The 71,000-nt window shown below is 38.8% G+C and overlaps 6 protein-coding genes across 8 annotated transcripts in view; 3 read left to right on the top strand and 3 right to left on the bottom strand.

Moving 5' to 3' along the window:
- Positions 1 to 8,173, bottom strand: part of zer1 (zyg-11 related, cell cycle regulator) — a 15,382-nt gene extending 7,209 nt beyond the window's left edge. Inside the window, exons 1-6 of one of the 2 annotated variants that reach the window (XM_053340137.1) lie at positions 8,085 to 8,173; positions 6,859 to 7,076; positions 6,569 to 6,719; positions 3,887 to 4,341; positions 964 to 1,137; positions 747 to 861 (exon numbers count right to left, since the gene is read on the bottom strand). In XM_053340137.1, coding sequence (XP_053196112.1) covers positions 747 to 861; positions 964 to 1,137; positions 3,887 to 4,341; positions 6,569 to 6,719; positions 6,859 to 7,025 — 1,062 coding nt within the window. In that variant the 5' untranslated portion in view covers positions 7,026 to 7,076; positions 8,085 to 8,173. The remainder of the gene's footprint in view (positions 1 to 746; positions 862 to 963; positions 1,138 to 3,886; positions 4,342 to 6,568; positions 6,720 to 6,858; positions 7,077 to 8,084) is intronic. The other variant, XM_053340138.1, reaches the window with a different exon arrangement.
- A 6,343-nt stretch (positions 8,174 to 14,516) lies between these two features.
- On the top strand, positions 14,517 to 23,721 carry tbc1d13 (TBC1 domain family, member 13). Its single transcript, XM_053340409.1, has 12 exons — positions 14,517 to 14,645; positions 16,721 to 16,794; positions 16,886 to 16,926; positions 18,496 to 18,557; positions 19,228 to 19,327; positions 19,784 to 19,866; positions 20,023 to 20,182; positions 20,694 to 20,904; positions 21,035 to 21,198; positions 21,838 to 21,998; positions 22,096 to 22,153; positions 22,545 to 23,721. Exons 1-12 carry the CDS (start codon positions 14,623 to 14,625, stop codon positions 22,608 to 22,610), a joined length of 1,203 nt encoding a protein of 400 aa, XP_053196384.1. The 5' UTR covers positions 14,517 to 14,622; the 3' UTR covers positions 22,611 to 23,721.
- Positions 23,722 to 27,727: 4,006 nt separating this feature from the next.
- On the top strand, positions 27,728 to 34,207 carry thnsl2 (threonine synthase-like 2). 2 transcript variants are annotated; one of them, XM_053339939.1, is made up of 9 exons: positions 27,728 to 27,768; positions 29,884 to 30,115; positions 30,280 to 30,474; positions 31,333 to 31,485; positions 31,582 to 31,821; positions 32,608 to 32,756; positions 32,860 to 32,985; positions 33,084 to 33,238; positions 33,459 to 34,207. In XM_053339939.1, exons 2-9 carry the CDS (start codon positions 29,893 to 29,895, stop codon positions 33,670 to 33,672), a joined length of 1,455 nt encoding a protein of 484 aa, XP_053195914.1. In that variant the 5' UTR covers positions 27,728 to 27,768; positions 29,884 to 29,892; the 3' UTR covers positions 33,673 to 34,207. The 2 variants fall into 2 exon arrangements, with proteins under 2 accessions (XP_053195914.1, XP_053195915.1); XM_053339940.1 differs by lacking the exon at positions 27,728 to 27,768 and adding an exon at positions 29,244 to 29,330.
- Positions 34,208 to 34,715: 508 nt separating this feature from the next.
- dqx1 (DEAQ box RNA-dependent ATPase 1) lies at positions 34,716 to 50,444 on the top strand. The gene is made up of 12 exons (XM_053340342.1): positions 34,716 to 34,980; positions 37,240 to 37,645; positions 40,711 to 40,904; positions 42,551 to 43,010; positions 45,333 to 45,638; positions 46,512 to 46,611; positions 46,971 to 47,129; positions 47,803 to 47,994; positions 48,112 to 48,237; positions 48,463 to 48,653; positions 48,742 to 48,932; positions 50,153 to 50,444. The coding sequence occupies exons 2-12, from the start codon at positions 37,307 to 37,309 to the stop codon at positions 50,346 to 50,348; spliced, it is 2,454 nt and encodes an 817-aa protein (XP_053196317.1). The 5' UTR covers positions 34,716 to 34,980; positions 37,240 to 37,306; the 3' UTR covers positions 50,349 to 50,444.
- Positions 50,445 to 53,826: 3,382 nt separating this feature from the next.
- smyd1a (SET and MYND domain containing 1a) lies at positions 53,827 to 64,054 on the bottom strand. The gene is made up of 10 exons (XM_053340020.1): positions 63,814 to 64,054; positions 60,241 to 60,420; positions 58,730 to 58,943; positions 58,447 to 58,577; positions 57,772 to 57,810; positions 56,510 to 56,705; positions 56,320 to 56,412; positions 56,080 to 56,243; positions 54,327 to 54,495; positions 53,827 to 54,210 (listed from the first exon to the last, which is right to left on the bottom strand). Exons 1-10 carry the CDS (start codon positions 63,948 to 63,950, stop codon positions 54,121 to 54,123), a joined length of 1,413 nt encoding a protein of 470 aa, XP_053195995.1. The 5' UTR covers positions 63,951 to 64,054; the 3' UTR covers positions 53,827 to 54,120.
- Positions 64,055 to 66,996: 2,942 nt separating this feature from the next.
- spra (sepiapterin reductase a) lies at positions 66,997 to 69,767 on the bottom strand (the record flags this gene model as incomplete). The annotated part of the gene is made up of 3 exons (XM_053340507.1): positions 66,997 to 67,519; positions 68,647 to 68,937; positions 69,362 to 69,767. Coding segments are annotated over 3 exons (888 nt in total), but the record flags the coding sequence as incomplete, so codon positions are not given.
- Positions 69,768 to 71,000: the final 1,233 nt, after the last annotated feature.

Raw genomic sequence — 71,000 nt, 5'->3', positions numbered from 1 at the left:
TAGTTTATAAGAATGAGATGAATTTCAGCTGGATGACCTGAATTTGAAAACAATGCTGTCTAACTCTTTGGCATACTAGGGCTGGGTCATTATGGCAAAATCTAAATCACTGCTAATTGAACTTTTAACCTCAATTACGATTAATGAAGGATTACCCTTTACCCTCCACCCTTGATGAACAATGATGTATTTTCACAGTTTCTTTAGTTTAGTATTTTCCACTGCTGCCCTCACACATGAGGATCTTTAGGGAGTGAAAATAAAGATGTTTTAAGGTGTGACGCTGTGGTTAATGTCTAGTTTACTTGATTAGAACGATGTAAAGATCATGGTTTGGGTTAAAATCATCACTGGAGACAAGTTTTCAAATTCCTTACAGATATGCAACCTTTGCTGTCATGGCAACAGTGAACACCACCATTAATTGACATGAGCAAGATTAAGTCGATTAGAGTTTCTAAATGTCGGTTTAGATTATTTTTCTATTAATTGCCCAGCCCTATGGCATATTACACTACTTTTTAATCAATTTCCTTGACATTTACAACCTGTTGGGCAATGACAATATTGCCCAACTAACACCTATGATACTGTGTTAATAATGACGGACAACATCTGGATCAGGAAGCAAATGATTAGAATAAATAAACATTGCATGGCTTATCATTATGTCAACAGCAACTAGCCCCAAAGAGAGAGAGAGTGTGTGTGTGTGTGTGTGTGTGTGTGTGTGTGTGTAAAGTCACCTTATAAGCAGGGATGTGTGTCACATTACAAAGGGTTGTGTCGTATAAGCCCAGAAACTGCAGGGGTCTCTTCAGCTCTTGGAAAGGGTAGATACTGCTCTTACATGGCTCAATGCTGAAAAAAAAAAGAAGAAGAGAGAAACATGGACTGTTGAAGAAAAGCTCACACACACTCTGAATCTTCTCTGCTGTGAGATCTTTGCAGGCGGTCACCCACCTTGGCCGACCCATAGCTTCCTCAAAGAGCGGAACGGTGCAGTTGTCTAGCATGATGTGACCCGAGATGTCCAGTGATACCAGGTTAACCAGGCACTGGACGATGGCTGTCAGGATTTTGCGGTTCATCTTAGACTTGGAGGTCCGCCTGCTCTCCCGTGAGATGTCCAGATGCCTGAAGAGCACAGGGTTTGATCTTTAGAGGATGAGCGACCATTTAAACCAGAAGTGTCAAACTCATTTTCATTCAAGGGCCACATACAGCCCAATTTGGGCCGGATCATTAAAAGGAAGGAAGGACGGAAGGAAAAGAAGGAGGAGAAGGAAGATAATACAGGAAGAAAAGATGGAAGGAAGGAAGAAAGGGAGCAAGGACAGATGGAAGGAAGAGAAGACAAGACAAGAAGGAAGGAAGGGAGCAAGGGCAGATGGAAGGAAGAGAATAGAAGACAAGAAGGAAGGAAGGAAGGAAAATAAGAAAGGAAGGAAGGAAGGAAGGAGAAGGGCAGATGGAAGGAAGGAAGGAAAAGAAGACAGGGAGGAAGGAAAGAAAAGAAGACAGGAAGGAAGGGAGAAAGGGAGCAAGGACAGATGGAAGGAAGAGAAGACAAGACAAGAAGGAAGGAAGGGAGCAAGGACAGATGGAAGGAAGAGAATAGAAGACAAGAAGGAAGGAAGGAAGGAAAATAAGAAAGGAAGGAAGGAAGGAAGGAAGGAAGGGCAGATGGAAGGAAGGAAGAAAAAGAAGACAGGGAGGAAGGAAAGAAAAGAAGACAGGAAGGAAGGGAGAAAGGGAGGAAGGAAGGAAGGAAGGAAGGAAGGAAAGAAGGAAGGAAGGGAAGACAGATGGAAGGAAAGAAGGAAAAGTAGACAGGAAGGAAGGAAGGAAAAGAAAGGCAGATGGAAGGAAGGAAGGAAAAGACGACAGGGAGGAAGAAAGGTAGGAAGGACAGATGGAAGGAAGGAAAAATGAAGAAGGAAACTGGGCCGGACCGGACCTCTTGGCGGGCCGGTTCTGGCCCACGGGCTGCATGTTTGACAGCCCTGATTTAAACAGAACTACAGATGAATCTGGATATTGACATGAATGAGAATTCTGTGTTATCAGTTATATTGGCCCAATAATAAACATGTGTGTACGTGTATTTGGTCTCTTATCTGTACATCACTGAAATGAATAGCCTGACAACATGTTGTAATGCCTGTAGAGCCCGATCAATATATCAGTCAGCTGATATCATTGGTCGATATTGGCCTATCACAGATATATCAGTATCTGTGAATACACTGTCCGATATATGCCGATATTTTATATTTTTTATTTTAAGTTATATAGGCAGCATTTTATGTATATTTGATCCTTTTACTTAATTCAAGTTTAATATATGTATGTTTTTTTTATTCATAGCTAATTATAATTATTAAATTTCCAGAAGTGTTTTTGCTGTTTGAGTGTTTGATAACCAGATTTGTGTGATCATTACAAAATAATGTGTGTTAATGTATATATTCTGTACATATAACATTATCAGCCAGTATATCAATAGTGGAATTTTTTTGCTCCCTAATATCAGTATTGGCATCAGCCCCTAAAATCCAGTATCGGTCTGACTCTAAATGCCTGATAAAAGCTTTTCACCTCATCTAGAAATCCTGTGTGCATAAAATACCCCCATCACTTCATCAGTAACTGATATCCATTCAGAAATAAGAAATTCTTTAGCTCCTTTATATGTCTAAATGAGCTGTCTAGAAGATCATATTTCACTTGGATTGCATCATTTTAATCCACCTGATTCCTACAAATATGCAAAAGAAGAGGAGAGGACACCAGGGGTCAATTGTTTACATTTTGATATACAGTCTGTGGTATCTTAGTCAGCTGGTAATGGTTGCCAATAAAAGAAAAGTGAGCCCAGTAGCCTAAAGTCAGAAATCATAAATTTGCCTGAAAGTGAGTGTAAATGATTAAATTGAGCAGATGTGTTTAAAATGTTCTTCATGCTGGTGTATGTTGTATTTACACTCAGCCAAAGATAGTTCCTTTTAAAAAATGTAACACAGAGAGTGGTAACACTGTGATCCCCTGTAGGCACATCACCTGTCACCTGTCACATTCAAATCTCTCAAATCTGCTTCTTTAGCTCGTTCTGTCAAGTCATCATGTATCATCAGTCAGCTATTAACAACAGTGTCAGACTCAGTTGAGGCTTTTTTCCTTATATAAAACTACATCATGATGGGAGCGCAGGTGGTCTAGTGGTTAAGAGCCCATGCCATATACACAGCAGACCCTGGTTCCAGTCCCGGCCGGCGGATCTTTCTGCATGTCACACCCCCCTCTCTCTCCTGTAAATTCCTGTCTCTCTACTGTCAAATAAAAGCGTCTATGCCAGAAAAAATTCAAAACAACAACATGAATAGATTTGAGTAATGTGAACTGTTTAACTATAATATCTTGATAAATATGAGCTAAATTAGCCAAATGTTTAAAATGGTCCACTTATATCTTAGTTTGAAACTGAGTGAACCACAAAGTCAAATACTGTGCTTCTTTTATAGATAATACAATCTAAGCAGCAATCACAATGTTGATCAGACAAATCACTATTACAATTGTAAGCTACTTATTTTCAATGACACCCTGACATCTGTTCCTAGTTGGTTTCACACATTGATCTATGAAACTCTGATAACAGTCTGATGACTTTTATGAGAGCAGAGGTTATAAACATTATCGAATGAGTCATGAGGTGAGTTCAACTTCAGTCCAGTGGACAGCTTAATTTAACTTGGATGAATGGAGATGAAGCTACACAGAACTTAAACACCAGCACATATATGAGGTGTATCACACCTGGGAGATGTTGAGTTAATGAGTGCAGTACTTTATGTATCAACAGCATGCTGACTAATGATCTTACCTGAGATTGACAAGCTCCACCACAGTATTGACCAACTCCTCTGACAGGTCCACATTGTAGAGAACAAGAGATGCCAGTCTGTCTTTCCACTGGGTCAGAAAGGCTGTTCCCAGTAACTGTACATTAGACAGATCTAGTAAGGTGAGAGACTTCAGGGGTTTCAGCAGGGTCTCTGCATCCACCTCATCAGGCAAGCCGCCCAGGTTGAGCAACCTGAGGCGGTTGAACCCCTGGAAGTTAAAGTCCGTCTCTAAGGCTTGCCGAGAAGCGGGGCTCTCGTCCTCCTCGTCCTCTGTGTCTTCGTTGCACGCGAGTGGAGCGCCGCCCTTCCTGTAGAAGATGCGACTGCAGCCGAAGAGACAGAGGGAGACCAGGGTCTCTCTGAAGCAGGTCAGTGTTTTCAAGCTGCGGGAGGACAGGCTGTTGCAGTAGGTGAGGTGGAGCTCAATCAGATCCTGCAGGAAAACACAATGTCAATATGTTACACACTGCAACAGAAGAGGGACTACTTTTTTCCTTACAACTCAATGAATGTGCTACCTGAACTGACTTTAGTTTATTTTGCACTAGACAGCCTTCCTCCAGTAATATACAGTACGTCTAATTATTATCCTTAACTCACTGCTGTTTCCATATTCGCTGAAATTAGGCCTATCATAATAATTACTAATAATAATAATAATTGATTTATCATACAATAACTTAATTATCAGCATCATCATGACTATATATGGACTTATCATATGATACATGGACATTTAACCTCAGTATTACCACACTTCACATTAGCAGCTAAGATGCTATTCATGTTACATTAGCTAAGCTAGTAGTGTCCTCCATTCCTCACTGTGTAGTCCTGAGTGGAGACTGTAGAAGAATTCAAGGGAAATAACTCTGTCCCCAACCATGATGACAGTCTGTGTTTTTACACAAGACCACCCCCCCTTACATTATTATACTATTATATTATCATTATATCAGTGGTATAAAATGATCTTCAAATGACAATAATATTGTTTATCATGATTATCTCTGAGACAATATATCGTCCAACAAAAGTAGTAATCATGACAGATCTAACTGAATCACTACAAACATTAGGTTGTATGATTTATTTTAGATGTCAATATTTCACTGTTAGTTATAGCATCTATATCAAAATATTTGTTTTAGCAATCAAACATTGTTTGATGTATCACTCTTCTCTAAAATATAGTCATATCATAACTGATGTGCCTCTGACAAGATGTCAGTGAAATCTTAAAAGTCCAACTGGAACTAAATTGCACGTCAAATCACTTGGCTCGTGTTCTCTTTTGAGAAAACTAAGGACCAGTGCACCTGTAATGTCAGTTGGAAAGCTTGATAGCTAATTAATGATGGTAATAAAACTACTAACGATGCATTTAAAATAACACTGACATTATTTGAACTGGTTAATTGGGATTTCTGTTGGACTTTAAGCTATTAGCAGTGGGACAGTGGGGGTTAGTAGTGGGGTACCATTTACTACATTTTCTTGCTGGTCACCTGACATCATTTCCCTAAGTGGTTATTAGTGGTAACAGAAAACCAAAGGGCCACCCCCACAAGAGGAATCCTGACTGTGAGGTGAGGTGTTGGGTGTCCTTCATATACTTCACCAGGGTTTGTCCAAACAGTAACAAACACTTCTAGCTGCTAAGTCAAATAAATAAAGGTTATGAGTTGAGGAAGGAACTTTGACACTGAACAGACGAAGCGTCAATACTGTGATGGATTTCCTCATTTATTAGTTTTTTTACCTGTGTTTTCACATAAATGTAATGCAACTGAACACAGAACTGATTAAATGTATGTTTTCAATATAGAACAGATAGAATATTTCACTTATAATTAAAAAGAATGGTGCTGTACACTTAGATTGTGATGTTAATTATGTACATAAATTGCTTGCTGTCTCGCCATTGGCTAGATTAGCAATTTCATCTGTGTTGGTTTACAACAGCGATTGGTCTCAGTCCTGTTTAACCTGGCAAACCAACCATAACTGCTAGGTAAAGTCCCTCATATCATAGAACAAAGAACAGCTTGATGTCATGTTCATTAATGCACAAAGAAAGAGAAAGAAAAAGTAACAGAGGTTTAGTTTCAGAAAGTGTTCTTCAAATGCAGGCAATAAAACACTACATTTACTGGTTTCATTATTATTATTTACATTCATTATTCCTAAGGTTTAGATAATATGACTGGTTGTGTTATCAGTGTGTCAACATCTGTGATTAAGTTGATAAAGTAGAGTGTTATCATAACTTTATGGGTTGATGACTAGAGTAAAAAGCTTGAATTTCTCTTTAAAACCTGTTTTATAATCAGCTTCTTACTCTATATGATGGAGTCCTACACTTTTCTGCACCTTTCTCATCTGTTTGATGTAGGTAGGTTTATATTGGAAAAATGTGATGTCATATATTCAGCAACATTTCAATCAGAATCACAATTGTTTGCTTATGTTGCCATCAATAAAATCTATTCAAACTGCACAAACCATAAAGCCCTGATGAAACAGAGTTTTAGAGTGTTTAAATCTGTTTGTTTTGTTCTATTATTTTAATTATTGCTTATTTATAAGGGCTTTTAAAATCTACTTTAGATATACTGAAATCTAGTCTTCCATCTACTTTGAGACTTTGAGCATCCCACCTGTTTTCTAATGGCCTCCAGGTCTCTGTCACGCACAAAGTCTTCTCTCAGCTGTACCCTGGTCAGTCTGGTGCTTCGAGGGTCTGAGAATAGTTGAAAAAAGCTTTCCTCTGGTTCAAAGTTACTGTCTGTGTGGACCAACTCCATGTATCTGTTTAAGAAAAGAAAAAAAGAATAGAATGGATTCTCTTTCAGACATGGAATTTGTGACATAGTAACAAACACACAGGATCTTTAACAGACTGAAATCCAGACATCAGGTGAACATTAACTCGATGTATGCTACATACGTGTTGACCAGCTTGTCGCAGATTTCGCTGGGGAGGAAGATGTCCGAGCGCAGGCACAGCTTGTTGCTGAATCCCTGGTAGCACATGGTCTTCCGGAGGTTCCTCAGGCAGAAGACCGTCGCCAGAGTCATGAGGCTGTCAGGGTTGTCTCCTGCTTTGGCTGCCATGTTAGCCTCTTCTTCTCTGGCTCAGATCAAATACAGGGCAGTGCAGGGGACCTTAGGAGGCGGGCAATGAAGAAAGGATAGAGTTAAGTGTCTTTGCAGAGCAGGAAAAAGTGTGAACTGTCACTTTAATTATAAATGTCAAAATAAGACCACATTGGAGAGTCAGAATAATTGATCATTTTCGATATAAAATGAACCCTTCTTGGAATAGACAATGTGACAATTAAAAAATTCAACTGTATGCAAAGAGTGACACATTTTTCAGTCACATAAATCGCCATCTATCCAAGAAAAATTGTGTTTAACAGCAAATATATAAACTTTACATCACTGTTAACTTATGTACAGAAAACTCTTAGTGTATTTTTAAGTGTCCAGTAATTGAAATGGTAAACATAGTGCTGTCAAAGTTCCTTACTGTCATCACAAACAGAGCCTGTATTTACATGTTTAACAGCTCTTTACATGCACTGCACATTTAGCCATGTTAGCTGTGTTGTCTGGCTACTGTTAGCAAATAATGTCGGCTACTTGCAATTTGTTTTAACATTAATAACATTTTTTTTTTGTTTTAATAATATGACGCAGAATAACTGTAGTTGCTAAGCTGAAGCTAGCAACGTATCTCGTTCTGTCTTTTGGTTTGGTTAAACTAGTTTGTTAGCTGAGCACACATAGCAATGAATCCTGAGAGACACAGCAGACTGTTACCAAGTTAGCACGCAAGCTAGCTAGCGACACTGTAGAAGTATTTACTTTAACAACACTAACGCTAGACAGCTACTGATAAACACACAACGCTCGTTAGTGTACTCACTCACAACGACCCAAAACACCAGAGAGCACCACTTGTTATTCTGCGTAAAGCTTTGACTAGCCGATACGGTATCACCAGTGTATTACAGCGTTTACATTAGCTTGCGGCTAACGGTGACTTTCCCTGCTATAATGTTAGCTGACTGAGCTGCTGCTGCTGCTGGGGCTAGCGCTAGGCTAACGGCTCAGTGTGTTGATACCGGCTGGAAGCAGCTAGTCAGCGGTGTGACAGAATAGGCTCACCGGACAGAGCTCTACCTGAGCTGTCGCCGAGGATCCGTGTCCTGATGACGGCCACAGATTCAGTTATTAACACCAGTCTGCACTCATCTGATTTTCCTTTTCGTCCGATGTCAACAAACAAACTCCTCCTCCTCCTACTTCTACCCCTCCTCCTTTGCTTTTTCCCGTTCTCTTCCTCCTCCTCTCCTTCTTCTTCCTCTTCCTTTGCGTTTTTCCCTTTCTTTCTCTTCTTCCGCCTCTTCTTCCTCTCTTTTTCCTCCCTCTTCCTTTACTACCTCGGTTCTTCCTCTTCTTCCTCCTTCTCTTCTTCCTCCCGTTTAACTTCGTTTTCTTCTTCTTCTTCTTCCTCGTTCCTCTTCCTCTTAGTTCTTATTTACATACACCTACAGTAGGTTATTTATTATTAGCATTATTATCATTCTGTTATTTGTCTCACCAGTAAACATTACTTACTCATGTGTTATGAACTTATACATTTATAGTAGTGGTAGAAGTATGTAAAACACCAAAACCCCTTAACTGCAATACTTTAGAGTGAATGTATGGAATACAAATAATTGTTTTATTTAAAAATATTTATGTTTAATCAACTGTAATTAGAATATATTGTAATATTCTAATATATTTGAATATGATATTTTCTGTTATATTTTTGCATATGTCTGCTTCACCTTTGATGTTGTCTGATAGGGATTAATTGGTAACCTGTCCTTAAATACACAGGACTTAACAGGACTAATGAGTTTCATGCAACAAGTGGATAGTTCCTGATGAGACCCAGTACACCTAGAGGCACAACCTAACTCTAGTTTCTTTGTTTCTTTGCTGTATAAAATGTATAGTATGAACATTCTTTTAACCAGCATCAGTGTACAGTACACTCTGCCGTGACAGTACATTGAAATAAAATAACAAAGTACTTATTAAAATAACAGAAAGACAACTTTGTCATTGTCTCAACTCTTTATTTTTTCAGATTTCCACCTGTGGCCATTTGTCAAACTTTGTCAAAACAGGTTTAAGGATCCATTAATCCAGCTATGTTAGTGTCAGAGTTTTGCTCCCATACAGTTTACAAGCACAGGACTGAGTGAAAAAACACATTATTTAGCTCATTAGTTATCATCTTTATAGTCAACCTGAAAGGAATGGGTATAGATTTCTGTGGTGTTTATTTATTTGTGTAGTTATATAGTCAAAAATAATTGTAATGACCAAAAAGCACTTCATTGATTTTTCTTCAGTGACATTGCTCCTACATCAGTGTTCTCCAATGAGCATGAATTTTTGGTTTCTGAATGACAATAAGTATGATAGGTCAATGTTGTTGGACACTGCTTGATCCTAAAAATTCTATAAATCCTACAAAAAGTGGGAAACAGAGCTTATTTACCAAGCTAGGCTATAACTTTCCATTCTCCTAGCAGAACACAAACGTAACAGCACAATGATTACTGATTCAGGACTTATAGCAGTCCACTTCAGACTGGTCTAATGTTTTCTTCTCATCCACTCTTGAGTGCTTTTTGATGCATGTTTGGGGTCATTATCCTGCTGGAAGATACATGACACAGCTTTTTCTTACACTGGGCTGTATAGTTCACTTCAAGATGCTGTGATAGTCTTCATGTCTTGTCTTGATCTTCGTCAAAGCAGCCCCAAAACGTCACTGGGCCTCTTCCATGTTTCATGGTAGGTACGTTGGTCTTTTCTTTGAAGGCTTCATTTATTCTTCTGTAAATATAGAGTTGGTGTGATTCATCAAAAACCTCGAATTTTGTTTCATCTGTCTGAAGAACTTTCTCTTAGAAGGACTGTGACTTGTCAACATGCCTCCCTGTTGTCTCCCTATTAGAAGTTGAGTCTTCCTGGTTCTTCTACCATGGAGCCCATTTTCATTCAGACAGTGACGGATGGTGCCACTTTTGTACCTTGAACTTGAACATCAGCTTGGATCTGGTTTTCCTCAGTTCTTTCCGACCATTCAAGCAATCCTTTTGTTTGATCTCTGGCTAATTTTCCTCTCATGACCACATCCAGAGATGCTGGCTACAGTTCAACGGGCCTTAAACTTCTTAATAATATTGGCATCAGTAGTCACAGGAACATCAAGTTATTTGGAGATGGTCTTGTAACCTGGCTATTACCTTTGTTCTAATGTCTTCAGACCACCATCCAATCAAATACGCATAATAGTTGCAGTAACATTATGGTTTATACTATCAAATTTGACTTTGACACCGGTGGCTTTGTTTAAGGAGCATATTAATATTATTAATAACTACTGTGCAGGCTAACATAGTAGACCTCTCACTCACTGCACTGCAATGAAGGAAACATCAGACAGTCATATCACACATAGTGCAAAGTGTATTCATCACTATGTGTGTCCAGGCAGCATGGCATGCAGCGTCACTGCAGCTGTCGAGGGTGGGGGGTTGGGGTGTGTGTGTGTGTGTGTGTGTGGGGGGGGGGGGGGTCTGCTGTGTAGCAAGATAATGAGCCAGATCATCAGTTACACAAGAGCTGTTTAGATAAGAAGCTGAGTCAGTGTTTCTACCTGCGCTGATGAATTAATGACAAAAACGGAGTTGTTACAGCTATAAGGAACACAGTATTTAAAGGCACAGGAGATCATTCATGGTAAGTGTTTTACAGGAAAGTGCAGCAGACATAGTGGAGTTATATAGAAATTCTTCTGCATGATTAAGCAGAACAGAAAAAAAGCATTTCGACATTTAAACATCATGTAACTGCTCAGTTAAAGTCCTCCTCCACAAAATATGTTTTCTTCTTGTTCATTCAGTTGGGTGTTTGAGTTTTACTGTGTAGATGCATGTACAGTTTGTTTTCACATCCATCTGCTGAAGGGGAAAAGGCTTCTGTAGTTTTTTAGGGGCGGGCCTAAGAGAAGGATTTGTGACATCACAACTTGTTTGGAGCCAATCCTGATCCAATATTTAACTTAACCCTCACGTACTGTTCTTAATCTGACTCATAATTAATCTCTACACCAATTCACATTCATAAATCCTCTGTCAGTAATTAATAAATGTTTGATTCATTCTTATTGTGGTGGGCAATGTTATGGAAAAAATACATTCACAATCACTATCACTTTTATGATCCGGGTGAACATTTTATAGAATGTGATAAATACAACAAAACATTTGAATGCTGATTTTGGATTTTCTTTTTTTCTTTTTTTTCTTTTTTTAAATAAACACAGGTTTAACTTGTACATTTGCATATATAATCATGTGCATCAGCTGCACAAAAATAAAACAAATGATGCATTTTATTTCCATTTTCACATTAGGAAAAGTCTGGCTAAATTTGACCCTGAACAGTATGTAAGGGTTAAACAAGCATGATGAGGAAACTTCAAGCTTGAGAATGGACTTTACAGTGGAGTGGCAGGAGATCTTGCTTAGTCAGAATGTGACAGCACTTAATATCTCAACAACTAATGCCCAAATTTCCATTTTAAATGTATGTATGAGTAATGAACAGCCTCTCTGCTGGATTAAGGGAAACCTAACACATTCTTCTACAGAGCAAATACACTGTTAAGATAAGAGGGCTCATGGGCCAGAACCAGCCCACCAAGCAGTCCAGTCTGGCCCACTGGATAACTTTGCAAAGTATGAAAATTGCACAAAAGCCTCAGAGGGCTTGGACACATTTTTAGCAGTATCTGTTACCATTGACAGCTCTGGCTGCAAAAAGTTTGTGCATGTTTGGGACGACTTATCTTTGTGAACAAGCTTTTTCTGTGATAAGCATCAATACAACTGTATTACAGGTTCACACACAAGCACCTGAATGGCACTGAAACTGGAGACTGCTCAGGATTTGACACCTAATATTGATGCACTGGTGAAGGCTGAGCGCTAATCTACTTCATGTTAATGTTCCAGAATATAGTCAAAAAACAATGAATACATATTGTAATCATCAGGGTTGTGAAGGTTACTGTGGAAATGTAATAGATTACAGATGTTATTCTATTTAAAATGTAATGAGTAATGTAACTATTTCAATTACTTAATCAAAGCAATGTAACTTATTACATTTGATGACTTTCTGATGACTTTTCTAATGTTCTAACCAATGTTTACAGCTGTTAGGGTAAGTGTCATATTCATATATTGAACACTGTGCAAAATAATCTATAAAAAGTGAGACATAATATTGTTGAAATACAATGCAAAAACATCTCAGGCTGTTCATCTGTTTTGTAAATAGATGGTTTATTATAGTAAAGGTATAATATATAAATTATTATGGAATGGTTTTACTGGTCCAGTTCACGTGAGATTAAATTGGCTTGTATGTGGCCCTTAAACTAAAATGAGTGTGACACCCTTGATTTTGATGTGTGTAAAGGTACATATGCCTAGATGTTACTCTCTTTCTTGATTATTATATGTTTCCACTCACACTCACTTGGATTCTGCTTCCTACATTCAGTTGCAACTTTCATAATTAAATAACCAACACAATATGACTTCCACAATCTAAGATTTAGGTGCTGTGGAACATGTCTTAGTGTCATGCAGAAAGTATTCAGAAGACAGAAATGATTGTACTGTTGGAGAGAGAGCAGGGAAAGTAGAGTCTGGTGTTAAAGTATACTAGAGTGTGGAGACAGTGAGGAGGGCAGGAAGTGGATATGAGTGTTTTTGGACTTATTCATTGACAGTAAAAAGCAATGCAACATCATGGATGCCAACTGCCATAAAACCTCAAAGAAGAAGAAGAAGAAAAGGCCTGTTTGGGTCAATTCAAACTAACAATTCAAATAATGTGTGGCATTGTAAACCCCATCATTTTGCTAAGTACATTTCATATCCACAAAGCTGAAATATCAATTACAACCCCGTCATTTAAGTTATTTTTACTTGAACTAAAATATTATTTTGAGCCTTTATATTGTAGAAAATTAAAATAGTCAGATTTCTTTAAGTTAAAGAAGCCTGTCACTTATGCCTTTACTTTTTATTTATTTCAGTATTTATTTTTCATTCTCTCTATTGAAATTATTATCATTTCTTTATAACCTTTGTTTAACTTAGTTTTTATTTATGATCTGGAATGACTGGTTGTGTGTACGTTCTTTGTTTATTTTAATGTATATTCTGTATAATCTGTCAATAAGCAGGAAAGACTTTAGTGCTGTTTCCTTCACCTCTTTTAAGGCCCAATTTAGTTATTGGTCCTGATTGCTGCAAAGATGTGCATCCTGTGCCTGTGTTTGATCACTGACACCATCTCACATTCACTTTGAAAGAGGTTTCAATTGAGTAATTTCACAAGAGTGGATTGCAGATTTGAATGCACAACTGGAAGTCTCTGTCCCTTAGTGAGTGTATCTGCCTGCCTTGCTTAGTGTTGAACTTAAGGTTATTTGTAACAGATTTCATTATAGACATTTCCTGGGGTTTAGTTACCAGGTGGCATAGTTGTGACATGAATCATTTCCAAACCCTGAGCACCACCACATTATGAAAAAAAGACATTCACAATCACTATGTTATGATCCAGGTGAACATTTTATAGAATATGAAAAATACAACATGTTTGAATGGCGATTTTGGAATTTGTTTGATAATTTGTACATTTGCATATATAAAAATGTGTATCAGCTGCACAAAAATTAAAAAATGATTTTTTTGTATACTGTGGTTATATCTATTTATGGTGTTTTTACAAAACACCATACATTTTTTAATGAAATCCCTGAGATGTTTGCTTGATAAATTAGAAGACAGTTTTTGGATATTGTACTTATATTAATGTTCCTCATGCCAAATTGTTTCAGAATTTGTAGATGTTGTTATCTGGGACATTCTGAAATGTGCATACCCATATTTGGTCATTTAATTTTGTAGACCTACACTTTTCAGGTTAAGAAACTAGTAGACTGTATGTACACGTGTCATTTCAAACAATATAATTTATGCAGTACGCATATATTAGTTATCTTTAAAATAATTTAATAGAAAAAGAGATAAATGCACTGGAGCTTACCTGACCCACATTAGTCCATCACTATCACTATTGCTTTTCTCCATACATGAATGAATTGATCATAGATGCTGTCTTTCTGCCCTCTAGCGGCCGTCAGCATGTATGTCACTTTGTACTGATAAACAGGATTTATTGATGCTGCTCTCTGGTCTGGCAGCTCTAACTATTCTCAATGACAGTTTTATGACCAATCACGGTCCGGGGGCGTTTACACTACAGCTGCACATTTTTAAAAATTCTACCCGTATTGACACGTTTAATAAACATAAATGTGTGTTTAGAGACTCATTGGATGTAAGTGAGCGGTGCTGCAGTGACTGGAGCTGGCTGTTGTGTACCTCAGAGTGGACACATTGAAGCCGTCAGTGACGCGCAGGCAGGTCGGCGTGGTGTCTGCCCACAGTGTTGCTGTGAAGACGGAAGTGACAGCAGGACTTCCCTCTGACCAATAATTCAATCCTTTTTGGAAACAGTTGCAGGACTACACCGCCGGGCTTGTCCAGACATGTCTACTGCGTACAAAAACAGGTGAGACACATGAAAACATTACATTCCTGCGTCATATACGTACATTAGAAACGTTAAGTAGCAGCTAGCATCATAACCGCATAACTGCCTTTAACTTAAGTGTTAAGCTAGCAGCAACAACAGCTCAGCTAACCACGCACAGGCTAAGTTTAGGTTACGTGCGAGTGTTGGCGCCTCTTGCATGCTAATGTGTGTTCGCTGGGTTTAAAACGTAGCATTTAAGGTCAAAACGCGCTTTGTAAGCTGAGTCAATGTAGCAAGTTTATCGTTTTAAGGAGCAACGCTAGCTGCCTGTTAGCACATCAGCTGACACATCACACTTCCTCAACAATGAGCCTTCATGTGTTTGCTGACTGAGACAACAAATGTCAATTATTTGCAGTTAAACAGGTCAATTAGCGTGTGACAGCTTAGCCAAATAATACTTCGTTAGAGGAATGGTTGGGGGTCAGTTTACAAGCATTGTTTCATCATGTTTTCCATGTCATTCCCCTTTTCTCCGCTATAATTAGTTATTTTAACCCCGCTATTCGCTACATGGAAGAATTCCTCACTTTCAGTGATTGTACACGCTTTGCAATTCTCATCTTATTTAAAACGTTTTATTCCCCGCCTCAAATGTTAGTTGAAGTCTCCCATCAGATTTCCATCACAGCTCATGTTTGACACTCATTGTTCTGTTTCAGTATGAGGTACACAGATGATTACGTCAGTAAATGGATAATGACTACTCAGGCTGCAGATGCATGTCATAACTGTATAAGAATATGTTCTAATTTAATAATACACATATAAACAATTTATGTTTACAAAGATGACCTCATTTATTAGATGGCACCCAAATATCTTTTTACCATAAGCTATAGTTCTTTAAATGTCTATCTGTACATTTACAGTGTTTAGACAGACCTGTAGGCACCAAGCTTTAACATTCAACTTACTAACTTATTACATTACTATTATACTATGTATATGTGTGTATATGTAGATGCATATGTATGTGTATTTTTGTACATGTATTTATATACACATAAGAACCTGACTGACACTGGATTTTTGGGGCCAATACCAATTTATAAAAAAGTTAATAAAAAATCCCATATATTGGCAGTTAATCTTATTTCTAACACATTTTTTTCATAAACACTTAAATATATATAAAGATATGTAATGGAGTCATGATATTTTACAGTTTAACAATAAATGCTGCACAGAAACAGTAAGCTTCACTGGGAATTTAATTAAAAATGCTGCCTATGTAACTTTAAAAAAGTGATATGGATATATCTGTAAAAGACAAATATTGGCCGATAATATCAGTCAGGCTTTAATACACATAATTTGTGTGTGTGTGGATTGTTGTATGATTTTTTTTGTATGTTTCATCTTGCCTATATAAATCACTTCATAGATACATTTATTCTGACCTTCTTTTCATTTCTAGCTATAACTGGTCCACCTGTACATGTAACCTGATACCACAGTGCTAAAACCAATGCAATACTTATGAAACTTAATCAGTTTTTGTGTGTCAAAGCTGTATTAATGGTCAGTGTTGAAAGTAGTTGCAGTGGAAGATCATGCACAAGTGCTCCAGACTACACATTGACCTTTAGATAGGTATATAAATGTTTAAACCTCTGCTCTGTATGTTATAAAACACTGCTGAGTGGAGGGAATATGAAGTTAGAGGCTACACTGAAATTAAAAGTGCTCAGAATCATGAAGGTATTGTGATTATATGACACAGATTTGTCAGCCAGTGCATTTTTTTACTGAGGTATCTTTACTGCTAATATCTCTTCATGTGTTTGTGCACTGTCAGCATTCATATCAATATCAGGACAGCTTTCACCTCACTCCGAAATCTGCTCATTTTATCTATAAACAGCTTCTCAAATGTCTAACTTCATTATTCTAATTAGGATGAGCTGATTATACACGCATTACATGTTCTAAAAGTGTCTAACTATTCCTTTAAAAGTCTCCAACTTAAGATTTATGACTTCATGCCAGAGCAAAAATAAAAGAAGTAATTGACTCTAATTTCATCTTTATTCTTTCTTTATTTTCAGAATACAGGAATTCAAAGTGGCCCTGAGTGAAGAGAATATAAACTTGAAGACACTGAGGGAGCTGTGCTTCAATGGTAACACTCACACTTCTGTTTTTAATGCAAGTAACACTGAGTTAGTGTAGCGCGAGATTGTTATTAACAATACTTTCTTTATCCAACTCAGGAGTCCCATTTGAAGGAGGCATACGAGCAATGTGCTGGAAAGTAAGTCGCTCACTGACCTTTTGTCTGTGTGTGTGTGTGTGTGTGTGTGTGTGTGCGTGTGCGTGTGTGTGTTTGCAAGTCAGATTCATACTTCTATACATCCCTGTTCACCAGGAGATGAACCACATAACCCCTTTAAATATCTCTCTGAAGACTTCTTGTTCTGCTTTCTTTGTGAGTTGCATTCACTAAAAGAAGAAGTTTCTGTAGAGCTCCAGATCCAGCTCACTGTCAGACATCAGCAGACTTGAACATACCTAATGTAGCCATGTCAGCAGTAGTGTCATGAGACCTGGAGGGATAGAAGAGAAAAAAAAAAAGAGAGAAAGTCAATATATTACTACGGTTGTCACACGACAGAGCACATTCCATTAAAAAGGATGTTACACTGTCAGGTGCTATAATGCAGGACCTGACCTGCAGGACGCCAGCTGTTGGAGTGTGGGAATATTCTGAGTTGTATAGTTTAACCCCAAAAAAACTGTAACATATAATATATCTAACTGCTAAGACTTTATAATTCTTCCCCCTGTGACTGACTTTAAAGTCAGTGTAAAGTAAGAATAAATATGTGTTCTGAGTTTGACATACCACAGAAAAGTGTGTTGTTAACCACCCTGCCAAATTTGAATGATTAAAAAAATCGCCTCTGCAGCAGCAGGGGCGGGTTTATGTTAATCATTTTCAGACCCACCCACTAAATCCTGAAGACAGAAATGTTGAAACACAGTTTGTGAAGCCTAGCTCCACAATTCAAATCTAAATGGTTGAAATGCTTTTTACACCTTTTTTAGAAATACATTTATGACCTATTTAATGTGTTTAGAAGAAAATGTCTGAATTCACTTTACACAGTCTTTCACCACAGTTCTGGACCACTTTTGTTTTGGTAAATGCTAAATGGTGAAAAAATGTGTCTCTGAAATCACTTAACACACTTGAATCTGTTGCTATGATTGGTTGTTACATGTGTTGCCAAGCAGGCTGCTCACACATGAAGCCCAGCGATCGCATCACTTCACTTCACACAACAACAAATTCCTTCAGAGTTATTTATAAAATGGAAAAAGGGGGCTGAGTTTATCTAGCAGCTTTTAAACAGAGTGGACAAAGCCTATAAAGTCTTCCTTTTACCCACCCACACACACACACACACACACACACACCCACACACACACACACACACACACACACACACACACACACACACACACACGGTAGAGCTGCCATGCAAGGCCTTAGGCTCTTGCTCAAGGATATATTTAAAGATGTGCAGAGGAGCATAAGCAGCATATTCACACATTTCATTCACACTTCTCTACACACACACTTCTCTACACACACACACACAACAGCCCATTTTTTTTAGCTGTAGCATGACATCAAATTGAAACATTAAATATGTCTTATGTGTAATTTTAGTATATTTGGTCTCTTTGTAGAATCTGTTTTGACATTAGATTGCATGAGCTGGTATTGTAGACTAACTCTCTCTCTCTCTCTCTCTCTCTCTCTCTCTCTCTCTCTCTCTCTCTCTGGTTAATGTTGTGATTCTGTGACTCTTTTCAGATCCTTCTTAATTACCTACCTCTGGATCAGACATTATGGGATTCTTTCCTCAAAAAGCAGAGGTAAACTGTGGTAGCTTTGAAGACTTTTTTTTGTGGTATCACCGGGCAACCACAACATCAGCTGCTATCAATCAGCACAGCAGATGACATTAGTTAACGTTGTTAGCTGACTTTAAAAAAAAAAAACGGGATTAAAAAAAGCACCTCTTCTAGGTGTGAGTCAGCGGGCACGATGCTGTTTATTGTGGTGTTTTCCCACAATGACGCCAGACTGAGAGAAGAAACCACAACAGCCATTGTTTCCTCTGCTTGGCTTATTTATGTCAGACCTGTTTTCACCACACTAATGTAACTGTAGGCAGGCAGGATTGTAAGAACATGTTTTTACAGTAGTAAAATGATTAAGGGACACAGATATTGATTATTTCAGCACTGATTCATCTGTATATTATTGTTTTTTAATTGAGTAATTTTTCAGTCAATAAAGAAAAACATGTGGAAAACACCCTTAAAAATTTCCCCTGAAACCTCAGATGACATCTTCATACATGTTGCGTTGTCTTGCCAATGGACCAAAACCAAAAAAATTCAATTTACAAGCAATTACAGGATTATCAAAATGCTTTAATTTTCTAATGAATCCATTAACTGTCTCTGCATTACTGCTATGAATGGTACAGATGAGTGATTTGCCCCTGAATTAGTTTTGAACCTTGCTGCTCTCTCACAGGGAGGTGTACTCCCAGTTCTTGAAAGAAATGATCATCCAGCCTGGTATTGCCAAAGCTAACCTGGGCCTGTCCAGAGAAGATGTGACTATGGAGGATCACGTAAGTCCACACTACTTTTTTTTGTTTTTTTTGTTTGTTTTTTTTTTCGATTAACTGCAACCAGGCCTAATTCAATAAAGGAGAATGTTTATTATATATGTCTGAAACAGTGAGTGAAGTCAGTTTTTTCTTTTTTTTCTGCTTTGGAACAGTCCTGTAGCACATGTGATTGATACAGCCTCACATACTATTCTATATCCTTCCACCATAATAAAATATCTATGCCAAATTTTGAACCATAGATCAATAGTCGATCTGACTGATCAATGAATGTGTGATTAAACCTTGATTCATGTTTCAGAGCAGAGAGAGTGTATTTGCTCTTTTAAAAAGTCAACAAAAATACATTTATAAATAATACAGGTAATACATGTGACTCCCTAGAGAGGATTTTCCTCCATAATCAGTCAGCTGTGATGAAGCAGTAAGTCATCTTTATTGTTTGATATCTTTCAGCCTCTGAATCCTAACCCAGACAGCAGATGGAATACCTACTTCAAAGATAATGAAATTCTACTACAGATTGACAAGGATGTAAGGTATGACTTCTCTTTTAGCTTGTTCTTGATCATAATAAGGAAATACAATTCTTCCATTCTTTTAAGATCTCTTTTTTTTAAGGCAAAAGTTTATGCAATGTAACCGACACATGAATTGAAATATAACAGAGGTGTGTGTTTGCTTGTGTTTTTCAGGCGGCTGTATCCAGACATGGCGTTCTTCCAGCGTCCTACAGAATACCCCTGCCAACTTATCCTGGACCCTCAGAACGATTACGAGACGCTGCGTCGGCGAGTGGAACAAACCACTCTGAAAGCACAAACTGTGAATCGCAACCGCAGCGGAGTCACAAATGTAAGGGACTATCAATTAGTGTGTGTGATGAACGTACAGTTTGGGAGCATTAAATGAATACTAAACAGGAAATGAAATGTTACTATATCAGTGACTAATGACAATGCTAACATGCTATATTTAGATGTTAAGGAGATCATATTTACTGGTTGCCTTCACTTTTTTTAAAAAATGGGACACATGGAACGAGATATAAATATTCACATAACTAAAAAATAAATAAGATAACAGAATGTAGATCTTCATAAAGGTTGACATTAGCCTGTCCCAATAACTACTTTTGTTGGACGATATATTGTCTTAGAAATAATCACGATAAACGATATTTTATTATACCACTGATATAATGATAATATAATAGTGTAATAATGCAAGGGGGGTGGGGGGTGGGATTGGAGAGTGGGTGCTACTCAGACTGCCATCATTGGCCAAGACACAGTTTTGTTTTGTTTTTCTAATGTTTCGCAGAACAGTGGCACCACTTTCTACTTAACTGAATCTGTTCTCCTAGGTCAGCTCCCCTGGAAAGTCTTTGAACCTGTACCCATCTAATGAGTACGAGGTGCTGCCCAATGGGACCGAGGCACACTGGGAGGTGGTGGAGCGTATCCTCTTCATCTACGCCAAACTCAACCCCGGGATCGCCTACGTGCAGGGCATGAACGAGATCGTCGGGCCTATTTACTACACGTTTGCCACGGACCCTAACAGCCAGTGGAAAGGTAGGTGGTCCACACACATGAAGGTTATAACTCTTATCCCACATTCATAGTATTCAAACGCAAAGTTTGACTCACACACTGTAAATCAGCTCCTTTTGTGATGTGAGTGTGTGCTATTTTAACGGTGCAGAGCACGCTGAGGCAGACACATTCTTCTGTTTCACCAACCTGATGTCTGAGAACAGAGACAACTTCATCAAGAGCCTGGACGACTCCCAGTGTGGAATCACCTACAAGATGGAGAGCGTGTACTCCATGCTTAAAGACAAAGACATGGAGCTCTATCTCAAACTGGTAACCTCACTGTGTTTTACTGTTGACATTTTCTTACTATCAGCTCGTCAGTCATCTGTATATCACTAACCCACATGATGTGCACTGATTGATTATCATGAGGCATTACCATGCAGTCATTCCTAGAAGGTATTCATAGTTTTAATCAGCTGTTTACATAAAAACTGATAGAGATAGTGTTGTAAAGAATGACACACACCTGGCCTATCACTGCATGAAGTGGAAGAGAATGTCTTAAGCCTAAAACTTTATTCTGTTTGTGACAAATGATGTCAACTCAAAGTTCCGTTTTGTAGCTTTCATGAAACTCACAGCTTCACTGCTGAGCGATGTCCTAAATGTGAAATGAAGTATAACATTATTATTTATTAATGATTTAGATCACAGCACAATTCTTCATATATTACAACATGTTCAATATTTCCTCCCCCTTGTATTATTATACTATTATATTATCATTATATCAGTGGTATCAAATGATCTTCAAATGACAATAATATAGTTTATCGCCATTATTTCTGAGACAATATATCTTCCAACAGAAGTAGTTATTGTGACAGATCTATGTTCATTTGAAGTCCCTGTGTTAGTTTTAGCATTAATATTAAAACGTCCTCTTTTTTACCCATTTCCACACAGGAAGAGCAGAACATCAAACCGCAGTACTTCACATTCCGCTGGCTGACCCTGTTGTTGTCTCAGGAGTTTCTGCTGCCAGACGTCATCCGCATCTGGGACACCCTGTTTTCGGACCAGGACCGCTTCCACTTCCTCATCCTGGTCTGCTGCGCTATGCTCATGTGAGCTGTTCAGATTGTGCTCCCTTTTTACCCCCACAATACAGATTTACATCTCTGCATGTCAGTCATGGTTAATGTTGACTTCCTGTGTTCACAGACTCATCAAAGACAACCTGCTGGCAGGGGACTTCACAGTCAATATGAGATTACTGCAGGTAAAGATCTGACCAGTGAAACATGAACACCATAAATATTTAAAGGCCATGTAAAGTGAATTCAGACATTTTCTCCTAAACACATTAAATTCTGGTAGAGGTGGTGACTTTGATTGACAGGTGACACTTGGTAGGGGGCGGGGTTTCAGTGAACTAGGCGGGTACTCCCACAGCGTTTGGGAGCAGAGAAAGAGGCTGATTTTTACACAACTTTGAAGCCTAATTTCATATATTTGGTGATTTTTTTAATCATTCAAATTTGGCAGGAGGGTTAACAACACACTTTTCTGTGGTATGTCAAACTCAGAACACATATTTATTCTTACTTTACACAGACTTTAAACATAGAGTTGATCCCCCCCCCCCCCCCTTTTCTCTCCTTTCTTTATAGGATTACCCCATCTCAGATGTCCACACCATCTTGACCAAGGCCAAAGAGCTGCAGGATAACTCCTAACTTCTCACTCTTTTTCCTCCTGCTTCCTCAGCTCAGACGTGGTAGGTGGGATCTCAAACATTTAAAAAACAAAAGAAAAAGAAAAACATTGTCATGTCAAACCTGTATGTGGAAGGACTTGATCAATGAAGAGCTTGAACAGTTGCGTTGGGGGGGGCAAAACCCAGCGTACTGCTTTATAACTGAGTGTGGGATGTTTCGGGGAGCGGGGGCTGGTCTGGAAAAACCTGGAGGACAAGCTGAAACTATTGCTTCCTCCAAAAGTGGGGAGGAAAACGCCACTCGCTTCTTATGGGAAAAATGGCTACCTTGGTACGTGGTCGTGTCCCCCCCCCACTGCCATCTCTCCCATGGAGACTTTGTTGCACTCAGATAATAATGATAAACACCTAAGGGAGAGGGGGCCACATTAAATCCTACACTACCGATGTTAGTTCGTCATGAAAACATACCGGAAATGTTCAAACACGGAGCCAAGAATTTAAGAAATAGCCCTCAGCAACCACGTATGTAGTCAGATTCAGCAAACAGTTCAGTTGGGTTGAGCAATAGTTTGCATGTTTGTTCTTTTTGGGGGTTTTTTATTTTTAATTTTTGGAAGTTTTTTTAACGTAAGGAACATGTATGCCTTATCTGTTTTAATAATGATGTGAAACAGGAGACAGTATTTATGGGTAACTTTTCTGTCTGGGTAAAATAAATATGAAGTGATGGGACTGGCCTGTTGAGTATCATATCAGTAACCATCTTAAAAAGCATTGGCTGTTTCTTGAGCATCGTGCCTTTTATCTCATGATTCATTTTAGTTAATTTCCTTGTGATGTAATATTGAGCAAAATGTTATTGAAAGAAGGGCAAAAACATCAGAGGAGATCATTGTGCTTTTCACACTGAACATTATTTGCAGAGTTTTTTCTCTAACCTGGGTTTACACACATCTCTACAGCAGTTTACTTACCATACTGTATCCTATATGGCTAATACTCACAGTTAGACGGCAGTTTGAATGAGTTTTGGTACTGATACCAAGATAATACATTTTTTCAATACTTTAGATTATTACTTTAAACTATTTTCTCTACAAGACATGTAACACAATGTTTACAGACAAGCAGCTGACAAGGAACTTGTCTGACCAGAGAATCATTTAAAAAGATTACGGTTCAGATCAGACGGTCATTGCCAACAGTTTGTGACACTCACAAACACATTGTGGTCAGTTCAAGAAAACCTTAGATTTGAGAGACATTTATAATTTCCATTTACCAGGTGGTATTGAGTAAAATGGAAATGACCCTAAGCCAGGTAATACTCTTCACTTTGTGCTACTATCAAATTACAACACACCAAATAGAGGCTAAACCCTTAGCTGTCACACTGGAGATTATTTTCTGATAACTATACAGCATGTTCCATCAGTATGTTAGTGACGTACTGTGTCAATGTGTTATCAATTAAATGTATATGTGATAAAAATGTGGTGTATTGCAGGCTATCTTATTGGCTAGAGGGTGTACATTATACTCAGATAACAGCATGACTGACATTGCAGCCTCATCAGTGTTTGTTATTAATACTTATTTGCTGTTATGCTAACTACAAACAGCTAGCTAACCCAAATCACTCCCTTATTCACTCATTCACTACTCCTTATATAATAGACACTAAATAATTTACTTAATAGTGAGAAGCAAAGAGTTGCATGATGGTAGTTTTCACAACTTTAGCAGAAAGTAGTCTACATACAATAGACACTACTTTTTTTGTTCCATTGTTGAATATTTGAGGGCTCTATACAGTGGAGATATTTATACACTCACTATTCACACACCTAAATAATATGGTGGAGGGTAATGTTAGTTCGCTATATACTAAATAGGGAGTGATTTAGGGAGCGACAAACAAGCTAGCATGAGCATATTTTGAATGGAAGTGATTCAAATGAAAAGAAATTTGGAAGCGGACTAGAGTAGATTCTGATGTGCTTTACTCAGCAAAACGTACAGTAAAATGTTGAGATGTTAAAAACAAAAGAAGAAAAAAAAAGTCTTAAGTTGAGGCTCTTGGATGGAATTATCCAAATGGCCGACTGGGTTTTAGCTTACTCTATTTAGCTAGCAGCTGCTATTCAAGTAGAAATGAAAAGGAAGTAAGTGGTTACGCTTCATGTCTTTTGTTTCCTACGTTAGCTTACACAGCTAAAGTGTAAAATGAATAGATGACCAAGTTAAAGTAGCATGACTGAACAACAGTGTTGTTAACTGGAAACAGGCCCGTGCTTGTTTGCTTATGACCAAGTAAAACACTTTATAACTTGGAGATGATAGCTAAGCTAACGTGGAGCTAACGGTGTATTCTAACCTTTGGTTAAGCCGGATAATTTTCAGTGTGAATTACCAGCACAACTTGACAGAAAGTGTTGATTCCTATCTCTTTATTATTTTCTCTTCTGTTCTGATCTTCAGTATGTGACAGACATAGCTTAACTTAGTTTAGTTTCTGAATGAATGTAAGTGTGTATCTGCAAACTTTAATCTACCACTTCCACAAGGTTAACCGGTGGGAAAACTGAAATGAAGTAATCTCAGAAACCTGTTAAAAAGCTGAACATATGTATTGAATCATTGAATGCACTCTGAGATACGATGGCATTAAGTAGATCTTTGATGAAATGTTTGCCCTAAGAGACCTCACATTAATATAAGCAGGACAGATGATATTCACTCATCTCATCACCTACATGCCTAGAATGGTAACAGACACCATTTCAGGGTAACTGAAGTATTCCTGTAATCTATAATTTATATAATTATCATAAACACTCCTTAATGGGATGAGACATTAAAAATTCATGAAATTTCCCTCTTTTTTTCTGCTACCTGAGAACAAATTTTACAATTTTTTTTTTTTATAGTCAAAACGTACTATTGCAATGTAATATTTTGGAGGGTTTTGTGTGTGTGGAAGCTCTGTTTACTTTTAACATACAGTGCTTTTAAAAATGTGTTAACAAGCTGCACAAAAGAACACATTTATTTGTGTGTGTGGGGGGGGGGGGGGGGGGGGGGGGTTCAGAAGTGCTCTTTCATTACACCTAAAAATGATATTCTTTTAAATTGTGTTAAGTTAAACATTTCTCAATGTCTCCTAGCAGATCATGATTGCTGTCATTCTCTATTGCCTTTTTAATATTGGATGGTATTTGAGTAATTTTCTCAGATTTTTAAATAATGTTTTTTGTTGTAAGTCCCAAATGTTTTTTTTTATTAACATCTAGGAAACAGCTGTTTCATTGTAAGTCAATGTTGTACACCAGTCCTTGATATATAACACTAACTGTATATCATTCAAGAGGCTTAGATGAGAATGGAGTTAAATGACAGATCAAAAACTAATGTTTCAGCCATGTAAATATTCAGTGTAGAAGTGACAGCACCTCACTTGAATATGATTTATATTTTAAAATAAACAGCTGAAAAGCCCTTACTACAGTGAAAAAGATAAGTTTAGACATCTTTATCCACCACTAATGTGCAAAGCATTATGTTTGCTTTGAAAGAGCGAGATAGAGCAAACATTCAAAGACCAAAACAAAAAAGACATTTTTTATTTGAAAGTGTTTTCATCATGTGCAGGAGTCCGGGTTCGGAGTTTTTTTTTTTGTTTGTTTGTTTGTTTTTGAGGGACTGTTACTAATTGATGGCACCCACACATTATAATGTGTGTTTATTTATATCCTGATGGTTTTTGTGTGTGTGCGTGTGCTGGTGTGTGTCGGGGGAGCGGGGGGGGGGTTCATTATTCTCTTTATGTCTTATGTCAGTTATTTGCATGGTTCCGATTTTGTAAGCACATTTTTTGTATTGTCTTCAGTGTTAAAACTTGTATATATGTTTTTAAAATGTGCATTAAAATGAACGATGGTATAAATCAAATGTCTCTCATTGTTCAGTGATGTGAATAAGACAATAATCACTGCAAACCAGCAATAACCCAGAGAGGAAATATATTTGATGTTTTTATTAATATTTGGACACATGCCTCATGAAGTATACTGTTCTAAAATGATTTGAATTAAAGTGTATAGAGATGTGACTACGATGTTGCATGATGCATACTGTGGATATTATGATACAGATGTTATGTCATCACTGCAGAAATGACAAATGAAATTGAGATGCTGTCCTTAAAAGTGCAGAAACAATAATTATAACTAATAATTGTCATACTGGCTGCGGTCCATTCAGATGTGCGTAGTGCAGGTCTTGGTATTGTGCATGCTGGGGTAGAACTGAGTCTATTGCAGGACAAGCAAGGTGTAATTAAACAATAATGGCTGCATTTGACTCAAGTGTACTGATATACTGTTACCCATGCTGACATAGTGACATGGCTTGATGGGACACTTGAATTTGAGTCATTTTTAATTCATGTTATTAGTTGCACTTGGAATGATAAGTCAAACATATTTCCTGTATGAGGAAGAGGTTAGAGGTTTCATTCTTGGGCCTGTGTCACTACTCAGAATGACCTGATTAATATATAGACCTTTTTCACAGCAGATATTTTGACATGCCATTACACGAAAACCACACATAATAATAGCACAAATAGTGGCTGCACCATACTAGACACAGGTCTAACAGGTGTTTCTACAGGTGTATACTGGTTGTTGCCACAGATGTTGACCTAATACTAGTATTTAAGTAGCGGTGTGACAGTAGAAAGTGGTGGCCAGCACACATCTCAAAATGTGTATTAAGTACCAATACAGAAATGTCAAAATACATAAAATGTAAAAGTACTGCATATATTATTATATATGACATCATTAGATTATTAATAGTGAAGCATCAGTGTTAGAGCAGCATGTTACTGTTGCTGTCAAATAAATGTGGAGTAGAAAGTACAATATTTCCCTCTGAGATGTAGAAAGTAGCATCACATGGAAATACTGCAGTGAAGTACAAGTACCTCAAAATTGTGCTTGAACACAGTAAATGTATTGTTACTTTCCACCACTGCATGAAACCATGGATTACTTTTGTGGTGAAACTGACGTAAGTCCCGCCCATAGCACGTTGAGCCAATGGGAAGACGTGACAGCGCGGCCGACTATTGACCGTCGTCCTCTGTATCCGTCCACTGACTGTTTGAGGTAAGCTGCTGTTGCACAGAAAACTCGATATAAAAACGTCACGTTGGTCTGCTTTTACACTTCTCACTACGTATAAAAGCTCATTCTGCTCTTTGACTGATGTAACAATTCACAGAAGCGACTGACTGTCTTCTAAACTGGCTGGGAGCATATTCAAATCGAGACAAACAAACTGGCAAACAGTGCAGTGACTGTAGCTAGCAGACGTTATAAACGAATGAGGTGACGTAATGCTCCTCTGTCACACTTCAGTTCTATTATTTTATTGTTTCATGTCGGAAGTGCCACACAATAGTTTGATATCTCCCTCTTCTCTAACACTGGATGAATGTAATTACAGGACATTGGTGTTGTGTCAGTGATTTTTAATATGAAATTAGTGGCAAGGAAGAATAGTGGAGTTGGATGAACCCTAGTGATCCAGGGGTATAAGTTATACCCCTGGATCACTAGGGTTCATCCAATTATACGGTATAACTAAGATTGTGCATATACTATAAAATAATATCATAAATAATATGAGTCAAAAGTCTTATTATCTCCCCACCACCAAAACAAAGTATTTAGCTAGTTTTTAGCAAATTATATTTAAAAATGCTTGTGAAAATCAACTGCTTATGAAGTCAACACAACTACCTACACTGAAGTAACTGTCTCACAACTGTGTCTTTAAAATAACAACTTTCTAGGAAATGATAGACTAAAGCATCACGGTTTTACTGTCAACATGAAGGTGTAAATGCTAATTCAAAGCCAGGACAGAAATGATGGATAGTATTGGTTTCATTTGATATGTTTCTATTTTATTGGCTTTTAAGTAGTAAATAATAAAATCTTCTAATATTACTAAAATCCCCAAATTCCCAGATGAACATACGTGATACATGATCAGTAGTAGCTGGGTCAATGACGAGTATTTTTTCATGAAAATCTGATTATATACAGGAAAACAAACATAAACTAAAATGTGGAATAAATATAATCCACTTTAGCAACGCAACACTGTGTTTTGTAACAGATTTTACATGGTAAAAAATGGTTGTTTTTAGAATATGGCCTGCTCAATATTAACTAAATGAAAAATGAAATAATTAAGTGCACTTAAATACACTGTAGGTGATTTTGTGGTTACACCATTTGACATTTTCAGGAGCATTCAGTCTTACTTTAAAATGTACTTCTTTTTTTTATAGATTTATTTTTAGGCATTTGTTTGCCTTTATTTGACAGTTGATGGTGTAGAGGCCAACAGAGAAGAGGTACAGAGGGGGGAACGACCTGTAGCAAAGATCCCTTGCCTTGGCTGGCAGCTACAAAAACACATACATGATAAAATCACTGAATAGAATATCTAAAGAGAGCCAGTTAAGCCAACTTTTCAGTGAGTAAACACAGTTGCTCCTCAGGCAACTTGTTCCAAAGTTCAAGCTCAGCTTTTATCTTCCTTGCGATGGCAGACAGCTTGTCAGTAGATCTGCACCTTGTAGTGTGGAGGGACTAAATCATATCTAGACATTTGTCTTTTGGAAGAGTTTGAAAAGAGTTGTGTCTGCTACAGAGAGGTGAGTACTGTGTGTGTGTGTGTGTGTGTGTGTGTGTGTGTGTGTGTGTGTGTGTGTGTGTGTGTGTCAGATAGTATAACAGACAGAGTAGTAAATATGTGTGCTGACTGTGCAAGTGAGATATTCTTCAGAGTCATAATGAGCTCTAGTAAAGTGACATTTTAATCATGTTGGCTGTTCATTTACTGTTAGTGTCTGTATCGTCTGATTAGATTGACCATATACAGCACAAGACAATACAGCAGAACTGCACTGATCATGTGGAAAATGACAGAACTGTTTATATTAGTAGTACAGTTCATGTTGACTGCTCACCATGAATGTCTGATGGATAAATGCACATGTGTTAGCTTGTATCCACATTGCTAACACTCTCCATCCTTTTAAATTCAAAGTGTTGTATAATCATGTATATGTATATTTATAACGGTAGAAATATAAAAGATCAAATAACTTCAAGGTGAACCAGACCAATATTACGAAATCAATGAAATAAGTGATAAATATAACATAAAATTGAGAAACCAAATTACAATAACTCTCGTGTTCACAGGTTTGTGCGATGCAGTACTGCAGTACACGGGGCGGGGTCCGAGGATGGGACTTCAGAGACGTGCTGTTTTCGGGTTTCGCTCCAGACGGGGGGATGTTCATGCCGGAGAGCTTGCCTGTGCTGAGCCCTGACACCCTGAGGAGCTGGAGGGGGCTGTCCTACACCAAACTGGTGGTGGAGGTCGCCTCCATGTTCATCCCCTCTCAGCTGATCCCCAGACAAGACCTGGAGGGTGAGCTGAAGAAAACATTCCCTTTCATTGTAACATGTCATATAGGTATAAATATGCATAATTAAACAGACACGGGTATGCTCCTTTAATATTTAAGGAGAACATTATGCAAAGAAGGGGAAAAGTATTCCACAGGAAGAAAATTATCTTTATTTCTGTCCCAGCCCTGGTGAGTGCAGCCCTGTCTGGATTCTCAGTGCCTGAGGTGGTCACAGTGGCCCGGCTGAAGGATGGTCTGTCAGTCCTGGAGCTCTTCCATGGAGAGACCCTGGCCTTTAAGGACCTGGCTATGACCTGCACTGTGCGCTTCCTTGACTATTTCCTGCAGAAGGAGAAGCGCAAGGCCACTGTCCTTGTAGGTAAGGGGGAAAAAACACCCATAATGCAACATGATGACAGTAAGGGGTTTATGAAACCTTTTTGTATGTGGTTGTGTAAATACTGGACAAATCAATATACAGTACAGTGAGTGGTACAGCAGAATAGACATGCAACAATTCCAACATATTACCTTCAAACATCTATGTTTCCTCTGTTCAGCTGTCATGTTTCTAATAGAGGGGAAAGTTCATGTCTCACAGCCAGTGTCACAAAACTGATAAAAGACACAAGTTCAAACATCTTGACTTTTACCTGCAGAGAATCATTGACCTCATCATGTGCTGCTGGGTAGGAAAACTGCTGACAGCACACACACTCATATGTGTGACAGGTCAATAAAAAATACATCCACTGTGTTATTGGGTTGTAAATTGTCTTTTTAACCCTAAACCTGCTAGTGGTCAGTTACACAATAAAGTCTCAAGTTGTCCCTGGTTAGATTTATAAAAGTGACTTTGTTAGACTCATAAAGAAAAGAAATGGCTATTGATACCACCATAGGTTAAAAAAAGGAGATTAGATTCATTTTGTCATTGCACACAGTATCAGTACTATGAAATACTGTTATCACTCTACCAGACAATGCAAACCATAGTAAAAGTAAATGTAGAGATATGAAGTGATAGAGCAAAAACATGAGAAAGTAGTATTACAGCCTGAAGAGATTTCTATATATTGGTCTGAAGGCAAGGATCACATGTACTCCCCCAAATTTGGTGATCAAGTGTCCCGAAGCACCAAACCTTCCTCTAAGCCATGAGACTACACAGAGTAGAAGAACTGATATCATAGATTCTGATGTTCTGAATCTAATCACTCAGATCTTTCCTCTCCAGGTACATCAGGAGACACCGGCGGCTCAGCCATCCAGAGCGCTAAAGGTCTGTCTGGGTTAGATGTGGTGGTGGTCTACCCCCGAGGACGCATCACTCCAGTCCAAGAGAAACACATGATCACCTGCCTGCAAGATAACGTCTACGTGTTCGCAGGTAAAGCTGAAGATGCTAAAGGACTAGTGGCTGTTCTTCAACCAAAAAACAATGATTCACCATCCAACATGTGTGTCTGCTGATCTGTGTCCACAGCGGACGGCAGCTCAGACGACATCGATCAGCCTCTGCGCCACCTGTTTGCAGACCAGGACCTGGTTCAGTCTGCAGGCCTCATGAGCCTCAACTCAGTCAACTGGTCTAGAGTCATGATCCAGCTGGCTCACTTCATCTATGCTTACCTGCAGCTCAGCGGTGTGGAGCAGGCCCCGGACAACGCCCCCTTGCCTGAGTTGGAGGTGGTGGTGCCCACTGGGGGGGCGGGGAACATCGCAGGTAGGTTGAATACCGCTGGGAGGGAATTGGATTAAAGAAAGACTCCACCAAAAATCAGTCTTTTGAGCGGTTTCTGTGGATGTTCTGGTGCTTCTTTTTGCCAGTTGAATACAAACTGATCACATCCACCAAAGGACCGAGGTGCAAACATTTCAGAGCCGCTTTTCAAACCTACAGAGCTTTTTTATTTAGTGCTCAAAATCCAGATTTTGGAGTATTCCTTTAAGTACAATAAATAGGGAGCATTTCTTTATCTGTGGCCTTCAGAAAAAACAGTTTTTATTTTCATCTATTTTATTTAGAGCGCTGCTGATACTGGATGTTTGGGGCTGATACTGATATTATGGAGTCAAAAGTTTCCTATATTGATATATTGGCCAATAATATTATACGTACAGAATATATAGATAAATACACATTTTTTTGGAATGATCCCTCAAATGTAATGAAGGTATGAGAAAAGATGCAAAACTAAACAAAAACAACCTATGCATATATTAAATTTGAATTAAGAAAAAGGGTCAGATGTACATAAAATACTGCCTGTGTTACTTTGAATAATAAAAAAACAATATATTGGCACATATCAGACAACATATTAACCAATACAGATATATCTGTGATAGCTATATCAGTCGGGTTCCAAATTTATTTATTAATATATTTTCATATATCATTTTTATTGCCAGTATTGATTATTGTAGCAATTTTTGCGATTAATTTACTCAAACAATCAAATATTCATCTTTGGTTTCTTGGGTGTGTGTGTGTGTGTGTGTGTCTCAGCTGGCTACGTTGTAAAGCAGATGGGGTTACCCCTGAAGCTGGTGGCCATGGTGAATGCTAATGACATCGTGCATCGAACCGTCACCACTGGAGACTTTTCCATGGCAGCTGATGTCACACAAACACTGGCCCCTGCTATAGACATCCAGGTAAGATTATTAAGGTCATTTAAATTATGACATCCACACATAGACGTTTTTGTTAAGATTTCTTGTGTGCGTCTGTCACACTGCTTGATGTTTGGACCTGCAGGACCCGTACAACATGGAGCGAGTGTTCTGGCTGCTGCTGGGAAAAGACAGCACTGCAGTGAAGAACATGATGGAGGAGTTTCAGAATTCACATAAACATTCTCTGCCTGAAAATCACCACAAACTGGTACCAGTCATTCAACGATCACTGCACCCATACATCCATACAGCTTCTTCTTTTTGTGTTTAAGATACTTTAATGATATGTCCCTCTTGTTTTCATAGTTGTCCCACGTTTTGTCTACTGGAACAGTGAATGATGAAGGCATCCTGGACACCATGAAGAGATGCTGGGAGGAAAACCAGTATGTGCTGTGTCCTCACACAGCTGTGGCTGTATGGCATCACTACAACTGTCCTCACAGCCCTGGACTCAACAGGTCAAACTTACTGTATTCACATTCACACAAGGTGTCAAAAACAAAATGAAAAGGGTGATTTGTCTTTGTCTTATTCTTGTAGTTTTGACATAATTTCTTCTACTTAAGATAATATTGTTAAAGGGAACATATGTTCATTTTCAGCTCTGCCTTTGCATTGGGTGAGTGAGCTTTATTTACTGTGGCAAAGGTCTCATCCAAACTCCTACTTTTATTGCAGGTGTTACATTGCCACAGCATCTCCAGCCAAGTTTCAGGCAGCAGTGCAGAGGGCTGGATTGACCTTTGACCTACCGGAGGCAGTGCAGGCGTTGGATAAGTTGGCAACACGTTATGAGAACCTGGAACGGAGCCCGAACTGGTGCAAAGACTGGGAGGATAGACTGAGAGAGAAAATCCAGTGTGTGAGCTCAGCCAGGAGAAAAACAGAGTGATTTACAGATGAGTGTTTGTATCAAACTGGAATATAGAGTTTGACTTCAGGAACCCTGATAGGACATTAAACATACTCTACACATGGCTGAGGTCAGGTGATTGGCAGATTATCCTTGATCTATGCACTTCCTTATCTAGCTTAAGTAAATCATGTTGATGGGAAAGGCCGTTTGTCTTTGATGGACTTCGGTCTGAACTGTCAGAAACTTAACTTTGTGTTTTTACTGTTATATCATTCACCACAAACCAATCAGCTGTTCACAATGTTCAATCTTTGTCCACAACTTTAACATGAATGCAACAAAAATGTATGTTAAAGAATAAAAACAAGCCATATCTATGTGTTAATTTGTCTCAAAAATAATAAAAAGACCAATTTTTAAAAAATGTAATGGTCTCAACACAAACTACTATGTCTATGCAAGTCCACACAGATAAAAGGCCTGCTGATTTAAAGGACAACTGCAGTTTCATTTTCATACATTTTCACACAGAAGGAGGACTGTGGATTTAGTCCTCCATCACTTACATTGTAAGCGCATTATGAAGAGATCTTGAAAATGTCATAATCATATCATATTACACTTGTGCAGTAACTGGTTTCTACCGCGGGGTGGCGCCCAGCTCATATAAGCCACATGTATTAATAAGACTGGTTGCATTCACTGATTTTGCATTCACCATGTCTAATAGACATTTAAATGATTATTTTTTAGAGAAGTTGACTTGAGGTCATTGCAATTCTTTACTTAGATATATTCCAATAAACTGAATATGAATATTGCAATATCATTTTATGTGTTGTATGATATTTTTTAAGGTATTTTTACAGTGTGAACTTCTGTCTACTGTCTTGGTTATTTAAAAAAAGAAAAAGGAGTAAAAGTTTAAAAAAATAAAAAGTATGTCTGCTCCACATTGCCAGAGGGAGAACATCTGCCCAACCAGTGACGAAAGACTCCACAGACGAAATTCTGTGTTTTCCGAGCATCCTTGAATGCACCACGAGGTTTGACAGCTAGACAGCCAAAACATGGCGGCTGCTAGCTAGAGCACCTAGTCGACAGGGTACCTTCGTCTTTTATTGTTATTGACAACAGTCAGGAAATACACACGGGTCCGGTAAGGATTCACGGACGGTAAACGGCTGTGGAGAATTTTTTTGGCCTTTTCATGTTTTCACGCAGCAGCTCTCCGGTATGCAAAGGCGGTTTGTGAGGCACGGCAGACGGCGGCAGACAGGAGAGAAGTGACGGGGGACTGTGTATGCGTGGTTTCCTCACCTGCTCCGTCGATATGCTGCACAGGTAAGACACCGTCCCACCCTGTTACATGTTAGGCTAGTGTCTGTGCATTTCAGCGTCCGGTGACACGTAGCTCCAGGCTAATTATAACCGGGACTCAGGGAAAAAAAAGAAAAATGAAGCGAGAGTTGCTGGTTGTCAATAAAAGATAAAGGGCAATTTACTTTAGGTGTCGACCTCTACTGAAAGATTAGGACAGACAGACTTAACATGGAGCTTATATTCTGACCTATAAGCTCTTAGTATTGTCTCTATTACGTACTGTATCATGAGAAAAAAGGCCTTTGTTTGTAATGTCAAATAAACAGTCAGTTTAATGAAGTGGCTGTCACAGCATCCTTTGTTATGGTCTGCACTGCTCTGTACTCACTGTGGGATTATGGCTCCATCCAGGGCAGATTCATACACAGTCATAATACCCCATTAACTAATATTCATACCCTCTGAGACAAAAGACAGCCTGACAAAGGAAAGGGACTGTGGTAGTAGCTTGAAAGCAAAGTGCATTGATAAGTCCCAGGATCAGCAGGCTCCATCACTGTGAAGTGCAAGTTTGGCACGTTATCATCCATTAATCAGTTCATTACTTCCTTAGTCTACAAGCTCTCTGAAATAATGTCAAAAGCCTGTTATTATGTGATGTCTTCAAATGCCCCATCAGCAGTCCAGAATGTCAAAGATATGCAGTTTTCTGTCACGTATCACACATAAAATCTTAAATTTCACATTGAAGAAGCTGCAATCAGCAAATGTTTTGCATTGTTCCTTTTTTTAAAATGGCTAAAATGGTTATTTAGTCACCAGAATAGCTTATTGATTTTCTGCTGGTGTACTAATCGATTAATGGACAGCTCCAGAGTTGCTGGGACATCAGGAGAAGTCTGTGAACCATCCATAAAGATCTGCACAGTTCACCAACACTTCGCATCTGATCTGCAGCAACAAATAAACCCAAGGTGATTCAAAATGTAACTGCTGCCAGTGAAGTGTTGAAAGCTCAGGATGTATGTATGTCATTACTTTTATTCTGATATCTTTTCATCTTAAAGCTCCTCAGCTATTTATGGAGTAGCTATGACTTATTGACACATGGTTTCTGAATCTTCTATATAACAAAGTTGACCGTTGTGAGTGTGAGCTGCTGAAGGGCTCATTTGACTATCACACTGCTGAGAGAGAGAGAGAGAGAGAGAGAGAGAGAGAGAGAGAGAGAGAGAGAGAGAGAGCACGCTAGCATGTGACTCTGCTATCTGTCTGTATGTCTTTGTTGGTAGTGACTCGGCTGCAGGAGTGTGTGGGAACCTGCTGCCATTTAATGCCACATGTTGTTTGTCATCACCCAAGTTGAACTGTTTAAAGGTGCAGTGTGTAGAATGGCAGGATGGAATATAATAAAGTATGTTTTAATTACTGATATTATCAGCTGATATTGGCTTATCACAGATGTTTTGGTATCAGCTGTCTGATATGGGCTGATTTTTTTTAAGATATACAGGCAACATTTATGTATATTTGATCCTTTTTAAATACATACATAATAACTTCCCTGTGAAGATTACTGTGTCAATGCATTGATGTCATTTTTATAATTGTGGTTGTGATTGTTGGTCAGGACAAAATAACATTTAAGAATGTTACCTTGGACTTTGGAAAACAGTGATTGACATGTTTGACCTTTTACTGATTTTTTAGAACAAGTGACTGATGATGAGAAGATAAATGTGAGAGTAATTGATGATGAGAATATCTACCTAGGTATAATACAGTGTAAGGGTTAGGTAACATGATGATATACAGCATGAGTTGACATTTATTTGCCACTCCTTCATTTTACCATACTGTTTGTAAAGTGGTAGCTCTGGTCATCTCCAGGCTATTGTTGACAATGACTGCTTTATGGTGGTGCTATATTAATAGAATTGATCCCTTCTGTTGATTTGATCCATATTTCACACTACTGTGGACAACCAGTGTACAAAGTACAAGTATGGTTCTGTCTACCAAGCAGATTTCTATCCTTTCTTCTACTTTTCTGTCTCAAGCATGACTGAACCAGCAGACCAGCAAGGTGCCTGCAGGCTTTCTTTTCCTTCACAAACACATAAAGTCTGTCACAGCTGCCCAACACACTCAGTGGCGTCTGGGTGGAGACACACATTCCACAGCTAAATACCAAACATGCTGCGGGTTCCTATGAAGGGCCTGTTTGAGGGGATAGAGACAAGAAGCTGAGATTAATTTGTTTTCTTTGCCTCTCTGCAGGTAAACACAAGCATCTCTGTGCACCAGGCTTCCCTCACTCCTTCCTCACCCCCGCCCCATTTTGCTGATGATGTCCTCACCACCAGCGAAGCCCTCCGCCACCTCCCCCACTTCCGGGTCCCGGCTGAAGCCTTCGGAAGCCCTAGACTCTCTGTCCGTGTCTTCCCTCCTGTCTGGGGATTTAGATGACGATGGGGACGGAGGTAGAGAAGGGGATGAGGAAGGGTTGGGAGATCTAGAAGTGAACCCGTACGATGGTTTGCCCTTTTCTTCACGTTACTACGCCCTGCTGGAAGAGAGGCGGAAGTTTCCCATATGGAGGTTCAGACAGAGTCTGCTGGAGAACCTGGAGAACAACAATATGGTGCTGATCAGTGCACCCAGTGGAGCTGGAAAAAGCACCCAGGTAAACAGGGACCAAGGGTGACACAAGTCTGATAAAAAAGGGTGTATTTATACAGGAGAAGCTCTAAAAATGAACCTTTTTTAATCTTTAATTGACAACGTTTGTTATAAATATGGAAAGCTCAACATGACTTAAACACTTATAGCCATGTTTAATATTTCCATTATAATTTAGTACTGATACAAATTACTGCTTATTTCAACACAAATGAGTGTCACTTTTTTATTTCTATAAAACCATTTTTTCATGCAACTCCATAAACTAGTGCTAGCTTTTAACACAAACTGCCACATGTGTGCAAGAGCCTTGAATACAATGTAAAATTATTTTAAATTTAATCAATTTAAATCAGGCAACATCTGATTTAAAAATACAACACTAAAATTTGGTTCAACAAACGCAATTGTATTTATTTTTATTGATTAAGTTAAGATTTATTTGGCAGGGACAGTACACGTCTATCAACATTATACTTCACACCGCAATGTAAATGTGTCAGAGATAGCCAAGAGACTAGTTTACATCTGTAGTCCCTGAGTTGGTCAACTGCACAATAAAAAATAAGTGAAAATAAATAAATAAACATTACGGTCAGAACTTTATATTCAATGGATTCTGCTATGCCCGAAAGAGCTCTGTCAACTGCAACTGAAGAAAATACAAGCAAAGAAAATCATACATGCTACATTTAATGAAAAATTCATAATTAAAACACAAAAGTAAATTAAGCAACATATTCAGCAATTTGATAACACATTGGTGACATAAGGCTATAAATGCAAAAAATCATACACAAAACAAAAGAATGAAGTTCTAAGTATAACTGAAATTAAATTGAATGCTGATGATTAATAACAATGATAATAATAATAATTATAATAATGATATAATGTCTCTCTAAAATATGTGTTGTCTTTATTTGAGGTATATTTTTTAATTTGGTTGTGTTTATTTATGTGCATGTTTCTTTAAGTTGCAGTGTGTTGATGTCTTTGGGCCACCATACTTTTCTGTTGCATTGAGGTTTAATGAAGGTTGAATAAGTTGTTATAATTGTAAATAGCAGTATATTTGCATTTATATTCACATGTATTTTCCAGATGAGAGTTACTAAACACATACAGTACTCTCTTTTTATAGCGGGTGTGTCATTGTGTGTCGGGCCTTTCCCTGTGATGACCTGGTTATCAATCTACCTGCTGCTCAACCACACACACCCCCCACACACACACACACCCTCAGGCTAATGAATGGCTACACTAAACCACTCCAGTAGATTTACACTGTCCCGCTGTAACCTGAACGCTCATTTCATCTAGAAACACCCTGGTCTCTCCTTTCCAGCTTATTCCTGTTTACCTGTACAGTTAATACTACTGTCAGGTGCTTCTAAAGAAAAGAAAACACTTTCTCCTGCTTGCATCTTTTTCTCTCTGCAGACACACACAGTATGATTACAGCTGGTGTCAGGTTTCTGTCACTTTGACCTTTGCACCTATAACTGTTGGCTGTATGTAATGTGGATATTTCTCTGCTTGTGTGCTCTCACTTTCTCAAACCGCACCCTGCATCTCTCTGTGTCCTGCTCATTACTTCTAATACAAGTTTGATTAAATATTTATCCAAGGGCTATGTTAATTTGTTCACTCCCACTCATCCGTATATGGCATTTAAGTTGCCTGTTAATTTATTATTGGAGCATATACTCACCTTTATTACTGAGTCATGTGAATAAAAAGCATTGAGCTAATGGCTAATGCTCTATTCATCACACGTCTGAAAAAAGACAGGAACTTTGATTCAATACTGTTATGATATGGTCCATTTGTATTTTATAGCTGATAGATTTTGTTGCAGATTTAAAGGTACCTTGTGGGATGTTGGAGAATAATGCAAGTGCCAAGAAACATGGCTAGCAAACAAGGTGAAAAGGAAATACATTCTTCACATTTGTCAGGCCTTAAGGATACACCGAATGTGTTTTAGTAAGAATTACTGAATGCAAACAGACACTTTATTTACTAGAAAACGCCACAGGGAACCTTTAATCTTGGGATTTGTATTTACCACAAACTGCACAGTTAGCATTGTGATGACACTACCTTAATTGACTTTCTTTTGGGTTTTGTCATCTTTTTAAGCTTCACTAATTACTATTTTTTATTTTAATAGGTCAAATAATTACATGTAATGCGAAAGAGGTTTCTCTCAGTGACAAAGTGACCCTTGTAGCCTGTGTTAGCTCACATTTACTGTGTCTTCACTTTTTATCAATATCATTTTCAGCATTAGCTAACAGTTAGCATTAGCTGTTTTCAACCACTAAGCGCTAATAAACCCACTGTACACTACCTGCTTAGCATGTACCAAACAGTAAACAGTTAGCAACCAGCTGAACGCTGTGGAGCATTTAATAGTCAGGTATTAATGGAGAACAAACCGAGCTAACAGGAGAGTGAATAATGAACTGTTAAATGTGTCAGTGTTCACCGGCTGGTTGCTAACTGTTTCCTAAGCAGGTAGCGTATAATGGGTTTATTAGAGCTTGTTGGTTGAAAACTGCTAAATGCTAACTGCTTATCACACACCAAACAGCTAACAGTTAGCAACCAGAGTGAATGTTGGACTTAATGACCAAAAATGTAGGTGTGTAAATAGGCACCTCTTTACTAACATGATTGACATTCCCACTTAAAGGATAATTGGTGTTTTTCGGGTTATTGTGGATGTCTTCTGCCCCCCAAGCAGCTGATACAACTTAAAGCAAATTCTAGTCAGTTTAGTATGCTCATTTTTGAGATTGGTGTCAGGCTCAACTGAACAGTCTTTAACACTCCTCTTTCTATTTTACCTCCTTAGTGTGAGATGTTGATCTACTCAGAACTTCCACTTTGAAAAGCACATGAAAGCTGAGCATTATAAGTAGTAGGGAATGTCTAACACCCAGGGTAAAAGTGTTCCACCTATATTTTCAAGTAGTATATGTCCCCAGTATTATATTACTACTTCCCCCTGATGTTGACATGTCTTTCTTCTCTCCTACTCCTCCCTTGTCATCTCTGCAGGTGCCACAGTGGTGTGTGGAGTATGCTTTGTCCTATGAGTTCTCTCAGGGCCTGGTGTGCTGTTCTCAGCCCTATTCAGCAGCAGCAGTGAGTCTAGCTCTTCGTGTGGCTGATGAGATGGACCTCAGCCTGGGTCTGGAGGTGGGCTACAGGGTCTCTCATGATGACGGCTGTACCCCAGACACCTTGCTCAGGTTAGGATACATGCATCATACATGGACACTACATGATCATGATTTTCATTTTCAGTTGGATACAGTGGAAAACAGAAAGCAGTCTTTTCCCTTAATCATTCACAGGAGAGGTACATAAGCTATTGATCTGATGATGTGTTTTTTCATTACTCATGTTATGACATCACTCTTAACCCATTAATAGTCTTATGCAGTCAAAAGCTTTGTTCCTTATGTTAGTAACAACACATTTTTATTGAAGTGCCCGCAATTTTTAAAGTGTGAAGTGTGAATGTCCACTTCAACAAAAGTGCTCCTTAAACAGTCTGTATACATTTGTCTCATTTAAAGTGAAACAAAAGGTTTTTGTTTTTTTAATGGCACATTTGTTTTAATGGTTCAATGCATTGTGTAAAATCCACTTAATGTGACATTTTATATTTAACATAAACATGAAACATTTTTAAAGAAGAATATATAAAAGAAATACCGTAGTTCACTTTAGTTCATATAATGATAAGAAAAACATATATACAGTGCAGTTTTTGTAGAACTTGTAAGACTTGTTAATCTGTAATGGTGCAACAACAGGTTTTTTGCATTCATGACTTGTATTCATACACAAGGAAACAGATTGTTTTTTAAGATTCTCACACTTTCTTGTCATGATCTATATCTACAGTAGAATTGCCTCAGCATCTAAAATGAGTCCAGTCACCCGTGACTTAGCACTTGTAGCTATTCTTGTACATTTTAATGCGGAGACACCACTTCACTGGCCTTAATTATTAGACTGCAGTGGTCTTTGTCCACAGCTGTTACTGTGCTTAAAGCTGCTCTGGGGAGTTTTAAGTATTTAACATTTGCAAAGCCATTTTATTTCATTCTGGAATATTCAGTGTTCACTTGCTAATAGTTTTTTCATCACTTTACCGCCATCCATAAATCACAATAACAGTGTAAAACTATAGGCAGGAGGTATATTGCATAAATCACATGCTGGTCTATGTGCACAGCAGAGATCATAAAAACAGTGATCTGCCAGTGGTCAAACATTTGTTGAATCGTTATTAATAATATTAGCATTATCACCCTGAATCTACATCAGTAGTGACTGCCTTTTCATTGGAAAAAAAGTCAAACATTCATAATAATTTCAATAAACTTTTTTTTTTTTGCATACATTCATTTTTAAAAAAACTCCACATTGACATGGAAAGGTCTGGTTTTAAAAAGCACAGTGCTTCCTGAGGGTTCTTTGGATATCACAACTCAAAATGTGCTCAATAACCACTGAGTCATCCATTGCTTTATTTTGTAGCTGATTGCTGATCTGCATCATGTTTATTTGTCTTCTCTTCCCTGAAAGTAACAAAGATCACATCATTCACCGCTTTTATATGATAATGTTACCTGCTCTTTCTTTCACCTACAGCCACACCTTGATTCATTGTATTCTGTTTAGCTGCTGTTTGTTATCCAAGGTGGCAGTAAGAATTACAGCAGGGTAATTTACTGAAAACTGATCCCTGTGTCTCTGTTCCTGCACTCTCAAATAATGACATGAATAAATGTACATCCAGAAAGATTTTAGTCAAAATGCTCTAAATCTGTTCTTAAAATATCTATATTTTTCCTCATCTATATTTTCCTCTGTCTTCTCACAGGTTTGTCAGTGACACTCTCCTGCTAGAAGAAATGATGTCAGACCCTCTGCTACACCAGTATGGCGTTGTTGTCTTGGACGAGCTCCAGGAGCGCACCGTGCCCACAGATGTGCTTCTGGGTCTGCTGTGCGACGTCTGTCGCCAGAGGCCAGACAACTTCCGGGTGGTTCTCCTCACTCACCCGACACTAGCACCGTGTCTGGCTACCTTCTTGGGACCTTCTATCCCTCACCTGTCCCTTGACAACCTGCTCTCTGAACCCCCTACCAGAGGCGAAGAAGAGGGAGGCGAGGAGGAGGTAGACGAGGAGAGGAAAGCTGTGGAGGTGAACAAGGTGGAGACTCTGTACCGGGAGCTTTCTTCTGGGAAGGAACCCGTTGCCGCTGCCTGTCACATGGTGCTGGATCTGCACCGGAGGGGAGAGGAAGGAGATGTGATGGTGTTTCTGGCTAGTGCACAGGTACAAGTTTACTTATATACTTCGGAACATAGTATCTAGTTCTCTGAATATATATCCATGATAGCTAATCTGTCAGAAATGTACCTGGTGCTTCTGTTTACAGAGCATCCAAACAAACCCTGAGCTGACAGGATTCATTACCTCACACTGTTTTTATTAAGGAGAATGAAGAGGACAGTCCTGTACTGATGCTATTGTTGTAACAACAGAATAGTATCAACAGTCCGGCTACAACATGGTACAACTCAGTTAAAAGTAGAGTCAGTCATTCTCGAGAGATATTATTTATTTGAACTAAATACCCAAACAAATATGCATTCAGAAGGTCCGCCCTCCAAAATTATGGATGTGCATCACCATGGCAACAACTAAACGAGCAATATGGCAGAATTCAGAGTAGACACACCTCTACTCCTCTCACACATTATCAAAAATGGAAAATATATTACATCCAATGGGACCAAAACAGTCTTCGCCTCCCTGCAGTCTCCCAACTTCTCACTCAACCTGCATTCAGTGTCTCTGTCCACAGAAACAGTTTTAACTGAACCAAAACAGTTTGCATGTTGGTTCTAAAGGTTGAAATTGATAGCATTTGTATTTATTGATTCATTGATATGGTTAGTAAGTTCAAAAAACACATATACAGTGAGATATTTGTGTGATTTTTAAACAGCTGCCTGCTTAGATTCCGCTTTATTAAACGCGACAAAAACAAACTCGGAGCATAAAACAAATGTAAGTGGATTGATGCGCATCTCCTCGTATCTCCCATCCTCCACCATTCAATGGGTCCTCACACAGACAGCTGCTAAGAAGACTCTATCCTCTATCCTGCTGCTGATTTGTTAGAGTAGTGTTGTCCAAGCTGCTGTATTTACATGTCTATTTACAGAGCTAGAGCGTGTATGAAAACTAGATTTCTGCGGAATCACTGACTCTACCTTTAACAGAGACACAGTGAATGCATCATCCTGAGAAAGAAAGAAAAGTAAACCACCCTACCCAGATTCCTTTTATAGTCCGCACAGCTGTATCATCGTGGCCCCTGTTTCATTGGTAGGAGTCATGATGATCTCAATGTCCCCAAATGCAACATATGACACCATTATATACCTGATTTGACGTAAAAGCATACAGCATAATAAAGAGTCTAACATTAGTTAATAGATTTTGGTGATTTGCAGTGAAAACCTGTCTTGTTTTGTAGTGTTAACAAAGGAAAGCAACACTCATTCTGTGCTGTGCTGTTTGAGTTTCACCTCCTTTGTCTTATAGAGGAGCGAAACAAGGACACCTCAACCTGAGAGGCCTCTGGTGCATTGCAGGTGTCTGGTGTCCTGGTGCACACACACACACACACACACACACACACACACACGCATACTAGATTGGAATGAGATTGTGTACACTGTGGTGCCCCTCAAGAACTCAATAATGATCATAATGATATTAATAACTATAGCCTATTTACTTTTGATGATGTTATATGTATTAATAAATGTAGTTTGGTGTACCAGGTGTATATTGATTTGTTTATTATCATCTAAATTAGATTGGGTATAGTTGTTTTTATTGGTCTTCAATATGAAGCTCCACAGAGGATTTAATGTCAGTATAACATTAACAGTGTTCTCGTCAGATTTGTTGACAGTACCTTATATCAAAACAATCATGAACCATGTGGAAAAACAAATGAGGTCAGGAATTTTAATTTATCTCCATGGAAACACTTAGTCTTTAGTCTGTGTTAGAGTGCATTTTCCCCTTGTGGTCCAGCGCTCTTGCTCTAGGCTTGACGTGATGACAGTGAACACAACACAAAACGTATGACTGAGCTCTGTGAGGGTTCAGCAAGCCATTTGAACTGAATGGACATTTGGATTGAGTCCTACTGGCTCTGAGGCTGCCTCATGGATATTTGCTGACAGTGGAGGGTCAGTGTAATATGAATCACCTGAGCCTGTCACACTATAATAGAAAAAACACTTTATTGTTTCATGTTTGCTTTAGTTTTAAACACTTTCTCCTCATGTGACCTGCACTGTATCAAACTATGTCATGCATGTTAAACTCCCATTATGTCAACATCAGCACACCTGCTGCTCCTTGTCTCTCTGTCCGTCCTGGTTTCCATACACACACACACACAGTCTGGCGTGGCTGCGTGTGTTGGATTTGTAAGTCAAAGTCCTATCTGGTGATACAGATCTCTTCTGGTTAATCCTCAGTGAAGGACACACACACACACAAACACAGTGTATGTGGAGGGGTGGATTAAAACTTAGGCTCCATCTCTCTCTCTTCCCTTGTTTTCTGTAGGAAATAGAGGAGTGTGTGTCTTTACTGGAGAAGGAGTGTGTGGCTCTGAGTCCTCAGCTGGGTCCTCTCAGGATCCTCCCCCTGCACGCTGGCCTCGGTGAGCTGACCCAGCGGGTGTATGGGTCCGACCCTGAGGCTTCTAAGCTGAGGGAGAACGACAGCTCTGAGGGGGCGCACGGCTCGGTGCTGGGAGTCGGAGGCCCTGGGGTCAAGAGGAAGATCATCATCACTGATACCATTGCAGAGGCTTCCTTCTCCCTGCAGGCTATCCGTTATGTCATAGACACAGGCCTTCAGCTCAAAACTGTGAGTGTCCATTACTGATAGATTAGTTTAGTATCATTAGGAAGTGAAAAGGGTCTTTAATATACTAAACTTATATACTTGTTTAATAGATCTAAAATGTCACTGTATAATGAATCAATATATAATAGTATAACACTATTTAGTCTATATCAGGCCTATAATATTGCATATATGGATATATATGTGTACCTATGCCCCTACCTATACATACACACATACATACACTTCTATACATGTACGTAAATGCACCATATAACAATCATTACCTACGTAAACATGATACATAATATGATCAATACAATGTTATAACATGTCAGCACTTACTCCCACAAGATTTGATTGCATTTATTTTCTCTAATAACTGGCTGCTTGTTCATTTTGAATACAGTAGATACTAAATCAGGGAAAAATGCAACATTTATTGTGATAGACAAACAGTTATTTGATTAAAGGAGAACTCCACTGATTCCATATAAGCTTGTTTCCAGGTGTTAAGGAGTATTACTATCATAAAGCCTAGTGTCTATAGAAAGAGCTGAGTGAAATCTGATCAAGTGCTTCAAGTGATGTCATTTGAGTAAAAAGGGTGTGGTGTTAGAGAGACCTACATTAACATTGGCTACATTAACAGCTACTAGTCTGACACACCTGAAACAGTAAAGTGAATCATGTGGAGTTGCATTCTGGGTAATGAAAGTGTCAGATTTTGTCAGAGAAGAAGAATGTGTGAGTTTCTGCTGCATTGACTTCTGCTGCTTTTTTGCCTTTATGTTACAGGAGTGTTTTGATTGGTGGAGTTTTCTTTTTAAAGTGAAGCATGTAAAAATCTATTCTCATTCCTGACAGGATATGTGTGTTTATTTTGTGTCACAGGTTTACAATCCTCAGATTAGAGCAAACTCACAAGTTCTGAGGACTATCAGCAAAAACCAGGCTGACATGAGAACTGAAAGAGTCAATAGTCATCTTCCAGGTAGGTCAAAGGTCACTGCTGTCAGTCAGACTGGACATTACCTAACATAGTGACATTTATTTCATCTGTCAGATTTCACTTAAAGCACATACATTCAGGATTTCTCTCTAATTCAGATTTTGGTGTTTTCATAGTCAAGGATACTTTGAGTTATTTTGACATAATGTATGCAACCACACTTCATTTTTTCTGTAGTGTAATTCCACTGATGTTCCTATCCATTGCATCGATGCTGTCCAGATTCTGTCCATACACAATTTTGGAAAAATAAAACAACAAAAAAACTAACTAATGGCTAAAAATGGAAATGTACAACTATGTGACTGTCATGTGTGTTTATTTCTTATTGTTGTCTTTAGGGCTGTGTTTGCGTCTTTATCCTCAGTCTGTGTATGATGAGGGGATGGGGGAGTCTCACTGTCCGGGGGTGGCGGAGGAGAACCTCAGTCACCTGGTTCTGTTGCTCAAGAGACTTGATATTGCTGACATGGGACAGTGCAAGTTCCTGGACAGACCAGGTAACCTTATCAACTAACAACTCAAGTATAGAAAATATATTCATAAGGTTAAAGTAAGAATAAATATGTGTTCTGAGTTTGACATACCACAGAAAAGTGTGTTGCTAACCACCCTGCCAAATTTGAATGATTTAAAAAAAATCACCAAATATATGAAATTAGGCTTCAAAGTTGTGTAAAACTTGAGTGCCCGCCAAGTTCACTGAAACCCCGCCCCCTACCAAGTGTCACCTGCCAATCAAAGTCACCACCTCTACCAGAAACATGGACGCTACGTCTGAGAGCTTTCTGCTGCTAGATCAGCGGCTAACTCGGCAGCTAACTGGCTAACTGTAGACTGTAGTAGTAGTAGTGTGCCTGAATGTATTTATACCTCTACAGCAGCAGGGTTTGTGAAGCCTAGCTCCACAATTCAAATCTAAATGATTGAAATGCTTTTTACACCTTTTTTAGAAATACATTTATGACCTATGTAATGTGTTTAGAAGAAAATGTCTGAATTCACTTTACACGGTCTTTAAGGTAGAGCTGTCAGGTGTCTCTATTGTTTGTCTCTCTTGTGGCTTCAACAGACCATGATCATCGTCTGAAAAAAAAACATTTCTTCTTCTTTCTCTCTCCTTCTCTCCTCCACATTTATTCTTCCCTCCCTCCCTCCCTCCCTCCCTCCCAGCCCCCGAGGCTCTAATGCAGGCCCTGGAGGACCTGGACTACCTGGCAGGACTGGATGACGATGGTAACTTATCAGAGGTGGGCATCATAATGTCAGAGCTGCCGCTGGAGCCGTCTCTAGCTAAATCCCTGATCGCTGCCTGCGAGTACGACTGCGTGGATGAGCTGCTCACCATAGCTGCCATGCTCACAGGTAGAAAAAAAGATGAGAGATGCACAATAAGCAGACAACACATTTTTGAGTGGAAGAGGACTTTCATTTGCTTTAAAGAAAATAAGCATCTGGTGTGTGATATTTGTCTTCTTTTAGCTCCACCCTGCTTCATGATAGTGGAGCCCAGCAGAGAGGAAGCTGCTGTCACTCACTGGAGACCTCTTATGCACACAGAGGGAGATCACATGACTCTCATTAATATCTATAAAGCCTACATGGAACGTATGTACACTGCTGCCCTCATCATATACATACATTGTTAAGTACATGGTTCCTACTGATGGTGAAATATATTGAATTCAGTCATTTAACTGGATCATATATGTCATATAATAACAAGGATGAATACAGTGATTATAATGATCTGAACAAAATGATCAAAGCTTTCATCTACATACAGTAACATGATACATGAGTTATTAAAAAGTCTAGCTGTGATCATTACAGATAATCAGGACGAGATTTGGTGCACAACGAACTTCCTCAACCACGCCGCCCTACGATTGGCTGTGGTGATCAGGGCGGAGCTGCTGGAGGTGATGCAGCGAATCGAGCTCCCTGTTTCGCCTCCCGCTTTCGGTTGCCAGGACAACTGCACCAACATCAAGCGTGCTCTCATCTCAGGCTTCTTCCTCAAAGTAAACATCCTGCTTTAACATCAGACTATAACACCTCATCCTACGTTTTCCTGCTGTTAACTGTTAGAAATGTTCCTCTCTTCCTCAGGTGGCTCATGATGTGGACGGCTCAGGTAACTACCTCCTGCTAACTCATCGCCACGTGGCTCACCTGCATCCCTTCTCCTCCTACCTGTGTCGCCAGCCCTGTCCTGACCCCCCCAGCTGGGTCCTCTACCACGAATTCACCATCTCCCGCGACAACTGCATCCGCATCGCTTCAGAAGTGCATCCTCAGATGTGAGTCACACTGTGAAATTCATGCAGAATCCTGCAGGGCCCTACTGATGGTTCCTATATCTCAACATGTCACTATAGAAGGGACTGGGCCTTTGCTGTTGCGGCCCCTTAGCTGTGGAAGTCCCTGCCTGGAGATCTCAGGCAGGAACACTCAGTGTCATCTGTGAAATCTCTTTCAGGCTCACTTTTTCTTACTGTTGGTATTTGTTGTGTTATTCATTTATTGTATATAGTCTTTATTTTTGTTTTGGATCTGTTTTTACTGTAAAGCACTTTACTTTGTTTGAAAGGTGCTATATAAATTAAGTTATTATTATTATTTTAACTTTAGACAGAGTCAGACTAGCTGTTTCCCTCCACTTCCAGTCTTTATGCTAAGCTCGGCTAATTGCATCCTGGCTCCCTGGCTCTCTCTGTACTTGAATATACAGACATGAGGTTTATAGTAGAATAGTAGAACTGCAATAATTAGTTCATTAATCAATGAGTCCATTGACAAAAATTTATTTTCCAACTATTTTGATAATCTGTCATTTTGAGTCATTTTTAAGATAAAAATGATCAAATGTTCTGGTTCCAGCTTCTTAATTATGAATATTTTCTGGTTTCTGTAGTCTTCTATTATTGTATTGTTGTGGACTGTTGATGGGGACACATCAAGACATTTCCCAGTAGCATTGGGAAACAATGGTGGAGAATTTTGACCATTGTGTGATATTTTATTGATTGAACTAATCAAAAAAATAGTTGATGGATTGGTTAATAATGAAGCTAATTAGTATTTACACCTTGTATTGATATCTCTTGCAAAAAAAAAGCCAACAAGCATATTTTCCAAAATGTTGAACTGTTCCTTTAATGACTGCAGCGTCTAAAACTTCAAGAATTTCCATTATGGCTTTTTTTTGTTTAGATTTTGTTTGTTTTTTGTAAAGAGTATGTTTTGGGGCAGTTTTTTCCTTTATGTGCCAGTAGATGGCATAGAAGCTGTCAGGAAACAGGAAGAGAGAGAGAAAAGGGAATGACCTGCAATAAACCAGGGACGTTACAGTAATGTGGCATGATCAGTAACCTCTTGGCTACCAGGGTGCTCCATTATGTCTTTTTTTTATCTCTAAGTGTGACCCTCTCCCTCTCTCTCTCTCTCTCTCTCTCTCTCTCTCTCTCTCTCTCTCTCTCTCTCTCTCTCTCTCTCTCTCTCTCTCTCTCCCCCTGTGCAGGCTGGTGGAGCTCGCCCCTCAGTACTACCTGGGCAACCTGCCAGCGAGTGATGGCAAAGAGCTGCTGATGGAGCTGAGGCAGAGTCTGGAGCCTCAGACGTACGATCAGGACGGAGTGTCGGACGCACGCAGCCGGACTCACAAAGACGGAGATGCAGACGGTCAGCCCAGCACTGAGCTCTGCGTTGTCCAATGAGACGAGACGAAAAGAAGAGACGCAGCATCTCAGGAGAAGACACTAAAGACACACACACACACACACACACACACACACACACACACACACACACACACACACACACACACACACCGCTGTCACTTTATTGCTTGATCTGAGATTGGGTACTTTGTATGAAGTCTCATCTGAAAAATTGAATCATTATTGATGTGTGATTTCAAATGACTGACAGTTAATACTATAAAACACAATTGTACAGTAATATAAATATACAAACCTCTTCATTTTCTCCATGTTTGCTTGTGCTATTGACTTATTTATGAAATTATTTAAATTTCAATGACTTTTCAATGTTTGAATACGTTATTTTTTATCTGAAATGAGGGATTTCTGTTTGTCTGTTTCAGTAATTCTACAATAAAATGTAAATTGTCTGTAACACAACAAAAGTGGGAAAAGTGAAGGAGAAATTGAACCTTTTGAAGTGTATTTCTTTTGTAAGGACACACTACAATGAGCTGACACACTGTTATTGAATGGATGACCTTTGACATCTATGCATATTTACAGACTGATGACGGACTGACGGCTTCTCAGGGCTCACTGTGATCTGCAGCAGTGATGCACAGAGCTTCTATTTTCTTCTTTTTTATACTATTTGTATAAAGTTTGAGTTTCCTGCTTAGATCATTCTGCTTATTGTTTTCTCTGACTTTTAGTGTCAATAATGAAACATCTTTGTGTAAAGTGGATTCTTATCTTCCTATTTAATAGGATCTTTCTGTCAATACAGTATGAGATTCAAATTAAAGTGTGTTTTTTCATGTTGGTTGTATATCAGCTGACTCATTTTTCACTTTCCTTCATTTTTGTACTCACAGATTTATTGCAGGTGCTGGTATTGGGTGGTAGAGTAATATATATATATATATACACTGAAACAAACTGTTTTAATGATCAAAGACGCATTTATTTTATTTTATCTTATCAATTTAATAATCCATTCTGTGTGGCTCAGCAGCCCAAAGTCTCGCGGCCCTTCTGGTATTTGCCCGGTCTGCCAGATAACCAGTCCATCACTGCCCAGCAGATGTCTTCAAATAATTAAACCTCATGTACTTAAAGGGTCACTCCACTAATTTATTGCACTATAAATTATATTGGTTGACTTGTCAGAGCCACATTTTTAAAAAGAGCAAAACCAAAATCAGAGGGAGATGTACTGGTAAATAAATGAATGGCACGCATAAAGGTTTAAAGTGTAAGAGAGCAATGGACAAGTAAAATAGAAGAAAAGCTGACTGAGCTGTAAAGAGAATAAATATCTATATCACCTCCACCTGTAGTCCACATTAACCACACCTCTCCCTGGACTTTGTTTTTATTTTTATTTATTTTTCTTTCTTTGCATTTTCAACATAAATTACACAGAATATATAAAGTGAAAGCAGCTGGTTGTAGTCCATGTTTGTTCGTTCTGGCCCTTCCTGACAAGCTGCAAGTTATCATTATTATTGTTGTTGTTGTCTATTTACACATCACACAGTTACAGAGCAACAATATCATTCATTTAGAATAGTGGTTGTCTCTGCCTGGTGAATGTAAGTTCAATATTCACTCTCCTTTTAGCTCTATTTTGGGTCTCCACCAGCACATCTTTTAATTTGGTTTATTTGGATTGAAACAGTGATGTGCAGTCAGGGGCAGCAAGGCTAGCACTGCTCGCCCTGTCAAAAATGGGGGGGGGGGTTCTGTTTTTTCCATAATTAAAAGGTCATTCTGAAATGTATCTGGAGTCCATTACTTGTTCAGTATGCAACTTTATCCAGAAAACGAATGGTTATATTTTGTGGAGCTCAAATCTCCTATGTCCTATAAACACATCACAGCTCCTTTCCTCTGCTGGGGTCAGCAGGGTCAGCAGTAGTTGCATTGCTAGCTTCTGATCGAGCTGGATGCTGATATTGGGTGCGTAACGTTGAGTGACCGTATCATCAGCCAATCAAATTTTGATGTTGACAGAACGCCCTATGTCACGCAGAGTTTCTAGTGTTGGCCTGGGCGTCGTCATTCAAATGAGCTTGGCTGATTGGCCCATGGGCAGGTGCGTGATGACGCACTGTCTGTTATTCTGGAATCTGGTTGATTTAACCATAGATATATATACGTAGATGGCGTATTGACTGCTGCTGCTGATTGGAGCGATGTGCCTACATGGCGGCCATCTTGGTACAGGGCCAATCACTCCTGCAGAGCATTATGTCTATAGACTAATGACGTGTTTGCACTATTAAAAAGTGATCATACATCGCTCAGTTAATTATAATAAAAATAAATAAATAAAATTGTTCATTGTTAACATATATTCACATGGGTTGTTTTGTTACAAATGTCAGACAGATAGACAGATACGTTTTTAACAAATCAAATCGTTTGGAAATCGGTCGAGATTTCAGTGAATAATTCTACTTAGAGATTATGGAGTAGCTCTTACCTCCATAGATATACATGCACTACTGCCTCTGCTAGCCCTGTACCAAGATGGTGGCTCTTTAGGCACGTAGATAAAGATATGATCGCGGACCTGCTTCGGGTGCCTTTTTCACAAGGACGTCATAGAGCGATTCATCATGAAGGATCACAGGATGGATTTCATCTACAAGTAATTGGTGAGTGCAAGTTTTTTTTTACTTTCTCTGGACCAGATTGACGCTGCTGTTGGTCTAATCTCTCTCTCTCTCTCTCTCTCTCTCTCTCTCTCTCTCTCTTTGTGAAGTAAATTTAGAACCATTTTTGGAGCATGTTTATGTCTGTTATAGAAATTGATTTTATTTTTGAAGTGATTTAGAAGTTTCCTCTAAGGGTGCAGAGCAGTCGGGCAGTATGTGCTGTTTTTGATGTTGTGTCACTTGCTATGTGCATTGTAAAGTGGGCAGTGATGTAAGGGAAGATGATCTGATGGCGCTGATGCACAGTGGTGTCTTGATGCGTTGCGGATGTTGATTAGCTGTCATGTTGGTGTCAATTAAGTACCGTTGCATAATAGTGGCCTTACATTGGATTCGCAATGTGTATGTATTGTAGGATATAGGCCTATATGTGTGCGGCTGCCCTGTTGGCTGTATGGCATACAATACTTTGCTTTATCGTCAAATATAAAATCAGGGAGGCCAAAATGTCACAAATGAACATCATACTGCATTGAAGAAGGCTTTAAACTAGCGATTGAGACCATAAACACATTTTGAAAACGTTTACTGAGGTTAGAAATCAAGTGAGAAGTTGGTGAATTCTCCATTGACTTGTATAGAGACGGAAGTCCTTTTGACATCAAAACAGTCGCCCCCTGGTGGCCTTTTGCGAGAATGCAGCTCTAAGTTACTTCCGCGTTGGCCTCATTTCAGAGGACCGGAACTCCTGGCCTGGGATTAACAACCTCTAGCTATAACCCTGCTTGTTAGAATTTCTTATTGCTGGCATGGAAGTGATGCAAACACATGTATCTCCACTTTTATTGTAGATACTGTACATGCAACATGTTGTGATACATCAGCACATGTTGGTTTTAACAGAAGAGTCTGCATCGTCATATATTGACATATTGGACATTCACAATCTCAGCACAGGGACTGGGTGCAGTGCTTTAGAGTACATACAGTACAAAGTATGTACATGTCAATGCTAAGCTAGCTGTGCATCAGAACATCAACAGGGTGTGTTCTGATAGGAGCAGCAGCGGTGCAGGTGATTATCTCTGGCGGAAGAGGCCTTTAATGCTTTCATGGGCTACTTAATGCAGAACCGCTTCCCTCATGTTGTGGTACGCCTCTTTATCCTTCAAATACATCTTCAGCTCCATCTCAGTCTGTGTGCGCATGACCTACAAGAAGAACATGGTTTAACTTACAAAATGCAATAATATACAATAAATTGTATATTGTTTTACCACTATATTTTCATTATGGACTTATCACATAAAGTTGTGTATTAGCATACCTCCAGGTCTCTGGTCATGGCGTGGTTGGGTCCGTGGGTGACCATCAGGATACGGTAGGCCTTGCAGATCATGCTGTGACCCATCTCAATCTGACCCCCGTGCCAGTGTGTGACGCCTGCACGCATGATGGCCATACCCAGCTGGGCATTGTTGGGGTGGTACAACTTCCTGTTGAAGAGGGGGGAAAGAGTTACTGAGTGCAGAGGATCCAGTGAGGATCATCCCCTCCTTTCTGAGGTGGTATACACTGTTTTTTTCTGAAAAAGGACAATTAAGAGCAACAGATTAGTTTGATGGTATTTCAGGCTGTTGTGGTGATAAAACAGTGTTAAATCAGTGAAAAACTGCACATTTATATATAGTAGTTATGGGAATAAGAACATTTCAAGAGGATAATGTTTATATGGAGGTATTATTGTGGCAATATTATTTGCAAATTTGTGAATTGAAACTGTGTCTCAATCCATGTGTGTAATCAGATCTTACCTTGCGAGACAGCTGGATTCTCAAGATCCTTAAATCACCAAATCATGCAAAAATCTATCTTGTCAGGCTTAAAGTCATGCGCATGGATGTATTATAAGAGCTGGATACTGGACCAAAAATGGCGCCCATTCAGTTCTATAGGAATTGGTCAGCTGGTGTATACGCCCAGGGTTGTTTCCATGTGATGTGGCCAACTTAATATGCACAGTAGTGTTACCCCCAGTGGCCCCACCTACAAGTTCCTCCTTGGCCCACAGACTTTACATTGTGATGATGATATTTTTAAATCACTTTTCTCAGCTCGAGGACAGTTCTACAAATATAAAACCTCCATGGATCAAATATTCAAAATAGAAAGAGTCATAATTGACCTTGTCTGCTGTTCGAGGTGTCCTGTCAGCACTTCCACAAGGATGGTCTATGGGGGAAATGTTTTTTGGTCCATAAGGGGATTTTCTCTGCAACTGATGTATGATCTTGTGATCTCGTGAGTCCAGCTGCCTTTCAAGGTGAGACAATGATAAACGGTGGTAGACAAACGGTTCATCCAATCACCTGCTGTTAGTATGTAAGTATGTACCTAAAGTCTGAAGAAACATGTCAAAGAATGATTGATAATAGACCGGAATAACTTGAGGTGCCCACAAAGGAAATCACATTCTGCTCAAACTCTGTACTGAAGATATTTGACCCTCTCTGTGACTGTATAAGACTCTTGTGTTCTGGAGTGAATCTTTGTCAGTGTCTCAGGCATGCAGACATGAACCAAGCTCGTATTAAAACATATATAAAGACAGAACTTCTGATTTGATTCATCTTTACCGATCCTCCGAGACAGTCTTCGCACTATCACCTGCCAAGTTTTTTTGAAAGTGCCAAACAGTTTCCAAGAACAACTTTTCAACTTCTGTTTTACCATCTGGCGTGTAAGGTTGTGTTCTCCCCCAACTCTGAGAAAAATCTGGCTCTTTAGCTGCTAGATGATCCGCTATGTTCACCTGCTGGTCATTAACTTTGTCTGTCAGCTGCTTGGTCTTCTGTCAGCTGCCTATTGGAGTGTTTCAAGTCACCAAACTCTCTTTACCGAACAAACTTTTGAGATTTGACTACCCAGTACAGTTTGAAAACATGAATCCAGCTGCCAACAACATGTCATCAAACAGCATTGCATTATGACAGAATTAAAGATGGAACGGTTTGACATGAATGCCTGAAAACATCTTCCTAAAGCAAAACACTCCATTACTGTATCTCACTGTCACTCACTTGTATCCGTCCACCATCTTGTGGACAAGGGTAGCAGCCTCAGAGAAGTGCTTCATGTATGAAAACACCTCACTGGCAATGCTGAGCACACGCAGTCTACACAGGTTAGTATCAGCCAGGACGTGGTTCTGCTTCTCCAAACACTCCTGACACAACTTTACCACCTGAGAGAGAGGGGGACAGGTCAGGACAGAGGAACTCATACAGTGAAAGACTATAAGAGATTTTGGACAGGTGTACCTCTTCATAATCCCCCTCAATGCGAGAATTCTCAATCTTTTCCAGACACTCTTTACTGAAGGCAACCACGTCTTTCACTTTATCAGCAGAAGGCTGAGAGGGACACGTAAAAACAAGGGAAAGAAAGACATTATGAAGAAAAGAATCGACTGTTTTTATATGTGTGTACTCCGTATGTCCCCTCTCTCACTTTGCTGCCCTCGCCCTCAGCGGCAGCCATCATCAGGTCGTCCTTGATGTGCTGGCTGCAGTGCTCGCAGGTGCAGTCAAAGTAGAAACGCTCCTTCAGCTTCTTCTGGCGATCAGCAGACAGATTGAGGAAGTCCACGTAGCTGACGGTCAGCTCCTCTCCCTCTGGGATTTTACCCAGAGCTCGCAGCTCAATCCTGAGAGACAAGAGGACAGGATGGGTCTGGTTTTCAGGATAATACATGATTATACATGTTTTATGATAGCGGTCTACACTGTCTGGATGGACCTAAAAGCCTGTCAGAATCCATTTATTTACCTTAAAAATACTTTTGTCTTAGACTTAATTAGGCCCCACAGGTTAGTTAATGTAGCCTAATGTTGATTACACATTAATTACCTATGTTAAATACCTTAAATTAAGGCCACATATTTATTTTCCTTTCCTTTCATTTTACATTACATTCACTTTCTCTTCACTTTATACCCATTTAACTTTACTTTCACTTTTTTTCCAGTTTCACTTTGCTTTCACTTCACTTTTACTTTACTTTATTTCAATTTCACATCACTTTCACTTTATTTTAGTTTCGCTTATTTAACTTTCATTTTATTTCCAATGCTTAGTTTAACTTTCACTTTCCTTTAAAGGAACAGTGTGTAGGATTTAGTGGCATCTAGTGATGAGGTTGTACATTGCAACCAACCTAATGCCCCTCACCCTCACCCTCCCCTTCCAAGTATGCAGGAGAACTTACAGTAGCTCTGAAACTCACAAAAAATGTGAAATGCCCTCTTTAGAGCTGGTGTTTGGTTTACTCATTCTGGGCTACTGTAGAAATATGGCAGTGCAGTATGGTGGCCTCTGTGGAAGAGGACCTGCTCTCCATGTATATATAAAAGAGTCATTCTGAGGTAACGAAAACTGAACAATTCTTATTTTCAGGTGTATAACGCTAATTAAAACATACTTTTTTTTTTTTTCATCTCAATAGATCTCCCTAATTCTTACACACTGGACCTTTAACTTTCACTTTATTTCAATTTTACCTTCACTTTACTTTACATTTCACTTAACTTTTACGTAACTTTAATTAGTTTTTACTTTACTCATGGAAAGTTTACGTGAATTGCCAACACAATGGTCTTAGCACTGCCAAATCATTCAATTAAAATTATTCATCTATATATTATGAGTACCACAGCTTATTTTAGGAGGTTAATCCAGCCATTGGTTGAGAGGTGAACAGCAGTAACACGTACCTCCTCTTAGAGTGGAGAGCAGAACTCACAGCTGACTGGCTGCAAAAGAAAGAGACAGTTCGTAAATGCATAAATTTATACAGTATGCGTTACTTTCAAAGGTCTGAAAAATGAAGCCAACTTTGAAGTGCCAAAAACTGTAGTTCCTCAAATGGCCAGTTGAGGCTGGCTCCTAAAATGAGTCGATCCCCAACTTTACAGCAGAAATAAACATGTTTACAGCCATGGACAAAAACGACTTTTATCTCTATAGCTAATTTCCACATTCATGACAACTGTACAGGGGCCTTTTTTAAAAATCGTTAACCCATTTAGACTTACAGTTATGCATAATTAAGTCAAGTTGCTACCAAGGTAACAACATAAACATGCCATAACCATAGATTCACAGAGTATTGGCATAACAGGTCAGCGTGTTTTTAGTTCGATGTCTATAATAAAGTGATATGATGATATACAAATATGATAATGATAATAATATGATGACATGATAAGTGATATAGTATCCCGGTTGTCAGAGGATAGATTCAGCATCACAAAATGGTCTTTATGTTGTTGTTTCAGAGGCTTTTCTTTCCTAACAAGAATTAAAATACTGGTAGGAAATGTTGAAGCAAAAGACCTTGATAAAGACTTTCATTGTGATTTTAAAGGAGCAGTAGTTGGGATACATACTTGCCATGGTTGAGGCTGATTGTGCAATTGGGCCAGCAGTCATGGTTGACCAGACACAGGTTGGGGAACAGACCCACACCAACAGCCTGCAGGCCTCTCTGATCACTCAGAGTGAATCCATTACACTTGATCTACAGAGACAGACAGAGAAGAGGAGGAGGAGGAGGAAGAGGTATACAGGGTTGGAAGGTGCGGTGTACAGGAGGAAAAAAGCCTCGCCCTGTGCTATATAAAGGCTCAAATTAGCACTGGTGGGTAATATTGCATAATGAGACATTCATACAATGCCAAAGATGCGTGAGATGTAGTCAGCAGAGTGCTTTTTGCTTCCATAAGACCAGTATTCCTGAAAAGCGTGCACGTCAGCATGGAGCTTCTTGAGGTCGTCTTCGGACAGGTCAGCAACGTGGTCCTCCAGCTGGTCCACTGAGACCAGCTGACTGTCTGACACGATGCCTGTGTCCTTGTGTATGCGCCACAGCAGACGGGCAGCCAGACTGAGCAGGGGAAATATGGATAGAGGGTGGGGGAGGGGGTGTTAAAAGATCAGTTATGAGTCAGAGATGATCTGATATACAGACGCTCCATAAGTGGCCCCTAAATTCTGCAATGTTCTTCACAGACGATGAAGTGAACTATAAAGTGATACAATTAACAAAAAACATACTTTCAAATTGCCTACTTCACTGATTTTAAAGATTATGGTCTGTTTGTTTGAGAGTACTACTGCATATATGAAAAAGCTAACTCAAGCTGACATCACGTGACTCAAGTGATGTCACGTGATGTCACTTGAGTCGGTGTTGGAGGGGCTGAAGACTACAAGCTTGAGAATGAAACAAATCTGGGGGTGTGAAGTTATCTCTGATTGACACTAACTAGCCTAAACGTCAGAATCAATTGAGTTGCATTGTGGGTAATGTAGGCACCAGGTTAAGAAAGCAGATATGTGGAATAAATACACTTTTTAAGTCCATTGTAAGTCCGACAATGTTATAGAGGCACAATGCTAATTGATGGAGGACTCTTTTAAGGGTAAGGACACTGGTGGTGCTAGAATGCAATGTCTGTCCTGAGAATGGCACTAGGTCAAAAGTCATAGGGTTATTAATTTCAAAGGACCTCATTCTTTGGCAGTATGAATGTGCTCAGTATGCCAATTAGCTTGGGAGACATCTGGTGAAGTTAACATTGTGGCCTTGTCCTGATGATCGTCAGGATTGTTTATACTCTGGGGAACATGAACATAATACCACATTTTAATCCACAGTAATATGAGCAGTAGTTGAGATATGGATCGAGTGTTAGACAAACAACTGTCCATGTGACTATCCCTTCACTATGTAAGTACACACTGGCCCTGACCTTATAAGCCAGAGGTGTCCAAACTATTCCATAAAGGTTCATGTAGCTGCAGGTTTTCATTTCAACCAAGCAGGAGCACACGAGATTAGACTCATTTATTCAACTGATCTCAGTCTTCAGACAGTTGATTGGTCAAACTGAGTGCTCTTGATTGGTTGGAGTAAAAATCTGCAGGCACACGAACCTTTATGGAATAGTTTGGATGCCTGTTATAAGCCTATGAGCCTGAACTGACTGTACTGGCAAATCTTTCTATTCTCCTGAAGAAATACGTATGTTATAGTTTGGATGATGTTATCTAAGCTAACCAGCAATTTGCTCTGTTTGAAGTCAAAGCACTGATCAGAAAAGGCCTAGACAAAGTGACATCATTGACACATGAAGAACACCTTCAGCTTCTTCTCAGGTCCAGGCAAGATGGACTCTTACCGAATGTTCTCGCTGGGTGCAGAAAAGTTCAACTTCCTGATGGCTCCACACTCCCTCTTATGTTCGTCCCAGCATGCAGTCTGGCAGGTGCGGTCACAATAGTGGGCGAACTTGCACTGGACGCAGCGGTGTAGTTTGGCCTGACGGCGGAAACAGCTGTGACACACCTGAGAGGCCAAGCTGAAAGGCAAACAGAGAGATCAGGGAAACATTACAGCTGAACTAAAAATAACATCTACTGGATGCCCAGTGAGAGGTGTTTGAATACTGAAGATGTCTGAATCATGTGAGGTGATGTCAGGGAGATGTCTCAGCTGGTCTGTGGTGTCTCACACCAAAGATTAATTGAAGACACCGTCTACTGTTTAGAGGACCTTTAAGATTTCAGTCTTACAGGATAAAAACAGTTCCCTTTCCTTATAACATGCACTATCTCCGACAGTCAGGAGCAAATAAACACTTCTACAGTTTCTAAATGTGTTAAAAATAGAACCAACAAAACAGCTGGAATACTTAAAATGTGAAAACCAATCCACTGGTTATGGTTTTAGGACACTGTGGATCATTGTAGATAATTATAGGTCTTTTTTGAATGAACTTGATCTTTCTTTCTACATGAGGCGTTTAGGTGCACAAGCAGACACATTTGCTAACTAATCATCCTCTTCCGGCAGGTTTTTATGACTTCCTCTTTATTTAGAAAGAAACAAAGCACCTCTCATTCAGTCACTGCTGTAGTGTTATTGACACAGAAGCATGGGAAGTACAAACAGACATTTTAAAGACAGACTTGCTGAACATAAACATGCAATAAAATGTATGACAAACAATGGTGAGACATTTCTATATTTTTAGGATTAATGGGTTTGGAGAGGGTAAAACCATTCATTTAAGGCACTTACTGTTCAATACACGTTCCTCTAATGTGAAACGTAATGCAATATATCCAGACCTGTTTTTGTAAAATATTCATCAAGCAAATAACAATTTATGCACAATGCCTATTTTTTGCAGATTGCATGTACTTAATAACTACAATCATGATTTCATACAGTATGTTTGGACATGTGAAGAATCAGATGCCAGTAGCGGTCAGTGTACTTACATTACACATAAACAAGAATGTACACATACAGAAGACAGTAATTAAATATGAACAATGTATTCCATATTGCTCCTGTTCCTGTATGTGTGAAGGCATGAAGATTGTTTTTTGTTGTTGTTGTTGTTGTTGTTATTGTTGCACATTTTATGATGATGTCATTGTTATTTACTTTATACTGCTCTGTATGCTATATATTACCACTACATACAGTAATAAAGCAGCAACCCTGGTCAGCTTCAGTGTTTTTTAATCTCTATTTATATGTTTAAAAAAATCTAAATAAAGACTTTTAACATAACTGTTACGTTTTAATTGCTTTTTATTTTAGGGAGGAATTAATGTATTGGTTGATCTCATTGCTAAATGCAATAAAGCATGGGTTCTTACCTGTAAAATGACTTTCATGGATATGGAATTTGGCCATTATAATAATATGATTTATTATGTACAAATAATAAACAATACATTATTCCAAAATAAAATAAAACTTTCGTGAACATTTTCAGTAATAAAAGCACAAAGTTCTTGCCAGAATATCCAATCACAATCGGGCAATGTCAAAATAAAAGCACGACAATTTGTGGACATAGGCAACCTCAATGTTTATTGTGAGCGGTTTAGAAAAAGTTTCATCAATGTTTGCTAGCTTCTGGTAAAGTACCCAGAAACATGTTTTCAAAAGAGGGAAAAAGGTAAATCTAGTTAATGAGATTTTCAGCCTTTTGGATTGTGACGACAAACAGAAGCTTGCAGTGTGTGAGTGAACACAAAGGTCTGAGCTGCAGCATGTGTGTAAACAGTTTATTCAGCTAAGTCTGTTCTGTCTGTCAGAGGGACAGTGAACAGACTTGTTAATGCTTCTGATGATAGTTGGAACAGAGTGAAGCCCTGTACAGCTTCATTCAAATACACACACATACTGCAAATCTTTCCTCTGTGGAGTTATGGATCATTCCGGTCTACATTCGGCAGATCCTCTCAGTGTATACCTGCTCAGTTGGACGCCCTCCCTGAACCAACATCCTGCAGCTACTAGCTCTTATATGGCTTTGACACTACGCTACCAGATCTGTGTTTCACATTCCACCCTGTAAACAAACCAGGCTGCACTCACCGTTACCCACGCAACTATTTACAGAAAAGACCAAAATACTATGAGCACTGCAAATGTTGCTAAATGCAAAAACTTTACTTGATTATGGCTTTGAAGAAGAAACATAAGCCTTGTGGGGACATGAAAACCAACTAGAGACAAATCGAAAAAAAATGAACTTCAAAGTCAAACAAAATGTAGGTACATCTTACATGAACACAATTAGGATAAAGGGCATGTTAGTTAAAATAACTGATTCATAACCCCTATTAGACATTCTAGTCTCCTTCATGAAAACATGTTAAATTACTGTAACACTACTATTTTTTTGGTAACAACATATCTGGGCAAACAAAAATTACATGGAGTTCCCCAAGGCTCCATACTTGGGCCTCTTCTGTTAAACATCTACCTGCTAACAACAAAATCTTAACACATTTTCGATAATATGCAGATGACACACAAAGTTACATAGATGACTAAGTGCATTGTACAAATTATAAGATGTGCCACTGCCAATGTTTCCTTCTGTTAAAGGAATAAGAGAGTTAATTGAGAAGGTCAATACTACACTGGTGTACACTACAGATTGACTTAGCTTAGTATAAAGACTGTACACAGAGGGAAACTACTGTCCATAAACCGACAATTCTATATTTCTGCTTGTGTATTTATTAAATAAACTAGATACAATATGTTAAGTGGTGAGTTTTACAGATGTTTTTTTAGCTTTAGGCTAGCTGTTTATGCTAAACTAAACTAATCACCTTCTGCCTTTAGCTTCATAGGCAAGAAAGTGAATATGTGTGTTTTCCAAAATATTTCTTATATTTGTCTTGCACTATTATTTATTTTCTAGCACCTTGGCCCCGGATTCTTTTCATTCTTTGCTATATTTGTGAAACTTGCTTTGCCTTTTCATTTTAGGAGCTGTAACATCACAATATTTCAAGTGCTGTGTAGTAGTGGTGGTGTGTAGCACAGAAACAGTATCTAATAATCAGATATATGATCCAAGTATCAAAGCACATATACATTCAATAGACATGGGGTCATGACACCATGCGAGGTTGACTGATGTTTTATTCTTCAATTAGAAAAATGAACTTTAAAGTTTGAATCCTTATAGTAGCGTGTCCTTGCTATTGGAGACTGAATCCAAAAGTACGTCACATGACACCTTGACAGCTCTCTCATTGCTGCTGTCATGAGAATTTGGGGTTCTACAAATGAGGTCACAGCCCAGAGAGGGTTGAGGAACTCTAGCCAGAAGTCAGAATGTCAATCAGACCTACAATGACACACTCTATATGAGAGGACCAATGTTCCTACAAGCACATCCTGCTTAAAAACTCAATAACCAGGAGACACATACCTGTCAAAGACCACAGCAGAGTAACTGGGTTCGGCGAAGACCACTTCCCCAGCTTTGAGGTCTTTGGTGGCCCTCAGGCCTCGACCTTTCTTCCCGGCATCAAACAGCTGGGCACTCTCCATGTTCCCCACAGTCATTGTACTGGCCAAACAAAACACAGAGGAGAGAGAGAAAGTGCCTGAGAGTGGGATGGGCCGAGGGCTAAACAAACTGCAGGGAGTGGAGAGTTCTCATCAAATCCTCACAAACATCCAGGATCACTTGTCCCCCCTCTCTCCTTAGCCCGACCCCTGCTACTGCCAAAAATAAATTCGCCCCCTCTAGGGGGTTGTACCACCTCCCCAGAGTGGGAAGGGGGATGAGCAGTGGGAGGTGTGAGGGGTTGGGGGTAGAGTTGAGGAGGAGGTAGTAGAGGTGGAGGTGGTCTGTGGGTGTCGTCCCCTTGTTTGGGTTGGTTCCTCCTGTGGTATTTTGGTCTGGGGCAGCTGTGGCCGTCTGTCAGAGGTACATTACATTACAGGACCCACAAGTGCTCCAACAGATTCAGTGACAGCGGCTCTGCTGTATTTCTTTCTAGTTTTACATGTACAGTGGAGTGATCACATCCTGTCACTCTAACCCAGCCAGTAAGCCTTTAAAGCAGCATTCATTGATTTGTATTTGGCCACATGGGTGGGGGGGGGATGTATGTGCTGTAAACACAACACTGACACATTATCACTTTTTAAGTTAATATGGTGAGCTGCTCCCTAGTGTTTATTTTACACTTGAAGCAGACACAGAGTAGCACTAGCTATCATTAGACCACATATTTCTGACCAGCTGATGAATATTTACTCTCCTTTTTAGCTCTGGTTTTTATTTTCACCAACTCCAGAGAAACATATCTGGCTCTTTGGCTGCACCCCTCCCACTTTCTCAAAATGAATGAAAATGATGTTTATGTTACTCATTTGTTCAAGCCCTTGCCAAACAAGTTCACTCAATGACGTTTAAACTGGATTCATCTTTGTATTTTCACAGCACACACTGTTATTAAATCTTGTGTCTGCAATAAAATATTGATTGTACTCATTATGCAAAGCTTAATATTTTAAACTATTTATTTCAATTAAATTCTTAAACAGTTTGAATCAAGACAGCTTTTTAAAAATGGTAAGAAAAATTTGCAATAATACAATTTGGATTATTAAATGAGTACACTCTGTTCTGATTGGCCAGCTTCCTAGAACCTGCTGCATCATATTTGTGTTAAGTTAAGCAAATAAGGAAAAGCGTAATAAGTTCCCTTTAACTTTTAATCATACCTCATAAAGCAGGTGTGGACAGTATTTTTGTAATTACTCTCACAGCCAGAAGGGGGAGACAAAAGTCCCTCACTATAGAGTTAAGAAAATAAATGCATGGTTATATTTTTGCATCATACTCTCCTTATGTGAATAAATGACATGTATGAAAAGAAAAAAACTTCAGCTTTCATTGATTTATTTCTATAACGTACAGTATAAGGCATCAAGGTTACAAAACTTATTTGGATAAGAGCTTGAGGTAAGCAGTTACAAACTAATCATTTCACACAAATCACATAGATTGAGGAAAGTGAAAAATATTTGTATAGAAAAACTAAAACATATTCACATTTCTTTCACACATACTGAAATAACACTCTCAGAAGAGAGACAACCTCATTTTACACACAGATATCACATTAAGGCACCTTAAAAGTAAAACGTCCACACTTCGTCAGAAATGATAGAGAACAGAACAAGAACATTCATCACAATAACATCATTAACTAAATGAAGAACTCATGAACTAAAAAGTAGATATTACATGAAATCACCCAAACAGTGACAACACAGATTCAGTTTCACAGGTCTGATCACACCAAACAGTGTCACGGCAAAATGAAATAGGTGGGTTAGGGTTAGGGTCAGGGTTAGGATTAGAGTTAGGGTTAGGTTCTCATGGTATCTACTTGATGCATGGTGGTCTATGTATTTTTCATGAAGTTGGAGAGGTTTTCTATTCTTTCAATTTTTATGAACAAATTGAAGTAAAACAATAAGGGAACGTTTGTGAATGAGGCTGTTGATTATCAAATGTTCTACACAGTTGATAATTTCGGAGGTGTCTTGTGTTCCATTCATTGTTCACTTTGGAAGATTGCTATCTTGAGAAAACCCAGCAACTCTGCAGTCTTGGCAATGCTCAGACCAGCCCTCATGTGTCCCACCATCATGTCTTTTTCAAAGCATCTTTTCAAAACAATGCTAACCTTAGCAACTAGACGCTTATATTGAAATCTACACTACATGAGTAACCAGGTTACATGTAGCTTTCTACAGGAAGCTGATTTCTTGCTATTTTGACAGTAAACCTGTTTTTTGTCACTGGGATAAGGGATCAGAGAACCCTGATTTCCCCAGCTAGATTTATTTTGGATAACCCAACCCTTTCTTTTCCATATATAATATAATGGAGGTAGAGCAGTCGTCCACTAATCGGAAGATCGGTGGTTTGATTCCTGGCTCCTCCAGTCCACATGTTGATGTGTCCTTGGGCAAGATACTTAACCCTAAATTGCGTGAATGGATGAATGTGACATGTAGTGTAAAAGTACTTTAAGTGGTTGAACGACTAGAAAAGTGCTATATGGAGTAGTTAATTTACCATTTAGCATAATCATAACCAGGTTTCTAACAGGCTTTTTACTTGTATGCAGGTGCATGACAATACTTTAGCCACAGTGTGTGTGATGGCAGGGTGACAGGATGAAAGAGCATAGTGATGCATTCCATCCAAAGTCTGTTCAGTGAATTTTCTTACCACATGCTGCTCTGGTTGGTTACCACTCTCTGATCAATCATACAATGTCATGACTGATCAATTATTATTAGATCCTGACATGTATGTGTTATTACAACATGAAGGAGTATGTTGTGTGATGTGGTGCTTCTGCTCTTTTTCTCTGAAGGTTAATAAACAACAAACTGTCTTCACACAACTAAAATTGTTCTATTTTTAGTATAATATTTTAACATCGCAATACTGTAAATATCATGATATGACAACTCTTTAATTTTGGGTTAATATGTCACACTGCACTGTAACTTTTTATTCTCCTGTCTTATACTATTTTAGCTTAATTTCATATCTAATGTAACACGTTTAATAATATTTAAATGTCTTATTTTGCCATGTGTTGATTTTGGAATGTGCTATATAAATAAATGTGTCTTGCCTTTATCACATTAAGATTTATATTGGTATTATTCATGAATGATATGGACTTACTGGTTATGTGTCATCACTAGATGTGATGGATGATGGAATGTTATGAATGTTAATTTGATGAACATGGCTTTAAAACTTTACACTGTCATATTGGTCAGTTCAACAAGGCTCCACCTGCAGGGTTAGGACTGGTAGTGTTAAGTATAAATGAAAAGACTATCAATTCAAATCAAGGCACACATATGTAAATAATCTGGTCCTAAAGCTAAATGTTGTGTCTATATGTCATAGACATCGATGTGAGCTCCTGATGTATATTTGTCCTCCAGCAGCAGCTTCATCAGCTTTGCACAGGAAGCCTCACAGGTGAGCACCTGGCCCTGAGAAAAACTGTCTGAGAGAGACTTCCTGATGTTGGGATCAGCTGTTTTGGATCTGGCCACCAAATGCATGTCTGTATCCAGAGGTCCTGGTTAAATACAGAGGACAGGAAATAAGTGAGAGAGGCTGCAATAGACAGAATAAAAGACATACTGAAAAGTCTTCAATGTTATAGAAGTCAAGCATGTATATCTACTTTGAATAGAAATTACATTTGTGTTCAAAGTAGTGATGACTTGTAAAATAATTATTCTGCTTTAGTAAACAGACACACTGAATTATAAAAAATATTTGTGATGGAAATATTAAGAAATACCCATAACACATTCCTATAGAGACCCAATGCAGTGGAAATTAACAGACATTATGAAATATATAAATGTAAAACTAATTATGATATCTAGTTTCATCATGCTTCTTATGTTTTTTTAACAATAGTTTTGGGGGTAATTTTATTTTGTAATTTCAATATGTCTTTTCTGAAAGTCTGTTTAGATTTAACAATGACATTTTTACCAATAGCTATTGTATTTAATATTTATAATCATCATAAATTATTTAATATTTTAACTATTTTTATGTCTTTAATGACATAACTGTAGCTTCGGTATGAAAGATCAAACATTACATTTGTAAATAAATATATATTTAACAGTGGAGTTTCAATTAGATTAATTTTTCCATTGATTGATTAATTTGTATAATATCTTATTAACATTTCTATATTACAATAAAATAGCTATCATTTAATTGCTTTTCATTTGATGGCTTATCTCATTTTAGTGATTTGATTTATTCTAGTTAAGTGTTTTAAAAGTAGTAGTTCAAATATCAATTAGTTACCTGCTCAATCATTTGTTTAGCTTATTTACTGATCTGCAAGGTTCAGGGTTAACCTAACCCTAACCCTTGACCCTGTGTTATTATTTAACTAATAACAAGTCAACATATAAACATACTTGTAACCTCTTGCATGGCTCTTTGGATCCTCCACATTTTCTCAACCTTTGTAAAGGTTTGAAATTTGAAGTATTTCAAGGTAGTTTTTCAGGATGTTTTAATTTAGAAAAGGTAGAAGTGGCTTAATATAGAAAATGAAACAATGCTGCATATGGAAACTGACTTTACTGGTCTGATCCAGTATTGCTATGATTCATTCTGATTAATTCAGTTTCTGTCTAACTGGTTGGACTTGTTGGCTAGTTAGTTCCCCACCTGGAGCGTAGCTGAGCACCCGGACATCTGGCTCTTCTTCTGCCAGCACCTTGAACATCATATCTCTGGCAGCCTTGCCGGTGCAGTAGAGCACCCAGGAGCTGAAAGGCTGCAGGGCGCACAGTGAGGAGATGTTGACCACAGTGCGCTTCAGACCTGGACGCTGTGGAAAAGCCTGCAGCACGCTGGCGGTGAGGCACAGAGAGGAGCTCACATTGAGAGATAAGTAGGAGTCCACCTCGGCCATGTTGGTGAAGCTTCTGGTGTAGCGGGACACATCACCTAGAGAGGCTGGGAGGAGACAGATGGAGGCGTTAGTCCTCCTGAGTAGTGGCATCATCTAATACCACTGTTGGCAAAACATTTTGACTCCCACTTCAAATTCCAACCACACATCAAGAAACATAAGAGATAAAAGATATTATTATAAAAGATATTATTCTGATTATTATGTGTCTTAATGTGTTAAATAAAAGATCATTACAGGTTTCAAATAACAGTGGAGTTAAGATGTACAATATTTATCTGAATGGTGAGTGTCATAAAACTATATATTTAAAAACCCCTGAAGCTTAAGTACCTTTAAATGTATTTTTACTCTAGGCGAATAAAAACAGACTGAATGAGTGGAAGCAGCTGTTACTACTGTTACACAATGACAGCCAGACTTTGTTCTTCACTTTAATCCACATTGGCTCAACAGCTTTCAACTCACCTGCGTTGTTGACCAGAAAAACATGATCTATGTCCTCAGAATAAATCTCTTTAGCTGTTTTGATTACGCTCTCCAGTCCTTCCATCAGCCCCAGATCTGCCACCACACACTGAACCACCATGCCCGCTCTGCCTGCCTCCGACTCGGCCAGCTCCGTCTGCAGAGCCCGCAGGTCGTCACCGGAGCGGGCCACCAAGACGAGCGCCGACCCCGGCTTCACCAGCAGGGATATATCCCGCGCTGCAGTCCGGCCAAAGCCTCTGGAGGCCCCGGTGATGATGCACAGCGCTCGGCCCAGGTTTCCACTGTCAGAGGACTGCATGGCGGTGGAGGAGGTGGAGAGAGAGAGAGAGAGAGAGAGAGAGAGAGAGAGAGAGATATGTGGTGAAAGTGCCCTGCAGAGAGAGTGATGTCTCCCTACAGACTGCACACCATTCTTCTTCTGCCAGCTGATTGGACACGCTCAGCAGCCTGTTGCCTTATCGCCACCTACCGGTTACATTATGACTCACAGGCATCATTACAACATCTCATTATGTTGTGTAGACTCTAGAAGCGCACTGCATTTATTGAAGAATATAAATAAAAGAACAATATCAATAAATGAATAAATAAACAAATACATAATTAAATAAATAAATACAATTCTCAATGATCATGACTGAGCATATCTGCCTTTCATATCTCATATGAAACACAAAGCCACTATTATGAGAAACATTTGGCATCTTTTTTTTCTTTGGTGAATGCAGTGCACTTGCGTGTATTTTGTAAAAAAAATTAAACAAAACACATTATATTTATATTCTTACATAATACATCATGAGGTGTGTAAACATGCTCGAGGTCCCGTGCTCCCACAATCTAAAAATCCATGTAATCTAAGTTTGTTGCCTTCAACCCCCGCACCAGACACGTTTTAATACATTTGAAATGCTCTGCTTTGAATTATATTGTGTGTCTGATTTGTTTTTCCCATAAAATCTTCAGTTACATGGTTACATATTTTTAAATGACGCCTACTTTCTCTGAGCATCTAGAGTCTGGAAACTACTGGACTAATGAGATAATGCTGAGTTGCTGAGTATGCAGGTCGTGATCCACAGAAGCAGGCGTCTGAGGACATCTAGTGGACAGGTGTGGTATGACAGTGTCCTTGTCTCATAGTTTCTATTAGTAATATACAGTAGGTATATTGTAATAGTCATTTTGTAGCTGACATACAATAAATAAATGTACGTCTTTAGTACTAACAGGATAGTATGCAATCTATATATTTTTTCAACATACCTCAATCAAACTGCTACTTTAGAATGCCAGGCTTCCAACTATACACATAATAAGTCAAATGTTTTTCAAACTATGATACTAATAAACTTTTTTTAGTTAGTTTAGTTAGTTCTCCAAGATCTTTTGCCATCATACTGGAAATTAAAAAGAAAAAAAAAAAAGAAGAAACTTACCGAAAGTTCAGTCAGGAAGACTTTCTGCATAGTTTTATTTCTCCCTGCAGAGCCAAAGCACCAGAGACTTTTGACAATATTTAATCATTGATATAATGAGTATAATAAACATCGCCTTTGCTTTATTCGTTGGTCTCTCCTGATTGAAATGAATAACAACCTTCTTATTATTTGAA

This window comes from Scomber japonicus, chromosome 19 (assembly GCF_027409825.1).
Source record: "Scomber japonicus isolate fScoJap1 chromosome 19, fScoJap1.pri, whole genome shotgun sequence".
NCBI classification, from domain to species: Eukaryota; Metazoa; Chordata; class Actinopteri; order Scombriformes; family Scombridae; genus Scomber; species Scomber japonicus.
The sequence above is the reverse complement of the archived record's forward strand: the minus strand, read 5'-3'. Positions and strand labels throughout refer to the sequence as shown.

What these genes read in the sequence shown, in the direction of transcription:
- tbc1d13 (XM_053340409.1), top strand. Translation starts at nt 14,623, where the DNA reads ATGTCTACTGCGTACAAAAACAG. An exon ending in ATGTGACTATGGAGGATCAC is followed by an intron (nt 19,328 to 19,783) that starts GTAAGTCCACAC and finishes GATATCTTTCAG; the next exon opens with CCTCTGAATCCTAACCCAGA. An exon ending in CCCTAACAGCCAGTGGAAAG is followed by an intron (nt 20,905 to 21,034) that starts GTAGGTGGTCCA and finishes TTAACGGTGCAG; the next exon opens with AGCACGCTGAGGCAGACACA.
- thnsl2 (XM_053339939.1), top strand. Translation starts at nt 29,893, where the DNA reads ATGCAGTACTGCAGTACACGGGGCGGGGTCCGAGGATGGGACTTCAGA. An exon ending in GGGGGCGGGGAACATCGCAG is followed by an intron (nt 31,822 to 32,607) that starts GTAGGTTGAATA and finishes TGTGTGTCTCAG; the next exon opens with CTGGCTACGTTGTAAAGCAG. An exon ending in CTGAAAATCACCACAAACTG is followed by an intron (nt 32,986 to 33,083) that starts GTACCAGTCATT and finishes TTGTTTTCATAG; the next exon opens with TTGTCCCACGTTTTGTCTAC.
- dqx1 (XM_053340342.1), top strand. Translation starts at nt 37,307, where the DNA reads ATGATGTCCTCACCACCAGCGAAGCCCTCCGCCACCTCCCCCACTTCC. An exon ending in GAGCTGGAAAAAGCACCCAG is followed by an intron (nt 37,646 to 40,710) that starts GTAAACAGGGAC and finishes TCATCTCTGCAG; the next exon opens with GTGCCACAGTGGTGTGTGGA. An exon ending in ACCCCAGACACCTTGCTCAG is followed by an intron (nt 40,905 to 42,550) that starts GTTAGGATACAT and finishes GTCTTCTCACAG; the next exon opens with GTTTGTCAGTGACACTCTCC.
- smyd1a (XM_053340020.1), bottom strand. Translation starts at nt 63,950, where the DNA reads ATGACTGTGGGGAACATGGAGAGTGCCCAGCTGTTTGATGCCGGGAAG. An exon ending in TCTGCTGTGGTCTTTGACAG is followed by an intron (nt 60,421 to 63,813) that starts GTATGTGTCTCC and finishes TTTGCCTTTCAG; the next exon opens with CTTGGCCTCTCAGGTGTGTC. An exon ending in TTGAGGGGGATTATGAAGAG is followed by an intron (nt 56,244 to 56,319) that starts GTACACCTGTCC and finishes CCTCTCTCTCAG; the next exon opens with GTGGTAAAGTTGTGTCAGGA.